The following is a 72089-nucleotide window of genomic DNA, read 5'->3' on the forward strand; positions in this document are numbered from 1 at the left end:
CGAATCAATTTTTTTTTTTCAAGAAAACAAATCAAAGTTGGGTTAATAGATTCCATTTAAGTTGTATTTATCGCATTTTCTCCCCACTTGAATTATATAATGGCCATACCCATACTCGTAGATACAGACAACTAAATTATTGCTGTCAATTTTGGGAGTTGAAGGGAATGTAACGGCTAATTAATCATATGAGCGCAGTAACGAATTATGTAGAATGAATAGAAGAAATGTAAATGAAAAAAAAAAAAAAAAAAAAAAAGGAGGAAAAGGAAATCAAAGGTGGGTAACGTGGGTTAATAGAATCCAATAAAGTTGTAGTTCATCAAAAAAAAGAATCTAATAAAGTTGTATTTATTGCATTTTTTCCCACTTCAATCGTTACTTTCAAAAACAGACAGTAAAGCCTCTCTCTCTCTCTCTCTCTTGATATTGCTCATGAAAGATTTGTAAGACAGATCTTGCTAATAAAAAAAACCCCAGTTCTTTTCCTTAACGATTGCATCTTTCTTCGCATGACAGTCTCTCATTCCCTCTAAGGTTGGAACATTTGCACGGCACTTGAAGTCTACTTCGGTTCACTCTCTCTAAAGGCAGCAATCTTTAAGGCCAAGGTATGCTACCATTGTCTCTCTTCTTTTAGCTTACAATATGTTGCACTGCTATATCTCTGAAGTTCAAGTGAACTTTTGAACTCACTGGACTGCTTTAAGTTGTAAGGATTCAATCAGAGCACAATACCTTGCTTAGTACTATTTGAAGATTATATAACAGTAGTATCTATATGGTAGCTAAACAATCAAGATTGATTATTGAAAAAACACTGCAGCTACCACATCAAGATTGATTTTAGAACAAGACCCCCTTTTTATTTTTATGAATTTTTATTTTTTTGATGAATCTTTTTATATTCCACATCTTAATCATACTATATTTATGTCATTTAAGTTGTTTAATTTAGTGAATATTGTTCCTTTGCCTATAGTCCATAAGGTAACATCTTTTCCAGTAGAAAAAGCTGTACTTACCTTATTAAGGTTCTAATAAAAAGATTATAAAAAATGAAGTTTATTAAGGTAGTTACACCTACACACAGTTTCCTCTTATTTTCTAAGCCGTAGAGTGGTTGATTTTTATGCTCTGGCTTCTGGCCGAGTACGTAGAAGGTATGCGTCAATGAATAAATTTTTTTTTCTCTATTCAATTTGTAACTACCAGTCATAGGGACCCAGGGCTGGTAGTTGAGAATTGATCAGACTTCTATTTCCTTTTCCTTTGGGTAATGATCCACATCCACGTCTCATTTTACTTTATTTATTTCATTTCATCTTTTTGGTTTGATATAACTTATTTTTTATATTTATATTTTGTTTAGAAAATAAATTGGAAAAAGTCAAAAAAGTACAACTGAACTTGAAAAAAATAATTGATTTTGAAACATGCATAAACAAATACCAAATTAAGCGCATAAATATATATATTTTTTTTGAAAGAAGCGCATAAATAATTTATATTCCCTTTTTGAATTCCAAAATTTTAAACTTATAATTTCAACCTAAAAATTTTGTAACACATAGATTTCATTGTACTTCCCATCAATTATTCAAAAAAGAAAAAAGAAAAATATACAAATATAATAAGATCTCATAACATTTTTACAATGTCCTTATTTTGAATTATATATGGTAAGTCCAAGTGTGTGTATACATATATATATATATATATATATATATATATATATATATATGTATGTATATATTAAGTTATGATGGGTCATCAATTTAACTTGTTATGAAGAAGTTTTGAATATATTATGCCCATTAAAGAATTCCTTAAAAAATTTACAAACATGACAAGTTAAATGAACAGTTTATAGGATAAAATTATAATAATTTAAATGATTTTAATACTTAATTAATAAGAAGAAATATCAAAAGTTCTATAATTCAATAGATAACTTGTTCTCATTTATTAAGAATTAGGGTTCAAATCTCCCTTCTAATCATTGTAACTATCAAATTATTTTATAAAATTATGAAATGAGGTTGTATATACAAATTTAATCAAATTAAACTATATAACAAAATGAATTTCTTTAGGGTTTTTGCCCCTTCAATTATGCAAAATTTTTGTAGGGTGGGCCTATGTTCAGAGTGTAATGGCCTTTCCGACTGTCATTAATTACTAAAAAAAAATGTGCGTGGAAAACTTTTCCTTTACTATTTTATTTAATTTCTTTTTTCATACAACCGAACCTTTATTGCTTAAATGTCCGAAATGTAAACAACTATATAACTGGTTTTTTATATTAAATCAACAAAATTTCTTAGCTAGACACGTATTTGCCTATCAGTCGTTTTTTTTTTTTTTTTTTTTTCTGCCACAGCTAGCCACTTCAAAGCAAAGGTGGGGCCTAATTAAAAACATACTCCACTTTTTGCTTGATGTTGTGAAAAAAAAAAAATATTTATGTCTAAACAAAGCACTTTACTTGACAAAAAGTCACAATAATTTTAAATTAGTTTATAATCTCACACATAAATCCACTATAAGTATGAAAATAGGCTAATTTAAAAGATTGTAAAATTATTATCAATTTTGGTTGTGTCCCACCTTTGCTGTATTCTCTCATTCACAACAACTTTTGCCTATCTTTTTTATTTTATTTTTTGCCTCATAACATTTTAATTAGCTGTCTCATATTTTACACAAAATAACTGTGAGGGCAGAAGGGTCAAAATATGTTTTTGAGCCTTGGGCTTGATCCGAGGGTATTAACTTGTCCGAGGAGGGTTTAGTGGTAATAACGATATTGAACTTAAAAGCCCGACAAGCAAACTATTGTGAAGGAGGTGGGTGGAAATAGTCCGAGGAGGGGCATCTCCTCGGCTATATGAAGTGAAGATTGTACTATACACTATGATGTTTATAAGGAAATACTAGGATGTTTAGTGGAGGAGGATGTGTTCCACAAGAACACAGAGAGAAGGAGTGAATAAGAAATATCTTAGAGAAAACTGTTACCACCGCATTAAAAACTTTGCACCTACCTCTCTAGCCGCATTAATGGAGAAATGACCTCTGAATAGTAGTGATTAGCCTTACAGCTATTATTTGAAGATTTCAAAAGGGTGGTAGATGGGACAAGTATATAAATTGGTGATCTGGGCCATACATGGATGATGGAGGATGATATAAAAGGAAGAGAAAGACATTCAAGCAAGGGGGTCGGAGAAGAAAGAGAAAAATACTGTATCCACCATGATCATTTGGAATCTATTTTTAGAACAAGGAAAAACAATACAAATCGTTCTCGACATACGTCCGAGGAGAATTTCTTTTACATAAACAGTTCGTTGCATGTGAATAGCGGATCTAGCTCACCATTTTTGTTATTAACTATTCATAGAACCTAGGTTTCAAGCCCACTCTCTATAAATTTCATTGTATTGAATTTTTTAGGCCCGATCCCTTCATATTATTGGGTTTGGGCATAAATTGTGACCTTACAATAACATTTTGAAAAACTACTTAATAACTTTGTAGGTTACTAGAACCTTAAAAATTGCCATTATCTCTTTTCTCTTCTATCTCTTAGCTTTTTCCAAAGTTTTTAATTCTGGATTTTTGCAATAATCCCAAATTGATGTATATTCTATTTTGTAGGTATATTGCTATATAGTATATACTATAAATAATTTTATTTATTTATTTTCTCAATTTATTTTAAGAAATCAAATTAGATGTTTAAATTAACTATTATGTAAAATAATTCATAGAAAAATAAATATAGATTATTATATGAAATTGGGAGGGAATAAGTACAACCTACATGATGAATGGGGTGGATTGTAATTCGCTCAATTGGTGAAAATTTTTTATTATCAAGTAAAGTTTTTGAACTCGAATATTAATACTAAAATTAATTAGTGTCCGGAACAAATAATAAAATATTTTATTTTATAAGAATAAAATAATAATATTATTATAAAACAGAAGCAAAAAAATTTAAAATTCTATCATAATTATCATATAATAATATAACATAAAAGAATCAAGATCACAAGACAGCGTAGTGATTGGAAGCCTAGAACTATGCTAAGTGTGGATATCACGAGATTCCCGACAGTGGATGCGTTTGGTTTGTGTAATGTTATGTTATAAAATAATAATGCAATTAGTTTTAGACTTATTAGGGCATGTTGAGTTGGTTAGTTTAAGTAATGTTGTTTGAGTGTCTTTTATATACGTGTGAGTGAAAAAATGTGTTAAAATATTTGTTAAGTTGTTTAAAATGTGTAAAAATATGTTAGAACTTACTTACCAAATACCCCATAGAACATCGAATTATATATATATTAGTATTATAGAACTAGTCGATGCTCATTCTCGCGTAATATTATATTATACTGGCAAATTTCATTATTTTGAATAAATATATATATCGAGCTGGTTGGTCATGGGATTTTCGATTTTGACCGTTTGTTTTGAAACTTTTAGAATGTAGAACCAACAATTTGTGGAAGGGACCACCTGCAGAAAACTTCTATAGTTCTGTGGTCTCTATATTCTACGTCGTGGCGCTTGCTTATTCACTAGTGCCAACTACCCCCGACAGTCTCCAGTCCACAGTGTTCGTACCAAAAATGGCAAAAAATTCAAAACTCTTTGTTTCGAAATTTTATTACAGCATTGATGAAACCGAATGCAGTCTCAGTTTGACTTCCCTCTTATTACCAAACCGCCTCTTATTATCCAAGTCCAACAACAGTGCTCTGCTTCTTTTTTTTCTTTTTCTTAAACGTGAAATAATATATATATATATATATATTGTTTTAGATGTTATATTTAAAAGACCCTTTGTAAAATATGTTTTAGATTCGTATGTGTTCTAAATACTCTAATACCAATTGAAAATTCTTATTCTGATCAGAAACAATTTATGCAGTAGAATAAATAAAATAATTCAACAAGTTTGTTATGAAATTCAGTATCACACAAACACATGTATTAGTTACGTACATACATAAATAAAATACCATATCTAAGACAAATAACAAAAATGAAAGCAGTAAAAGTACACACAAGTCTTTGCACTTTTCTTTTTTATTTTATGATTTATTGTAATCCACTGAGATTCTTTATAACCGGAGACAATTTTGGAAAACTCCTTTTGCTTAGGTTCCATTTTTAATTCTGTAATCCCTCGGGCTTGGAAAAAGGAAAAACGAAATATTAGCCCTTATAAGTTATAACTTAGCTAACTTTTTTGCTGAGAATAACTTAGCTAACTTTCTTAAAAAAATAAATAAATAAATAAAAACTTTATATTTTCAGAGGTAGAGAGGTCTAATATTTTTTCTTCATTGTCTATATATTATATTATTGGTATGATAGGACTAAATTTCAATATGGGATAGCCTCCTGTCTTTACATTTTTATATGAATCGTATGAGTAAAATAAACAAATTGTTTAAGAATGATGTTAGTGAGAGTACAAATATTACTATAAAAATATTAAAAACTTATTTGTCATTGATTACTAAAATGTATTTCAGGTATTCATTATGTTGATATAAAGACACCGTTTCGAATTCAGGATTATTTGCTTTAATTATGATAAATTATTGATTGTCTAAAAAGTTTAAATTGTTAAAAAAATAATAAATTTATTTATTTAACCATAATCCTAGCAACATACCCTGTAAGTCTTTTATAGTAAAATTAGTACTAATTGAGCATTTCTCATTTTTTCAATTGACAAGTTTCATTGTCCTGCACGAAATCAGACATGCTTTCATTTATTTATTTATTTTTAATGGGGTCAAATGTATAAGAAGTTGAAAACCCAAGTGCACTCAAACTGTTTTATTTTTATTTTATTATACAGAACAATGGATAATGCAGTGGAGGAAAGGCTTCTTGGATCAGAAGCAGAAGTGCCAACTGGTCTTAAAAGAAGGATTTGGGTTGAATCAAAGCTCATATGGAGAATAGCATTACCATCCATGTTGTCTAGAGTGACTGCATTTGGAATGATAGTGGTTACACAAGTGTTTATTGGACATGTTTCTGAACTGGACCTTGCTGCATATGCACTTGTGCAGAGTGTTCTTTTACGATTTGTAAATGGGATACTGGTAAGCTAGTTAGCTATTGATTTTGTTTTACCTTTACTTAAGAGCTACCATCGAGTGTAGATATAATCAATTTGTACAGTCATATACAACAAAAACAAAATTCTTTTTTTCTATTATTATAATTTTTTATTTTCTTTTTGAAGTTGGGCATGTCTAGTGCGACTGAGACTTTATGTGGGCAAGCATTTGGAGCAGGACAGTATCATATGATGGGTATTTACTTGCAACGTTCATGGATCGTTGATGCTGTTACAGCAACAATCATGGTACCGCTCTTCATCTTCACAACTCCCATATTTAGGCTACTAGGTGAGGATGAAGTAATAGCAGTAGCGTCCAAAGAAATCTCCTTATGGTTCATTCCTATATTCTATTCCTTTGTTTTTTCGTTTACCATCCAAATGTACCTGCAAGCGCAACTCAGAAACTCGATCATTGGATGGCTATCTGCTTTCTCGTTTATATTTCATATCCTTTTATCTTGGATATTCGTGAGCATACTTGACTTGGGGGTTGCTGGTGCCATGGGTGCGTTCAACATATCTAGTTGGTTACCAATCGCTGGAGAGTTTGTGTACATTTTCGGAGGTTGGTGTCCAAATACATGGAAAGGATTCTCTACTGCTGCCTTCATCGATCTATGGCCTGTAGTAAAGCTGTCAATTTCCTCTGGCGTGATGCTTTGGTAATTACAAGTTGTTTTTCACATTAGAGCATTAGCATTCATTGAGATATATTGCCATATTGCTATTTTTAGCACCACAAACAACAAAAACTAAGCAACATCAATGGTGCTATTGTTAATAAAATTCAACAAAGGTATAAAAATGAAAATTAAAACAAAAATATTCTTGTCTCTCTCTTCTCTCATGAAAAAAAAAAAAACTCTCTTTTTCCTCTTTCTCTTCTATTTTTTTCCTTCTCTCTCTCTCTCTCTGGTCTTCTTCTCTTTTTTTTCTCTCTCTCTCCGGTCTTCTCCTTTCTTTTGCCTCCCTCTTCATTTGGGTTCATGGTGGTGGTCGGTGGATCAATGTAGGGTGAATTGGTGTGAGCCAGTGTTGGGTGGATCAGTGTGGATCGTTATAGGTCGGTGTGGCTGTATTGGTGGTGGGTCGTTGTGACTTCGTGGGTCAGTGTGGCAGAGTTGGTGGTGGTGGTAGTGAATTTGGTTGTGGCAGTGGGATGTGGTTGAGAGTTGAGATGGTGGGTAGTGGCTAGTGGTAGCAGTGGTTGGAGGTGATGGTTTTTTTTTTTTTCGTAGGTTGTGTTTGCCACAGCAGTGGTTATGGATGTGGCTGGAGGAGTGGTGATGGAGGAAGTTGTTGCTAATTCCTAAAATTTTGTGGTAGAATTTTTTTATTATTATTTTAATGAGTTCTTTATATTATTTTAATCAAAATGGTAAAAAAAAAAAAAAATAGAATCATTGATGTTGAATGTATTATAAAGTGGTGTGTTAAAATAGATAAAATAAATTTTTGAGTAGCTAAAAGTTAAAAATTTTAGCTCCATCAATGTTAATGCCTTATAAAGTTAAATTTATTTCACTATTTGTCCTTTTTTATGATTCCCTTGCTAAGGTACATGACATTCTCTAGCCAAAAAGAAAAAGAAAAAATAGTTACTAAAGGAATACATTAATTTACAGTAACTTGTTAGGATACAAGTCCAACTGTCTTTAGGCCCACCATATTTTACATGTCTTGCACTCATTTTTTTTGTATTGAATATATACTAGATACTTGCACTTCACTCGTATGTCTACCTATATAAAGACAATCCTTTGCATACTTTTACACATTGAATACAATATATTTGATTTACAATTCTAATATGGTATCAAAGCAATCACTTTAACATTTTGGTTTTCAAGAATAGTCTTGTCTTCCTAGGCATTCCTCCAACACCCCTGCCTTCTCTGGTCAGCCATTGCCACCATCAAAGCTGTTCAATGTCACTTCATAGTTGTTAGACGTTTTTGGTGCTTTTGTTGCTATCAAAAGCTGCTCACTACTACCAAGATCATTGTCTATTCCAAAACCATCATCTTCCATCATCCAATCACATCTTCAATTGTATTGTTGGAACGATCTCAAGCCAATCAACTCAACTTTGCAAGAATGAAACCAATCAATCCAACATGAGCTGCCAAAAGCACTGGCTAAAGGCTTATAAGCATACCAAACTTGAGCCTCACTCTTGTCTTTCCTGTTTCCTTAGGAATGGCGAAACTTAGAAGGTCTATTGTTATTATGATCCAGTTATTCATTGTTGACATGTCTTCTAACAACATTGACTTTTTACTAAGGTATTTAAATTTTGTCCCTCCTTTTCACTTTCTTCTTTTTTATACTTGATCACTCTTTGAACATTTGAGCACTTTCCTAGACTACCCTTCGAGAGCTGCCTCACACTACTATTGGGTCCCCTCCTATGTCCTACACTTCAGTGCTCTTCTTGGCCATGATCCTTTCTTTCCCATTAGCATGACTTCCATTGCTAAACTACTCTTGCTACATTGCACAAGCTGCGGCGACCAACCTTCTATGATATACTACAATGAATGAAGACTTGATGCATTAGCTAAAGACCATGCTTAGGATCTTATTATCTACCTCTTAACAAGTCTATAGTTAGTTATAAGTTGGTTTTCAAGATCAATACTTGATCCAATGGGTCTATTGAGAGATACAATGCTTGTCTGGTTGCCAAAGGTTTCACACCAGAGTATGGCATTGACTATAATAAACCTTTGCTCTGGTTGCTTGTCCCTTATATTTTTGCACACTATTGGTTGTTGTAGCCTCTTGACAGTGGCTCCTCTTCAAGGACGATGTTAAAGATGTCTTTCTTGATGGGGGATTTTAGTGAAGAAATCTATATGCGACCTCCATTTAGTCTCTTTCATTCTCATACAATGACAGTAAACTCTTTTGTGCACTTTATAGTCTTAAGCAAGCTCTTCGTGCTTGGTTTGCTAAGTTCAGCACCATGGTTTCTCGTTTGATTTATTTTACTAGTTCTTATGACTTTGCTATACTCCTTCGTTGCACTGATAAAAGCACCATTTGTTTTCTTCATTATGTTGATGATATTATAATTATCAGTGATGACCTCAACAATAATGATCTTGAACTTAATGCGCAACTTTCCATTGGAGAACCATTGCCTAATTTCACCCTTTATTAGCAATTGGTTTGCAGTCTAGTATATCTCAATCTGTCCTCCAAGCATCTTTTGTGTTGTACACCAAGTGAGCTAGTTCTTGTCTACTCCACAATTGAATCACTATGTTGCAGTCTTGTGCATTCTTTGATATTTTGTAGGCACTCTTTTCCATGGTCCACACTTCTTTGTCCAATCTCCTTTCGCTCTATGAGTCAACTTTGATGTTGATTGGGCAGGGGACTCCACAAATTGACGGTCCGTCATTGGTTATTACTTTCTCCTTGGCTCCTCTCTGATCTCATTGGCAAATGAACATTATGTTGTGGCCCATTCCAGTTTCAAGGAAGAATACCATGCCTTAACTAATACCACATATGAACTCCTTTGGTTATGTTGCTTCCTCAAGGATTTAGGTGTTGCTACTTCTTTTACCACTTCTATCTATTGTGACAACTGAAATGCCATTTAGATTGCTCATAATAATGTCTTCCATGAACGTACTAAGCACATCGAAATTGATTGTCATTTTGGCTAGCATCACCCCTTCAAGGTTCTCTTTGAATGGTCTCTACTTCCTCTCAAGATCAATTTGTTGACATCTTTACTAAGTCACATCTTATAGAACATTTTGTAATCCATTGTTTCCTAACTTAAGCTATTCTCTCATCATCCTTGAGTTTGAGAGGGACTGTTGACGTATAAGCCTTAGTTTTAGGCCCACTTTAACAGACTTGTCTTTTACTCATATTATTTGTACTATACATATACTTATACAAAAGTATATTTTCTCCACTTCATTTGGGGGGTTTTCTAGATTTTACTTCACTTTTTCAACAATTATTAATGTTGTGACCAAGACCTAACCATATCTAGAACTGAAACTCTTATCCGCGATCAAATTGGCTTGTATTTCACTTAAGCGATATCCAATGTATCAATCATCTTTAAACAATAAAACAAGGCATAACAATCAGGAAACGCAATAACAATGGGATCATATACAATGTGGTCCCATACTCAAAAGTTAATCTAAAATTCTTGCCTTCCAAGTATATAAAATACTCAAATAATGGTTAATGATTAAATATTACATCTGTTTTAATAGTTTAAAATTTTAAAATAAATATAGTTTATCATATCATAGTAGGTGATTCTCAGTTCATGTATTGAAAATTTCATGTATTGGTCCTCAATCATTGAGGGCTTTTGGGACCCAACAGATTATGAGGTTGCTGTGCAAACAAACACACTGTTGTGTGGTTCAGGTAGCAATATCTAATGCTTTCAATGATTTTTATTTTATCTTCAACAGCTTAGAGCTTTGGTACAATGCTATCTTGGTTTTGTTGGCTGGATATATGACAAATGCAACTGTAAGCATATCAGCTTTCTCTATCTGGTAAGATCTATCTCATTTTCCATATTGATCTTCTTTTTCTATTCAATTTACTTGAAAGATAGAATTCAACTTTTAACTCCTTTTTGTAGCCTTAATATCGTTGCATGGGAATTTATGTTGTGCCTTGGATTCTTAGGTGCTGCTTGGTAAGGTTTTCATGATTTCATCTCTCTCTCTCTCAATTGTGAAGCTGCCACTTTTTGTCTCCAAACTCAATCCTCTTGTTATGTAACTGTACAGTGTGCGCGTATCGAATGAGATTGGCAAAGGAAATGCTAAAGCTGCAAAATTTTCCATTAAAGTTATTCTTTGTACTTCAATAACTATTGGAGTGATTTTTTGGGCCTTGTTTTTAGCTTTTGGGAATAAAATTTCATACTGGTTTACAAGTGATGAAGAGGTTGCCGAAGCTGTGTCAAGTCTTTCTACTCTACTTGCTTTCTCAGTCTTACTAAATAGTGTTCAACCAGTACTTACAGGTGAGTGTTTCATCTTCTGATTAGCTGAGAGCAGCCGTATTTTCTATTGTTTCATCATATTGAACTTTTAGCAAGCATATATACATATATACATTGATATATGTAAACATGTTTTCAACGTTTACTCACCTTTAGGTTCTTGTCATCAGGTGTGGCCATAGGTGCAGGTTTACAAGGTATTGTTGCAATTGTTAACATTTGCTGCTATTATGTGGTTGGCGTACCAATTGGAATTCTGCTTGCTTATGTGGCCGATCTTGAAGTGCAGGTAAGAAGTGATTAACAATATATTTTTACAAATATCAGTTAATTGTGTCAATGGTAGATATATTGTAAATTATAATTTTATATGCTTGATTAATGGAAAAAAGGAAATTGATCTTGGAGATAAAAACTTATTCTATCTGTTTTGTTCAACCATGAGAAAAGAACATAAAATGTATAGTAGCTGAATAGGTTCAAACACCATTAATTGTTGATCGATTGAAAAGAACAACGACAATGGTTTCTCATCATCTTTTAATTAATCTCTCTCCATTTATTTATTTTTATTTAACATGTTTAATGTTTCCCCCTTAATTTCTCTTTGGTTATATGCTAAAATATTTCAATATTTGATTTAAAGAAAATTACAATCTACCTTACTAGTGTTCCAGTCACTATTTCTGCATTTTTGCTATTATCATCTTGATTTCAGTCTTTCGAAAACATCATTATTCTTTATTTATTATATATTTGGAATTTTGGGCTTGACTCCTTAAAACAATCACATTTTTAAAGAACTTGAGAGTAGATATAGCCTCTTTTTGCATTTCAACCTTTGTCACAAAACCGTCATTGACACATCTAAGATTAGGGATGGTCATACCCATTAATTGGGTAATGGATATCCAACCCTACCGAACCAAATATTTTGGGTAATACCCAGTTCTTAATAGGTAGAAGATAATTGAGTAGGGTTTGGATATTACCTAAAATTTTTTAGTAGGGTTTAGATATTACCCATTATTTTCAATTTAACTAATTAAATCTAACCAAAACCTAACTCAACCAAATTAGTATGGTTAAACTCCCAACCAACCCATTATCCAATAATCAAAATGACTAAATTGCCCCTAAAACCTAAAATTACCAAAATACCCCATAAACCTAAAAAATGACCAAAAGACGCCCTGAAACTTAAACAATGACCAAAATACCCCCAAAACCTAAAAATTACCAAAATATCCCTAAAATCTTTAAATGAACAAAATACTTCCATAAACTAAAAATTACAAAAATATCCCCTAAACCTAAAAAATAGCCGAAATACTTCTGAAACCTAAAAAATGACCAAAATACCCCCCAAAACCTAAAAATTACCAAAATACCCTCTAAACTTAAAAAAATGACCAAATACCACCGAAACCTATAAAATAACCAAACTACTATTGAAACTAAAAAATGACTAAAATACCCCCCCTAAAACCTATAAGATGATTAAAATATCCCCTAAACCTAAAAAATGACTAAAAGAACCCAAAACCTAAAAAATGACCAAAAGACCCTCAAAGCTTCAAAAACAGCCAAAATACCCCCCAAACTTAAAAAAATTGACCAAAATATCCCGGAATCTAAAAATTACCAAAATCCCTACAAAAACTTAAAATTACCAAAATACCTCAAAAACCTAGAAAATTACTAAAATAGCCCCAAAATCAAAAGAAAATTACTGAAATATCCCTAAAACCTAAAAATGATAAAAATGCCCCCTAACCTTAAAAAATGATCAAAATACTCTTAAAATCTAAAAAATGACGAAAATAACCACGAAGCTAAAAAATTACCGAATTTTCATCAATATCTACAAAATGAATGAAATATTCTTAGAACCTTTCATTTGATGAAAATACCCTCGAAACATCCAAAATACCTCAAACCTCTATTTTGGTAATTTAAGAGGTTTCAAGTGTATTATGGTCATCTTACATGTTTAGGGGTATTTTGGTCACTTTAAAGGTTTCAAGGGTATTTTGTTCATTTTAGATATTTTGAGGGTGTATTTTGGTCGTTTTAGAGGTTTAGGACTATTTTGGTCGTTTTATAGGTTTCAAGGTATTTTGGTAATTTTAGAGGTTTGGGGGTTAGTTTTTATCATTTTAAAGGTTTTTGGTGTATTTTGGTCATTTTCAATGTTTAGGGGTATTTTGGTCATTTACAAGTTTGAGGGTATTTTGATTATTTTTTAGGTTTAGGGTATATTTTTATCATCATATAGGTTTCAGGGTTATTTTGGTCATTTTATAGGTTTCGGGGGGTATTTTGGTCTTTTTTAGGTTTAGGGGGTGTTTTGGTAATTTTTTAGTTTTAGGGGTATTTCGGTCAGTTTTTAGGTTTCGGAGGTATTTCGGTCATTTTTTAGGTTTAGGGGGTATTTTGGTAATTTTTATGTTTTGACAGTATTTTAGTCAAATTTTAGGTTTCGAAGGTATTCTAGTTATTTTTTAGGTTCACAGGGATTTTGGTAATCTTAAAGTTTCGGGGAAATTTTTGGAAATTTTTTAAGTTTTGTGGGTAGTTTGGTTATTTTTTAGGTTTCGGGGGTATTTCGGTAGTTTTTAGGTTTAGGGGATATTTTGATCATTTTTAATGGTTTTTAAGCATATTTGGTGATTTCGGGGGTATATTGGTCATTTTAGAGGTGTCATGGGCATTTTCCTCATTTTATAGATTTTGGGATATTTTGGTCATTTTAGTGTTTTTAGTATAATTGGTGATTTTAGAGATATCAAGGGTATTTTGGTCATTTTAGAGGTTTCATGGGTATTTTGCTTATTTCATTTTAGAGATTTTGAGGATATTTTGGTCATTTTAGTGGTTTTTGAGCATATTTGGTGATTTTATAGAAATCGGGTTTGGGTAGGGTATAAATATACATGGGTAAACAAATCGGGTATCAATTGGGTATGGGTACTAATTGGGTAAGGTAATCGGGTATCCATAAATAAATTAACTGGGTTGGGTATGGATAATTGGATATACCCTACCCATGGCCATCCTTACCTAAGATGACAAATTTTACATTTTGCTAACAAACTTTCAATTACAATTTACCCTTTTGTGAATTTACCCTATTATAATTTAGTTTAATTAACTTTTTCAATTATTAAATTTTTCCTCCTAACGTTTAGATTAAAATGAAGTGGTTAAGGGTTTTTGGACTAAATCCTAATGATGTCACATCGTTAACGGAATTTAATCAATACTATGATTTAAAACTGAGATAAAATTTTCTTTTTTTCGGAAATTAGAGAACAAAATAATACACTTTGTTTTTTCTACTTTCTGTTTTCCTATGCTTAAAGTTCACTTTTCTTTGTTTATTTACAGGGTCTATGGATTGGGTTGTTATGTGGAGTGCTGATGCAGACAATTGTTCTTTCCTTCATTATATGGAGAACAAATTGGGACGACCAGGTAAGTTAAACTGTGAAAGTAAATAAAGTTATACAAATGACTTGAAGTCAACAGTAGTTTCCAGTTATCATTGTTGTATGAATTCCCACAGTGACTGTTCAATCCATATCTGGTGTTAATTTACGGTCTATTATATACATGCTATAACATATGATCAACAATCATGCAAAATATATATATATATATATATATATATATATATATATATATATATATATATATATATATATATGATCAACAACTTATTTTTGCCTTCTTTTCTATAGGTTAAAAAGGCATCTGAACGTCTTAATCGGTGGTATTTGGATTCGCCAGAGGAAACTAATTAAAGCGTGGATGGTCTTTCTTTCGGCTTTTTAGAGCGTTCACAGCAGTCCCACTAATTTAATATTTTGGCAAAAATTTATCTAAACTCAATCGAAACAAGCATGCATTGGCCTCACTAAATTAGCTAAAGTTTTTAGAGAGGATAGTCTCATCTCTACATGTAGTGGGCCTCTATCCTCACTACATTAAATTTCAATGTTGATAAAGTATTGAGGCTAATGTATGCTAAACTAGCAAAAGTAGAGTTTTTTTGGATTAGTTTAGCTAAATATTTGAGGAGACTTCTATTAATGCTCTTATCTTGTAATTTGATTTGGTTTTGACAAGGATATCTATTTGTTTTGCCTTAATGAAAAGTACTATTTAATAACGGTAGTGAATTAATCAAGGAGTAACAACTAACATGAATTGAACTACTTAATTAATTGCATTAATGCCTTACACTCAGGAGAAAAAAAAAATTATTGAATAAAATTTGATTAAATATCATAAGCCAAATTAGGCATTATATAAGTGAACAAAAAAAAAAACTTCCTCTATCCTCACTGTTAGTTCATAAACATGTTGAGCATATTTGGCAGCGGCGAAAATGTGCCTTTGCCATTTTCACAAAAAAAAATCAGCATGTTACCCCATTTTTCAAATTAATTAGGGAAATGTCCCTCTTTTGAAACTTGATTTTCTCAAAATCAAATTAGGTCCTATAGCGGCGTTTTAAAGAGCCTATAGTGACGTTTTAAGAAGCTTATAGTGGCGTTTTGGAACTCGATCTCCATGAAATCGAGTTATAGGTAAAAAAAAGAGAAAAACTTGCATGGAACTCGAGTTCATAGAGCTCAAGTTCTAAAACACCACTAGAGGTTTGTAAAATGTCACTATATACTCCTTAAAACGCCGCTATAGGGCTTTAAAATTTTTTTTTTGAAACTCAATTTTGAGAAAATCAAGTTTCAAAAGAGGGAAATTTCTCTAATTAGTTTAAGAAAGGTGACAACATGTTGATTTTTTTTTTTGTGAAAAGGGCAAAAACCCATTTTCTTCCATATTTGGCTAGTGCTGGTTTTGGAATAGAAAGGAACAATGATTTTTTGTAAGTTTCTCTAAGATTTGATATCAAAGAGAATTTTTTTCTAAGAGGACAGCAAGAATTTTCTGAACAAGGGAAAGAGAATAGGGTTGTAATTTTCTTCTTCTTCTCGTTCATTTGATTCTCTACTGCACCAATTATATCGATTTTTTTTTTCAAACATAAATAACAGCTCTTATACTTGTCCATTATGCACATATCTAATTTTATGCAAGAAAATCACCATAAAGGACACGAAGTTTAAAATACATATATAGAAAAACTGCAAAGCATTAATATTTTAGAGAAATGATATGTCCACAACATTTTTACAACAAATCATAGGTGGTTAGTTGTTATTGGTTCAAATTTGAACCTAACACTAAGATTACTTTTTTGCCCCAACAATAATAACCAGTAACATCCTGCCACCTATGATTTGTTGTAAAAATGTTGTAAAAATGTTGTGGACGTAGTACCTCTCAATATTTTAAAAGCTAGCTGATGAGCTACTACATTAGCTTCTCTCCTTGTGCAAGAAATTTCCCCAATTTTAATAAAGCATTGTAACAGGGCTCTAGCATTCATAATTATTTTTCTAACTAGTGGTAAAGTCAGAAATTTATCGTTGGGGCCAAATAAAAAATATGTTGTCCACATCGTAATAACAATTAACACATTTGATTTGTATTCTATTAGTTTGGTTTGGTTGGAGATCTTTTCATCTGTTATCTCTTTATCATGTTGTAGTTCTACTTCTCTTAAAAGGGTTCATATGGAGTGGGAGGGGGATAGTGGTAACTCTAAGAATTTATTTTTAGAATGATCATTAAAAAACTTAAATTATACAAAATTTAATAAAGAGACAACTTGAATATATCAAAGTCACTAAAAAATAAAAAATAAAAAACACGCAAATACATAAAATATTATAATTTTTTGTACTAGCAAATAGACAAAAAGACTAATAAGAGATAAAGTGGAAGTTGAAAATGCTGATATGAGAATAATAAAGTGACCACAACAATTTCATAACAAATCTTATGCAATAAGCTATTATTGGTGGGTAAAACATGTCAATATTGAGCTCAAATTAGAATTAATAACAACTTACTACATAAGATTTACTGTGAAAATATTGTAGATGTAGCATTACTATTATTTTTGTTGAATTCAAAATCTAGAACATTTACAAAAATGTTGTGAAAAATGTTGTGGATGTAGTAGCATTTCTATCTCTTTTTTTTCTTGTCTTTCATTTGAAAATTTTTTTTTATTGTATTTGTTAGTTAATATTTGAGCTTAATTAATTAAAAAAAAAACCCTATTAGTTAAAATTTGGGGGCCTTTTTTATACCTTGGCCTTAGGCGACCATATCAACTGCATCTACTGTAGAGCCGACATTGAGCTTGAGATGAGCAAGCTTTGAAAAATATTTAGGGCTATTCAAGTCATGAACTACACTAACTAACAGCTACCTTGTTGAACCAAATCAACCAACAAATAATAGTTTCTGATGAGTGAATGACAATGATTTATAAGAAATTTGTCAAAATTGATTGACAATTTAAATAAAGTAATTAGTAAGAGATTACGAAAAATCCAACATTTTACTCCAAACCAATTTGAAGAAATCTCCTCCAAGCCATTACATGAAGAATTATAATTCACGTGTATTATTTAAACAAGTCATATGATTCATTAAAAAATTCATATGACTAAAAGTACATATCGATACCCGATAGTCCTTTCAACTATCATGTAGTGGGTTGTAGAAAAAAGTTTAAAAGTGTACAAACTTTAGACTACCTTAAATCCTCCTTTTTTCTTTTTTCAAATCTCACTCATTCTCAAGTCTCTCCAACAAAGGAGATAGGGTTTGTCGGTTATCTTGTGGTTATGAGAGTAAGAAAGGGTGGGTTTTACTAGACACCAACTTGCCACATACTATGCCATTGTCAATTTGTCATTGCCATCACCAACTCTATTTTTTTTAACATTGCCTAAAGTTTTAGAATTTGAATTTTACAATTGAACATTATATGCCGTTTTGATTAGCAACCCTTTAGTTAATTTTTTGATGATGTGTCCGTTAAGTGACATGTAAACTTATGGTGTGTATTGATTGATCAAATCATATCGCGGCACATGGTATTTACTATTCCACGTCATATAAATAGCAAAACAAAACTTTAATTAACAAAATAAAAAATATTTATTTTCATTAAATTAAAAAAAAATCAATATGTACACTGTGGTGAAGAGCGGTGACAAGCAGGGGTACCCAACACAACTCGAAATCTACAAACTCAAGAACACAGGTTGTGAAATCTGAGGTCCGGGTCCAACAAATATGTTTGATGTTAAGGGTTCTTTATTTTTAAGTTGGCTAAAGGTGACTCATAAATGAAGGATTGTATTTTTAAGGTCCAGATCAATCCTTGATCTGAGAAACAAGAATTGGTTTCTTTCCTTTGTTTTAGGTACAAATCTAAGAAAAAAAAATTGTATTATTTTAGTTTTTTATTTATTTTATTTAGTTTTTGCAATTTTGAATTTTAAAGAATTTATTTTAATAATTAAAGTTTAATTTTATTTTGGCTATTCATATGACATGGAATAGTGAAATCCATGTGTCATGATTTGATTGAGTCAATAGATACACATCATGACCTTACATGTCACTTAACGAACACATCGGTGTAAACCTAACAGATGGGTTGCTAATCAAAGCAGCATATAACGTTAGGGATAAAATCCAAATTCTTAAACTTTAAGGTATAAAATCTAAACATCCCTAAAGATATATTTTGCACTTTAAAATATAAAATCCAAACATCTAGTTGCATACTGTGAAATAGTGTTGTACATGATTCCGTATATGGTATGGTAGCAACTCTTAAAAGCCCGTTTTTGGTATCTAAGCCCATTCTCAGTGAAGGGCTTGGAAAGTAGGCTACATTTGTATTTGGGTTCTTCACCAAATATATATATATATATATATATATATATATATATATATATATATATATATATATATATATATATATATATATTGTATTTGGGTTACTTGCATTCTTTTTTATTATCCGACATAGTGTAATTCACATTGATAAATAAAAATAAATAAATTGGCAATCACTTCTTGTTTGTAGACAGTAAAATCATCATACCAAGGTCTTAAGAAAGGTGGTCAATACACCTGTATTTTCATCTAGATGTTAAAAATAATATCATTTAAAACAATGTCTTAAACAAAACACTATATAATATTTAGTTCTACCTTTTAACTAAATGAAGGTTTGAATAGAATGTTTAGCACATCTAGAACATCCATATTTTATGCATGTTGCAAAGAAATTATATATAGTTTTGTTAAACCATCCCAAAAAATATTAAAATTCTCTCAATGGATATCTTCTCTTTTTCTTAAAATTTTTACAAACCTATCCTCATTTCACCAAAAAAAAAAAAAAAAAAAAAATTGCAAAGCTATAAGCAGCAGGTTGACAAATTGAAATTGTTTAAAATTTGTAGATTTCTAACATAATAAGATTTTCTACAATTATATTCATCACTTGTGTCCTGCTATATAACATTAATTTGTTCCATATGATGTTGATGTTGTGAAAACTAGTTTGAGTTTTTTATTTTTATTTTTTATTTTTTTTCAAGTGAACTTCAAGGAGAGAATCACACACTCTCAATAAGGCACCTTCACAAATATAAGTGACCACAAAAGTAGAATTGATCCAAATTTAAGCAAAAATGAGGAAATGATTACAACTTTTTGTCACCCATTTTCTCACACTTCTCCTTGCTAGTTCTGAAAACCAATGAAGTTATCTCCATAGAACATATATATGCAGTTAACTTTTTGTATATTAATTTCAGAAACCACTTGAAAGAAAAAGCTAAAGGAGATGGTAGTGATCTCATCACAAGTTCTGGACAATAACAGTTTGTGTAATATTATATTTTATCTTCTATTTTGTAATAATTTTACGGTGCATACATTATGTTCAATTGTTCATACCAAAAAAAAAAGTAATGTGGAGTAGACTTAGAGTAACTCAATCCTATGTTGTAATGGAATATTTGTACACTTGCTACAAATAGTTTGGGGTTTCAATGACCATCAATTTTAGAAAGTGTTATTTCATTTATAGAATTAGATGCTGCACTAGTTGATCGGTTTGTACTATTGTAAGTACCCATCAAAATAAATGCAGGTCATTTTGGAGAAGGAAGATGAGTGTCATTACCCAACATTAAAACAATAGTTGACATGGTTGGCCGGTCTGTTGCATGTTCTTGCACACACGAAAGTCCAATTTGAATGCATCTCGAAACTTCATTAGCAGGGTATGTTTCATCTAGTAACGGGTCGACTATTTTCGTGGAATTGTCTTCTCTCCATAGGTCCCAAACCTGAGACAAGATATTAATCATATTAGGTTAAAAAATATAGGCTTAATTTTGTAGTCATTGTTTGCACATGTACTTATATGTCCAATCAAATTTGAGGAAGGGCCATCATGATGGTAAGTACTGTTCTTCTTACCAGTAACGATCTCTAATAGCAATACCCCAAAGCTATATATATATATATATATTTCAGACTTTATTGAAAATAGTCCTTGCATTGCATACTCAACTGACATATAACCATTGTCATAGCACAATGAAAATGAAGATATTGAACCCCAACATAAAATGATCAAAAATAGGCCTTTGGGCACTAACATACATGTAAAATTTGAAGCAACACAATATGAAAATGAATTGCAAAGATATCCTTAATATATTTTTTTTCTTACAAAGGCTTGTAGTTTGTACTCTCCTTAGATGTAAAAAAGGTAGTCAAGTAATCGGTTAAAAAATTATATCTTTATTTTCTACCATACTTACTATGTTCCAACAACGCAATTTGTATTAGCTTCAATTTGGTCCCCTCCAACAATTCTAGCCATACCTAAATCTAAAATTTTTGGATTCAATGCATTGTCAAGTAGAACATTGTTGGCCTTTAAATCTCTATGGATAATTCTTAATCTTGAATCTTGATGAAGATATAAGATCCCTCGAGCAATTCCGCAAATAATCACAAATCGCCTTCGCCAATCTAAACATGACCTTTTTGTTTCATCTAAATGATGAAATGAGAACTTGGATTGAATTGCATTACATATGTGCTTTTTTACATTCGTATAAAATCTTGCTACTTGGAACTAATATGTTTGTAATGGGAGGATCGTTTTCTAGTGAGGATGGGTGAGGTTCAGGTGAAAAAGAAGACATACCTAAAATGAAAGAGTCCAAGCTTTTATTTGGCAAGTACTCATAGATCAACATCTTCTCTTCTTTGTGAATGCAACAACCTAAAATTCACACAAGGTTTCTATGTTGGAGTTTAGCAATTAGTGCAACTTTTGTTTTGAATTGTTCTGTTCCTTGTCCAGAGCATTTTGATAGTCTTTTTACTGCTGTTTCCATTCCATTTTGTAGCAAACCCTGCAATTAAAGTCCAAATATCATTTTGTCATTTCGCAAAATTGTTGAAAGAAACTCAACTTGGTGAATTATTTAGGGAAGCCCAATTGCACACCACAAATTCTTACTCAATGAGTACCCGTAAACATTCATGATGGAATTTCTGATGCATAAACACACTTGAAATTAAATTATGCAAATTATGGGACTTTTTCAATGAGACTACCTTATAAACAGGGCCAAAACCACCTTGGTCAAGCTTGTTAGCATTAGAGAAGTTATCTGCAGCTGCAATAATGGTTCTTAGATCAAATAATGGCAAATTTGAATTTCTTCTAGTTCCATTGAGGTCCCTTCTACTTGGAAAGTCTTCAAAGTATGGTAAAGTGGAGTCAGCACTATATGAATATGTGCTATGCCTATTCTTTGTCATAAAACAAGTAATTAATAATGCTAGTAACCATATTTGTCCAATTAGGAATTCTCACACAAAAGCCTAATTTAATAAAACTAAGAAACACACTAAAATAAAAGAATGAAATAGAGGAAAATAAGAGGAAAAATTGAAGCTTACATTTTCTATTTATCATTGATAGGAAATCCCATTTGGTTAAAATGCACTTTTCTAAGAGATAAGTGCTTATGGGAGATGAAAGTTCCTCAGGCCCGTTGATGGTGTTGGAGAAAATCTTAAAATGTCAGGGAATTGGATGGGCTATTCCTCAAGCTTTTAGTTGAAAGGGTGAAAAAATTATCCATGTGGCATGATAATTGACACCCTGAAGGTGTTTAGATCCCCAACGTTGCCCAAATGGTGGTGTATGATACTACAATTTCTAAGTTTGCAAAAGTATCCAGTATTATGAAAGAAATGCAATAGCCTTGGAAACCTATTAGATCAAAAGACACTACCTACAAGCTTATTTTCATCAATTAAAATTAGCTAAGACAACTCAATGTACCGGATTTCATCTAAATATGGAAAAGTCACATGGATTTCAACCTGAAGTGAAATAAGAAACAAGAAGGATACAATTGAATGGTGGAAAGTGGCATGGTCCAAAGCAGCTGCTTCTAAGCGTTCCCTAATACTCTGTCTTTGGCTGGCAGTGAAGGACGGATTGCAATTTAGAATAGAATTAAATAAGAAACATGCATGTCTCAATGAATGGTAGAAACTGTTATGGTCTAAAGCAGCTTTTCCCAACAAGTCCTTCATATTTTGGCTAGCAATGAAGGACAGGTTGCCCTCCCAAGAAAGGCTTGTAAAATGGGGCACAGTGGTGCTCATGTATGTTTTCTGTAGAAGTCAAATGGAATTTGTGACCATGTTGTCTTCAAGTGTTCTTTCTTATGAATTTAACATTTGTGTAAGAAGCATTTGAAAATTTATACCATCTTTGGATCCAAAGAAATGATTATGAGTATAATAACAAAATATATCAAGTTCTTTTTCATTTTTCTTTCATCAACTTGTATGCTTGAAAAATAAATCAAGTTCCATCCCATTTTATTCAATTTTTCATGATCTATGAATTCTGCCTATTCTTTTATAAATCTTGAAACATAGTGTTGGGGTAATCTTAGGAGCATTTGTTCACTGGCCTTAGAAATATAGAAATAGGTTTTTTTTTTTAATTCTCTAAACTTCCTTGCCTTTCTTCTTCTTCATCACAAAACAATACACAACTGGGACTACAAGAAGAAAAATTACAGCAACAGATACTCCCAGAATTGCCAGCATCCTCTTTTTTTTGAGTAAGACCATTTTTCTAAGCATATTGAGCTGAGTAAAAAAAAATCAAATAACATCATAAATTTGAGAAGTTGATTGAACATAAATAGTTATTATTAATGCAATTTTACAGGAAAATGAGAGTAGGGATGAAACAATGGGTTTAAGGAGAACATATGATTTTATTTTATTTTTTTAAAGGAGAAAATGTGATTCTCTTTTTGAGGTCCATCATATCAAAAGAACAAAACAAAAAAAGCAAACATGTTCTCAAAACAATGTCAAGTGCCATATGTGATTCTTTTTTTTTTTTTTAGGCTGAAAATATGTTAGAAGAAGAAACAAAAAACAAAAATTGCAAACCTAGCAACAATGTCAAACAACAAGAGTGTTTCTTATTAATATATGTAGAATCATAATTCAAATCTTCCCTCCCCGTGATTGTAACAATAAAAAAAAGTCGAATAAAACAGTATTACATAGTGGGAGGACCAACTACTAGTGATGAATATAATTGTAGTAATCTTGTGTTATTAGGTGTATACAACTCTTAAATAATTTTTACTTCTTTACACATTGTTTGAGTTTTGAACTATTATGAAATAGATAAGGTAGACATTGTGAAAATTTTGATATTTTGAGATAATTTAACAAAACCATATATAAATTCTTTCCCATATGGAACATAATACTCATTTAGATTTGTACTATATAATTTGAAACGGATATGTTTTAAATGGAGAAAACCATTTTTCAATATTTTGACCTAAATAAAGTAAATACCATAGGGAAAATTATATGTTGGATTAGTATTCTGTATAAACTTCGGACTAAAATAATACAATAGACATGAATATTCACTAACAGTCTATTTGTTTTGAAATAAAACAAATATGATTTTTATGCATTTAGTATGGCAAATAATTTTTTTCAAGCAAACAACCAAGATTAGGCAACTACCACTTAAGCAGTGTCTTTGGTCACTAGAATGGTTGCTTTGGTTATTGAACCTCTGACACGCTGCTTCAGTGGCCAGACTACTAGCATTTGCTGCTAGAGTAATGGCTTTGGCCACCAGAATGTTGGCACCGGTTGCTGGAGCAATGGATCCAACCATTGAAGTACTGACATCGTTTGCCGAGCTCACCAGACTGTTGACCTAGCCACCAAATGGGATGTATTTTCTTAAAAAAAATTTCTAAAATTTTAAAGATAAAAGATGTAAGAGTACCTAATACAAAAGCATCCACACATGTAAAGTTGTGATTTACAACTATTTTGTGTTGGCTTTAATTATGTGCCAAATTTGATTGTAATTTTATTCAATCTTTTGTACCCTGTATTTTATGTGGGATTTATTTGTAAGGATTATGTGAGAGAGAGAGAGTGTGAAGACTCAAGGCATCTTTTGAAGACTAAAGGAGTTTTCGCGGGTAGCTCGGGCCTAGCCATCCCGCAAAGTAAGGCATGTGCCTTGCACATGACTAGAATGCGAAGAGTCATGACAGATGGTGATAGCTGGTTTTCGCAAGTGTCTCATGGATAAGGCCTTCCCGCGAGATACTCGCGAAACAATCTGTTTTGCTATTTTTTCCTATCTGCTCCACTACATCCTCATACATACTATATATACCATCATTACCCACATATTGAGTAGAGAGCTTTTCAGAAGAGAAAACCCTAGCCTCAAACCGTTGAGAGTGTGAGATTGTCATACCCACAATTCTCTACACCATCCATTATGGTTTTCCTCTACTCCTACCTCTCTATTTTCAAATCCTTGAGAGGTTAATAGCCCAAACACTTACCACACCCATACTGAGTGTCTAGTGAGGTTTTGGTGCTGCTGGGAAGCATTGGGAGAGGCTAAGCTTTGGCAGATGCAATTGGACGCATTGCGGGATCTGGAAAGCTAGACAAGACACGGTTCCGAGAAGCCTTGTTGGAGTAGGAGCTTGAAGGGCTTAGGTGCATTGGGTAGACTATGCTTGGAGGGTCTTTTGCTATTCGTGTATCCTAACTTATTGTCTAGTGGATCGATTTACCGCTTTAAGGGCGGCAGAGAGGTTTTTCGCCTAGTTTTTCGGTTTCTTCTTCGATAACATATCGGCATGTTAACTTGTGTTTGCATCTCTCTTCCCTACTCTTTTAGCTTTCATTTTACTGTTGTGATTTGTTGAATATGGCTTAAAGTAGTTGTATTGTTTGTTCGCTCGCATTTACTCTATTCCGCACTTAGTTTTAGTTAGAGTAAAATCAACTGAGCCTTAATTTTAATTTTGGAGTCTAAACAGCTCTTGTGTTTTTAACACAAATTCGAGCTTTCAATTGGTATCAGAGCAGGGGCACTTGTTTTGGTTTCATTACCTAAGTGCGGTCCAAGACCCTTTTTGTGATGGATCGGTCATAATCTCTCAATGCTCCACCATACTTTGATGGGAGCAACTACGCTTTTTGGAAAGTCCATATGAGGGCATTTCTTTATTCTATAGATGAGTCTGTATGGGATTCCGTTGAGAATGGGTATGTTAGACCCACAACAGCCAAGTCCAAATGGGACAAGGCAGAACTTACTTTGGCAAATGCAAATAGCAAAGCAATTAACGCTATCTTTTGTGGTGCGTCTACTGATGAATTTCGCTGGATATCGCATGTGAAGACTGTAGGATTAAACATGGTTTGTATCTCATACAAAACATACGCAGAGAAAATTTAACGGATCTACTTCATTCACAATCGATAACATACACTATGTAAGTTTCAGAATTCAAGAACAAGAAAGCGTAACTTGGTGTGGTGAATTTCAAAACAGAGATCGAAAGCACTTGGGAATATTTTTTATCTTCACTCCAATTCCACTTTACGCCCAAGATGTGTGGTCTCTTAATCAGTTTACAAAGGGGGAATGTCAAAGTGTCTAACACTCACATACACACCACTTCTTAATGATGTTCTTGTAATTCTCTACAGAAAATTCTGTATGTTTCTCCATTTATATCTAATTGATTTGATAGGCCAAAAACGTATTGACCCCTTATGATGAATTAAGTTGATTAATTGGCCAAGTTATTAATTAATCAAATTAACATGTAAAGCAAGTGGTAGCACAAACAAATCACCAATTAAACTAAAGTATGCAGCGGAAAATAAATGACACGGTGATTTGTTTACGAATATGGAAAACCTACACGGCAAAAACCCCATCGGGTGAATTTAAGGTAACCACTCCCGAAATTCCACTATTATCACAACAAGCTGTTACAAGTAAAGGAATCCCAAGCACCTTAACAACCTACAGTTGAACCCTTACCCTAATACCCAATTGGACTTGTTCTGTAGTGACAATTTCTCCTTTCACTGCACAGCTCCCAAGTACGTGACTAACCAATTGTCGGATCCCAGTACGTAACTTCAATCACCAACTAGAGAAGATTGTTGGCTACAAAATTCTTCAATTCATTCACACGATGAAAATCAAGAAGATGCTTGGTTACAAAATCCTACGGTGCAAAGACACAACAACTTCTTTACAAGAGAGATGAACTAGGGCAAGAACTTTGTCTCAAGTTACAATTTACATGAATAAGGATTTCTCAATGCTTGTGCAACTTGCCACACTTTGACGACCATTAAAATGATCCTTTTATATGTCTAGGGTTAGGAGAAAAGAAGGCCCAAAGGCACATACACGGATTGGAATCAAAACAGAAGTCAGAATCTGTTTTTCTTAAATCTTGACAGCTAAAGGTGTCGAGCAGCTGTCGAGCCTCGAGGCTAAAACAGCTTCTTAAAGCTCGATAGATGCACTTCTCGAGCTTTAATAAATAGCACTTCTAAGCTTGTTTCTTGGACAGACTTAATGACTTCAACACTTGATCTTGAAACACAGTTTCTTGAAGTATAAAACTCATCCTAATTCTATCCAATTACAAGTAAATTGCGTTTTGACAAAGGATTAGCCAATTACATAAATAATGAATGACATATGTTCTAAACAAGTGAAACACATATGTCCTAACAATCTCCCCCTTTGTCAATCCGTGACAAAACCATAAACAACAAATGAACATATGAGAGAAGTCATAAATCACTCAATTCATATACACTTGTTGAATACAATAAAATCTATCTTAACACAAACTCTTGAAAATTTTTGCAAGAAGAGAGCTTATGACAAGTAGACTTTGACAATCTGTATTTCTGAAACACTTTAAACAAAACTCATCAAGGCATCTTAATGTGAAACAGAGCTAATAGATTGCATACAAATAAAGAATCATATGTATAAAGAGAAAAAAGAAACAACACATGTAAAGATAGGTGAAAGAAACATACAGCATCACATATATAACAAAGATGAGCACAATGTATGTAATAATGGTCACAAGACCTAGGTACAGGAAGAAAACTGTATCTAAAATGGAGAAAAGAAAAAGATACAAGTAATCCTCACTACATCCCTCAACACTCAACACTCCCCATATAAAAAAAAAATCCTATACAAACTCTTCCCCTAAGTATGACTACTCTCATAACCCAAAACTATTCTCCCTTTTTGTCACGAGTGACAAATGGTAGAGTGTCAAGTAAATGTCTCATCGGTAGAGCTAGTATCTCCATCATTAGCATTCGAAGCATCATCGCCATCACCATCATCATCCCCAGACTCGGAAGCCACAGGAGGTGGTAGAGGAGAAACCTCGGGAGCAAAACCACCCATGGTCGCTTGTCGCCTAGCAATGTGACCAACACGAACATTCACCTGATACAACTCTGTAGAGAGCATATCCAGGTGAGCATCCATGCGCTGAAGCTGCGCCATGATGTCTTCTAGTGACACATCGCTCATAGAAGAAGAGGGAGCGGGTGAAGCACAAGCAGATCTGGATGGAGCGGAATAGGAGGAAGGAGCTGCTGAACTTGTCTGATGCGACCTAAGTTGTGCCTTACTATGTTTTACGGTAGCGGCGTCTATGGCAACCATGACAGAAAAAGGGTCGGAGATAGTAAAAGGGGTAGAAAGATGGCGTAAAATCCTCGTGATAGCGGAAGGAAAGATGAGCTTATTACGGGTAGCCGTATCCTTGTACACATCTATGATAGAAAAGATGAAATATGAAGGAAAGTCAATGGTAAGATCCTCAATAAGAGACAACAGAAATCGAGCACGAGGCTTTGTGATAGAGTTGTAATGAGAGAGAGGATATAAGACAAAAGTCATCACCATGTTTAAGAAACGAGGACCTTTAGCAAAAGGTCGACATGAAGTAAACTGGTGCTCACCCCAATCAGAAGGGCACTCACAGAAAGCGGTGATCATCTCATCTTTGGACACAGTCCGCAGACGCTCACAGCCAGGGTAGTCAGGATGCGCAACCCTCGGAACATGAAGCACATCAGATACCAACTTCGGTGTGATGACTATGCGCGTACCTCGAACGCGAGTGAGAAAGAGAGGTACAGAATAATCAAATTCATGCATGTTGGAGTAAAACTCTTGGATTAGTACGGAAGGACAAGTGACCGGGACGTCACACAGTGACTCCCATTCCCGTTTGTGAGAGACATCGGGAAGGTCAGTGTCGGTAAAGTTTGCTAGAACAACTTGGCATTCTGAATGAACACCTTATTTGGAAAAGTTCTTTGAGAAGTCCTGAAGGGCTTTCTCATCACGAAACAGAACAGAAAGAGGAGTGGAATCAGAAGATGAAGAGGCTCTAGAACGAAGAGGGTTTTGGGTCGGAATAGACTTACGTTTTGGTGCCATAGACACTACTAACGTAAACAAAAAAAGAGGGGGAAGAAAGAAACACTCAGAAAAGTTCCAACACAATTCAAATATAACAAGTATATTGAATAGATAGAACGTATGCATGGAGAATGCATGGACATGTGACATGCAATATGAAAAACATCATAGGCTCAGTCCAATCTAATCCTACCAGCATACAAGCATTTTGCACACATCTAAATGCATGAAAAGACAGTTAGAATGCTAATGTGATGCAATGCATGGAGTTTTTAAGATCAAATCATCAAAACCCGTCCCAAAAATTTTAACACAAACTCATCAATTTTGAAAAACCCCAAAATTTTTCAAAGACCCCAAAACCTAGGTTTTAAAAACATGAAATGTATGTAGAATGAGGGATAAGAAGCTTACCAAGTGAAGAAAAACTTGAAGAAGCTTGAAGAAACCTTAGGAAAAGGATTTGGAGTGTGAGAGAGATGTTTGGAAGATGAAAAGACAGTTCTATTGAGAGAGAGACCGAGAGAAATGAAGAACTGAATCGCACAAAACCTTTATATAGAACCTCAGTAAATCCTGACAGATACAGGTATCGAGAGGTGTCAAGGTAGGTGTCGAGAAATACAACGTCGATAGATCCAGCTATTGAGAAGGTGTTGAGGAACACGACAGGACACGAGAACAGATGCTCGATCGATCCACTAGGTGTTGAGAAGCTATCGAGAGGACAGAAGGTTGCTCGATCGATCCAGAAGGTGTCGAGAAGCTATCGAGATTGCGATAAGAAAAAGCTGAGAAGCTCGACAGACAGACAGGTGTTAAGGAGGTGTCGAGAAGGCGTCGAGCTAACTTTTCAAAACAGTTTTTCAAGAAGGGAAAAACACAAACATGAATGCAATCACGCATGCAACTCAACCAATGAACCAATCAACATATTAGACTCTCAAAATCATCTCTCAACAACAATCTTAAGTCCATGGAACAAAAACAAACACACTCACACACTAAACAAGTCTAACCGATTTTATATTTAAAAAATAAGTCAAGACAGTTTAGTGAGTATACGTCAACACATGTAAACCTTGTGATGGCCAAATCACATTGTACCTGCACATGTATCAAAAATAGCAAACAATATTGCATGTTGTAAGTGAAAACATCGTAAGATTGCATAAATGTCTCTATGTTATGATGATTTGAGATATGAGAAAATCACTTAAATTCACACACAATCATAACTGTTTGATGGGGACTATCACCTTCAAGGTACATCCTATAACTCTCACATCTCCTAGAAAACACGCTTGCAATCATATTTAAGGCATTTTTGATCTTTTTGCTTTTATTTTCTTTGCATATTTTCTTTTTATTAAGCAAATCATGCATGGGTATACGAAGGAGAGAAAAGAAATACCCAATTATGTTAAACTTTTGACATTGCACTTTTGCTATGCCGAAGCATATAGATGTTATTTACATTGCACTTTTGCTATGCCGAAGTATACAGATGTCATATCATGATTGGCGGGTAACAGTGGTGAGATGATTATTTATGCTTTTCTCTTAGGATTTTCTAGTCCTACCTGTCAAAAAGAGTGATATGAGTATTAAGTACAAGAGATCACTTAACCTTATTCATCACAAACAAAGAGCCACAAAGCTCACTTGCTTAGTTGTGTATAGAGATGCTCATCTAAGCTACAAGAGATACAAAGTTTAGAAAACTTTGTTTCAATGGCCATTTTAAAGTTCACAAGAACCGATGTACATAAACACACACTGTTTTTGTATTTTTCAATTTTTTTTATTTTTTTTTGTTTATTTGAAAAATAAAACAAAACAAAAATTGAAAACACACAAACAAAAACATGTTTAACAAAGCAAATAATGCATGAAACTAGACTGACTCAAAACATTTAAGCAAAACACACAAGTAATGCAAAAACAAAAACAAGAAGGGGAGAGAGAGAAGAAGTGACTAAATCACTTGGAACCCTTTTCCTTCCACACCTTGGAAGAACCTTTCCTTTTAGCAAACCCTTGAATTGGTGATGAGGGGGAAGAGTTGAAACTGTTCAAGTTCGAAAAAAACATGAGGGCTTTAAGAAGATCTCCAAGAGGAGCAAAAGAGGTTTGAAGTTGATTTTGGTTCCTAGATGCTATCATGCCATTGCTCTGTTGAGTGGCTAACCACTTATAGCAATTTGTTTGAGTATGACCAGCAATACCACAATGATGATAGAGATGCAGCTTCTTCTGTTTAGGCTTTTGAGAGTTACCCTTCTTAATCCTAGGGGTTTTGGTTTTCTTCTTCTCAAACTTAGGGGGTGCACCTAAAATGGACTTACCCTTGTCTAGGTTCTCACTTGCTAATTCAGTTTTATCATCATTGTTCTCAATTTTAATATTATTAGCAGGAGGAACAAAAATAGTAGTACTAGCAGAAGCAATGTTAGAGGAAGAGAATTCATACCCCAATCCTGTTCGATTAGAAGCAGATTTCTGAATGCTGAGCATCTCATCCAGCTTCGCACTTGATGCCCCTCCAATTGAGCTCTAACTTGAAATAGCTCCACTTCAAGCTTCTTGATTTTCTCAGCCAAGAAATTGTTCTCAAATCTCAGTGCTCCAATAGTTTGATTTGTTTCATCAAACTTTGTGGAAAGTTCCTCAAGGTTAAGTTCCACATCACTGAGCTTCTTAGTGGCTAGCCTATAGAGTTTCTCATGTTTCTCAGAGAGCTTGTATAGTTTCTCATAGTATGTATAGATATCATCTTGATCATCCATCTTTTCAAACTTGGATTCCACCAATTCCTCTTCTTCATCCATATCTTCAACAATCCCTTCAGTAGGATTGACAATGGCAGTGAAGGCATTCAAAATTCTGTCATCCTCATTGTCGAAATCATCATCAAGCTCAGTGTCGCTCAAAGTAGCAGCTAGTGTCTTGCTCTTCCCAATGCTCTTGAGATATGTGGGACATTCCTGTTTCATATGACCAAAGCCTTGACATCTGAAGCACTTGGGTCCTGTAGGAACAGTATACTGACTGCCATCTCTAGCATCCTTCTTCCTTTTATCTTGACTCTTGAATTAAGAGGAGCTAGATTGCCTACGGTCCTTGTCGAAGCCCTTTCCATTGGCATTTTTCATGAATTTTTTGAATTGCCTGGTGATGTAGGACTTCATCTTAGAGTCTTCATCGTCTGATGACTCATCTGCCTCATTGCTCTTGGCCTTTAGTACCATGCTTTTACCTTCACCCGACTTGCCAATTCTTGTTAACCCTAACTAGTAGGTTTGCAGATTACCAACCAGCTCAGTCAAAGGAATCTTGTCAATATCCTTTGATTCCTCTATTGACGTGATCTAGGCATGGGATCTCTCGGGTAGAGATCTGAGCACCTTCCTCACAATCTTGGGTTTAGGAATGGTTTTCCCAAGATTGAAGGCTGAGTTTACTATGTCCTTGAGCTTGGCATAGAACCCATCGAACGACTCATCCTCCTCCATCTTAATTTCTTCGAAGCTAGTAGTGAGCCTCTATAGCTTCGAGTCTTTGACAACCTTTGTTCCCTCATAGGTTGTCTAAAGGATAGTCCATGCTTCTTTTACAGTTTCCGGGGGAGGATATCTTCTTGAATTCCTCATTAGTGACTGCACTGAATAAGGCATTCAATGCTCTGCTGTTGAAGTTTGCCACCTTGACCTTAGCTTCATCCCAATCGGCCGGCGCTTCTTTAGGCTTGGTCTAGCCTATCTCCACAGTTTGCCACACCTTCTCATCTAGAAACTGCAAGAAGGCTCTCATGCGTACTTTCTAGTATGCATAGTTAGTACCATCAAACAATGGAAGTATAATAAGAGACAGACCTCTATCCATGACAAACAAGGGTCAATGGATCACACACAAAGATTAAACCCTAATCAGAATGTGCCTGCTCTGATACCACTTGATAGGCCAAAAACGTATTGACCCTTTATGATAAATTAAGTTGATTAATTGGCTAAGTTATTAATTAATCAAATTAACATGCAAAGCACGTGGTAGCATAAACAAATCACCAATTAAACTAAAGTATGCAGCAGAAAATAAATGACACGGTGATTTGTTTATGAATGGGAAAAACCTACAAGGCAAAAAACCCCATCGAGTGAATTTAAGGTCACCACTCCCGAATTCCACTATTATCACAACAAGCAGTTACAAGTAAAGGAATCCCAAGTACCTTACCAACCTATAGTTGAACCCTTACCCAATACCCAATGGGACTTGTTTTATAGTGACAAATTCTCTTTTCGATGCACGGCTCCCAAGTACGTGATTAACCAATTGCTCGGATCCCAGTACGTGACTTCAATCACCAACTAGAGAAGATTGTTGGCTGTAAAGTTCTTCAATTCATCCACATGATGAAGATCAAGAAGATGCTTGGTTACAAAACCCTACGGTGCAAAGACACAACAACTTCTTCACAAGAGAGATGAACTAGGGCAAGAACTTTGTGCAACTTGCCACACTTTGACGGCCCTTAAAATGATCCTTTTATATGTCTAGGGTTAGGAGAAAAGAAGGCCCAAAGACACATCCATGGATTGGAATCAAAACAGAACTCAGAATCTGTTTTTCTTAAATCTCAACAGCTAAAGGTGTCGAGGTGCTGTCGAGCAGTTGTCGAGCCTCGGGGCCAAAACAGCTTCGTAAAGCTCGATAGATGCAGTTGTCGAGCCAGCTGTCAAGCTTTAATAAAGAGCACTTCTAAGCTTGTTTCTTGGACAAACTTGATGACTTCAACACTTGATCTTGAAACACAGTTTCTTGAAGTATAAAACTCATCCTAATTCTACCCAATTACAAGTAAAGTGCATTTTGACAAAGGATTAGCCAATTACATACATAATGAATGACATGTGTTCCAAGCAAGTGAAACACATATGTCCTAATATGATTATCTAATTGGCCTGGCCTTTTGGGCCTTTCCAATTGGGTTTAAGTGTGTGGCTTGGAGTGGGACCAAAAGGGACCAACAAGACACTAGCTCCAATGGGTCTTGGCCTTTTTTGTCAAATCTTGACAAGTTCAAAATTAGCATTAATTATATTTAATACCACTATATAAATATAATTGCATTCTAGGCCTTATTTATAAATTATATCCCAAGACTTTATTGTACATGCAACCCCTTCATAAAATATTCGTAGTAATACAAAGTCATGAATATAGATTACCACTTTGTAAATTACTACATCTTATCCTTGAGTACCCGATTTAATCCTTTAAAGTTATTCAACATATATATTTATAAAATCCAATCTCATAAATATAAACTTTAGTAACTTCTTACCAAAGTGGTTAGGCCTAACTCTCTGAATAACTGAACCTATTAAACTTATCTCAAGTGAATTTTTTATATCTCTGTTAAGAGACTATGAATTCCATCTTGAGAATACATGTTCCATCAACACTAAATGTGGCTGCCCAACATATTGAGGTTTTGACCGTTACCTTAGATCTCACTCCTGATATATCAAAGTAACCTACATTTCATGATTAGGTCCATTATCCTCTTAGAATTAAGAGTTCATGCAAATAGAAGTCGTGAGATTTATTATTCGATCGATAGTCATTAGGAGAATAATAAATCTCACAGTGGTCCAGTTTAATATGTCTTAACTCTTAAAACGAATTAACAAATTAACACATAAACTAGAAGTCTCCACTTCCATGATCAAGACAAATTATCTTAGTTGATATGTTATATTCTTCGCAGATGAAACACCCAATTTCATCACCGACTACGAACTAAAATTCTAAATTTACAAAGAACTTGTGACTTATATCTTCTGTGACTAAATCACATAAATCACATACTATGCATCTCATGGACTGTATAATAATATCCGAATATTCATGTTACCATTATTTTAGATTATAATAAAATAATTTTATTAATCATAACATTAAGTCATACAAAATGTCATACATAATAACATACATAACATCATACAATAGGATTTAAGGGTACTAATCCTAACAATCTCCCACTTGCCCTAAAGACTATTGTGCACTAATCTAACTCCTATCTCCTCCAAAGAAAGTACCACATCTCCTCGAGCAACAATGTCTCGAATGATGTGGTACTTTCTTTCTATGTGCTTTACTTTCTTGTGATTCCTTGGATTCTTGGATTGTGCAACCGCTCCACTATTGTCACAAAATAATGTAATAGGAACTTACTCAATTCTCACAACACCAAGATCAGAAAGGAATTTCTTGAGCCAAACAGCCTCTTTTGCCACCTCACAAGCAGCAACATATTCGACTTCTATAGTAAAGTCAGCAATACAAGATTGCTTAACACTCCTCTAACTTATGGCTTCACCTCCCAAGGTGAAAACACTACCCGACATCGATTTTTTTGAAATCTAGATTCGACTGAAAATCTAAATCTGTATAGCCAATGAGAATTAAATCCTCACAACGGTAAACAAGCATATAATCTCTCGTTCTCCTAAGATACTTGAGAATATGCTTTACAGCTTGCCAATGTTTTGGTCCTGGATTTGATTGATATTGGTTGACCATGCCAATTGAATAACAAATTTCTGATCTTGTACAAAGCATGACATACATGAGACTTCCTACTGCAGAAGTATAAGAAACTTGTCTCATCATGTTTTCTTTCTCTTGAGTCTTAAGCCTTTGGTCAGTAGACAGAGGAACTCCATGTCTAAAAGGAAGTAATTATTTGTTGGAGTTTTGCATGCTAAACCGTTCTAGAACCTTATCTATATATCCAACTTGTGACAAACCTAACATCCTATTCTTTCGATCTCGCCAAAGCTTGAACCCTATAATATAGTTAGCTTCACCCAAGTCCTTCATATCAAATTGGCTAGACAACCAAACCTTTACTGATGACATGACCCCTACATCATTCCCAATGAGTAGAATATCATCAACATAAAGTACTAGGAACATTACTACTTTATCTTGATGTCTTTTGTACACACATGATTCATCAAGATTTTGTTCAAAATCAAATGACTTGATTATTTGATCAAATCTGATGTTTCATGACCTAGATGCTTGCTTAAGTCCATAAATGGACCTTTTCAACTTGCATACCATATGCTCTTGAGTCTTTGCTATGAAACCTTCCGGTTGCAACATGTAAATTTCTTCTTCAAGATTGTCATTAAGAAATGCAATCTTGACATCCATTTTTCAAATCTCATAATTGTAATGAGCAGCAATGGATAAGAAAATTTTGATAGATTTAAGCATTGTTACTAGTGAAAAGGTTTCTTCATAATCAATACCTTCTTTTTGTGTATACCCTTTCGCCACTAGCCTTTCTTTAAAGGTTTCAACCTTTCCATATATCCCTCTCTTTCTCTTGTAAACTCATTTGCAACCAATAAGTTTAATGCTGTTAGGCGCTTCTACAAGATCCCAAGCTTGATTGGAATACATAGAATCTAGTTTTGATTTCATAGCTTGAACCCAATGATGTGCATCTATATCATCCATTGCTTCATCATAAGTGTAAGGATCAAATTCAGCCTCTTCTGAGATAGCTTCATAAGTTTCTCCCAAACCTCTTGTGGTGTATCTAATACAGTCACATCATCCCTAGTTTTATCCAATGATTGTTGATTTACAGATTCATTCATTTTAGCCAATACAACTCTACTTCTAGGAGTAAAATTATTCATGTAGTCATTTTCCAAAAATTTAGCATTTGTACTAACAAAAAATTTGTTATCATTTCGACTATAGAATAAATAACCCCTTGTTTCTTTGGGATAACCCAGAAGCAAACACACTTCTAATTTTGGTTTCAATTTATCAGGCTTCCCTTTTAACACATGTGTTGGACAACCCCAAATGTGGAGATATTTCATGCTAGGCTTACGCCCACTCCATAATTCCATGGGTGTTTTGGGAACAGATTTTGATGGAACTAAATTCAATAGATGCATTGTTGTATCTACGGCATACCCCCAAAAAGAAATTGGTAAAGTTGAGTAACTCATCATAGACCTAACCATTTCCAAAAGAGTCATATTCCTTTTCTCCGCTACACCATTTTGTTGAGGAGTTTTAGGTGCTGTTAATTAGGATACAATCTCATTTTAAATAAGATAATCCTTGAAATCACCAAGAAGGTATTTTCCACCTCGATCAGATCGAATGACCTTTATGCGTTTACCTAATTGATTCTCAACTTCAGCCCTAAACTCTTTGAACTTTTCAAAGGCTTCAAACTTCTGTCTCATTAGGTATACATAACCATATCTTGAGTAATCATCCGTAAAAGTGATGAAGTACTCATAACCTCCTTTTGCTTAGGTTGACATAGGACCATATACATCTGTATGAACTAATTCAAGCAACTCTTGGGCTCTTCTACCTTTTGCATTAAAAGGTCGTTTGGTCATCTTACCTTTCAAACAAGATCTGCAAACTGGAAATCTATCAAAGTTCATAGGCTGTAAAAGTCCATCTTTGATTAGTCTTTGAATCCTATTTGAATTAATATGACCCAAACGTAAGTGCCACAGATATGCATCACTAGTAGAAAGAAATTTTCTCTTTAATGATTTTACATGAAAGCTACTATCTAATTCAGAATTATGTAATTCATGCTTATCAAAAATTAAAATATAATGACCATCCACAATATTGCCAGAACAAATAAACATTTTATCCTTCCTTGGAAGCAAGTAAATTATAAACACTATGATTGATTGAGAACTATTCTCATTATTAGTGTTATCATGATAACTCTTATCAAACACTAATAATATACCATTTTTTCCTTTAGCCTCTAAGTAATAATAACATAGCTCCAAAGGGAGGTTAACATTAAACTTAGTCTAGTGTACACCATTGACTGAATTTTTATGTGAGTCATTGAGTAACTCCATGGTAGCGTGGTCGTTCTTAATGTAAAAACATATATTATCCATCATTAAGAAGTTTAACATGTAGTACCATGAATCAAACACCCTCCAAAGGGAGCAAGACATACACACCAAGGCAAGGTGCTTAATCATACTACTATAAACCGTCAATGGAGGCCGTGAGATGCAACCCTTGTATTTCTCTCCCATTAGATGTTTTAAAATAAAGGTTTTTATTTGGAAATCATGTGTAATCTAATCACACATAGCCTTGCAATTTTAAAACTTGGAAACACTTAGAAAATTTCAAAATTTCCTTCTTTCGATCGATCGAATTTGTCACTCGATCGGTCGAAAAAATTAAAGAATTCGAACCTGATTGTCTGCCTTGCTCGATTGGTCGAAAAAATTAAATTCAATCGATCAACTAGCAATCAGGTATCAATCGAATCAAGCAGAATGGCCACCAATTCACTTGATTGGTCCAAAGCAATTTTCGATTTATCAAAACTTGTGAACTTCAAATTTCCAAAATTTTTCCTGAAGCGTTGTCAATGGTTTTTCATAAACAAACAACCATCATATGAATATAAGAGACAGAGATTGATATCTAAACTGATTTCCATTGATATTAAAGCCTTAAAGTTCAATTTAACTTACTTAAATTCAAATTTAAACAACATCATAACATCAATATAAGTTTTTATCAAACCATAGTTCCAATCACCATGCAGAAAATCAATCAAATAACTTTCTAACATCATGAAACTATCATTCTTGATTCTAAAACTCACAAAACATGTTATACAAAATGGAAATTGAAGACCACTCTAATACCAATTGTAGGATTAAACATGATTTATATCTCATACAAAATATACGCAGTGGAAATTTAACGGATCTACTTCATTCACAATCGATAACATGCACTATGTAAGTTTCAGAATTCAAGAACAAGAGAGCGTACCTTGGTGTGGTGAATTTCAAAACAAAGATCGGAAGCACTTGGGAATACTTTTGATCTTCACTCCAATTCCACTTTACACCCAAGATGTGTGGTCTCTCAATCAGTTTACAAAGGGAGAATGTCAAAGTGTCTAACACTTACATACACACCACTTCTCAATGATGTTCTTGTAATTCTCTACAGAAAATTATGTATGTTTCTCCCTTTGTATCTAACGGATTATCTAATTGGACTAGCCTTTTGGGCCTTTCCAATTGGGCTTAAGTGTGTGGCTTGAAATGAGACCAAAAGGGACCAACGAGACACTAGCTCCAATGGGTCTTGGGCTTTTCTATCAACTCTTGACAAGTCCAAAGTTAGCATTAATTATATTTAATACCACTATATAAATATAATTGCATTCTAGGCCTTATTTATAAATTATATCCCAAGACTTTATTGTACATGCAGCTCATTCATAAAATATTCATAGTAATACAAAGTCATGAATATAGACTGCCACTTTGTAAATTACTACATCTTATCCTTGAGTACCCAGTTTAATCCTTTAAAGTTATTCAACATATATATTTATGAAATCTAATCTCATAAATATATACTTTAGTAACTTCTTACCAAAGTAGTTAGGCCTAACTCTCTGAATAACTGAACCCATTAAATTATCTCAAGGGAATATTTTATATCTCCATTAAAAGATTATGAATTCCATCTTGAGAATGCATGTTCCATCAACACTAAATGCGGCTACCTAACATACTGAGGTTTTGACCATTACTTTAGATCTCACTCCTGCTATATCAAAGTAACCTACATTTCATGATCAGGTCCATTATCCTCTCAAGATTAAGAGTTCCTGCAAATAGAAGTCGTGAGATTTATTATTCAATTGACAGTCATTAAGAGAATAATAAATCTCACAGTGGTCCACTTTAATATGTCTTAACTCTTAAAACAAATCAACACATCAACTAGAAGTCTCCACTTCTATGATTAAGACAAATCATCTTAGTTGATATGTTATAGTCTTCACAGATGAAACGCCCAATTTCATCATCGACTACGAACTAAAATTCTAAGTTTACAAAGAACTTGTGACTTATATCTTCTGTGACTAAATTACATAAATCACATATTATGCATCTCATGGACTATATAATAATGTCTGGGTATTCATGTTACCATTATTTTAGATTATAATAAAACAACTTTATTAATCACAACATTAAGTCATATATAATGTCATACATAATAACATACATAACATCATACAATAGGATTTAAGAGCACTAATCCTAACACAGACTGCCAAGGAAGCTTGGACGATTCTTGAGACTACCTACAAAGGTACTAAGAAAGTTAAGGACACAAAACTCCAAATGTTTACCACTCGATTTGAAGAGCTTAAGATAAGTGACGTCGAGTCATTTGATTTATTCTATAGGAAGCTCAATGAAATCGTGATTGCCAAGCTCAATCTCGGTGAAAAGATTCAAGATACTAAGGTGGTGAGAAAGATCTTGAGGTCCTTACCGGAGAGCTACCATGCGAAGGTTACTGCTATAAAAGAAAGTAAAGATTTGGATGAGATCACGATTTAAGAGCTAATTGGATCTCTCCAAACATATGAGCTTGGACTGCCTTCTCACAAGTCAAGCAAATCACTTGCACTAAAAACCATCAATGAGAGAATGGACGACTCTTCCGAAGAAGATGATGTGTAGAAAGAAGTAGCATTTCTTGCAAAGAACTTCCGAAAATTTCTAAAGATGAAAAACAGTGGGAAGTCTTTAAGCAAAGGAAAATTCTCATCATCCAAAGGTGGTAGAAAGGAGTTTAAGAAGAAAGATGGGAAGGACTCTAAATCCCCCCGAGGAGTTGTGCGCTTTGAATGCAACAGCTATGGACACATCAAGAAAGAATGTCCCAACTACTTGAGAGGGAAGGGTAAGGTGTTTGCCACTACTCTTAGCGACTCCAAAAGCTTAAATTCAAACACGGAAGAAGAGTGTGATAGTGACAGGAACTATAGGGCTTTTATGACAATTACTTCCTTTGAATCTAAGGATGATTTGAGCAATTTGGTAAATGAACTTGGTGAGCATTTCGAGGGTGAGGAAGTTGAAGAACAGGAAGATGAAGATGTATGCCAAAATGAAGGAGAGAGTAACCTTCAAGAAGCATATGCTTCTTTGCTAGAAGATTGAAGAAGAGCATAAATGTACTCTTATGCAGTTTAAAGAGGCAAAATGTGAAGTAGAAGGCCTCAAGGGAGAGCTAGTTGAAGCTTACTCTAAGATCAAGTTTCCTGAGCTTGAAATAATCCAAGCTAATGTCAAGGGTTAGCAAATCTCCACCAAGAAACTTAACAGTGTGTTGTCCTCACAAAAATCTTCACATGACAAGACCGGTTTGGGTTATACCGGAGAAGGAAGCTCCAGCAGCGAACCGAAGAAGGAAGTGAGGTTCGCATCAGCCAAGAGTGTTAAGAAACTCAAAGAAGTGACGCCTGAGACTGAGACCCTGGCTGCTAAGAAAAGAACCATTGGAATAAGACCAAAAAATAAAGGAAAGTCACTACCCAAAAATCAAAGGGGGCTTTAAGTGAAGTATGTGTGTCATCATTGTGGTGTTCAAGGGCACACAAAACCTAACTATTTCAAGCTTCTGTTAGGATTAGTGCCTTTAAATCCTATTATATGATGTTATGTATGTTATTATTTATGACATTATGTATGACTTAATGTTGTGTTTAATAAAGTTGTTTTATTATTATCTAAAATAATGGTAACATGAATATGAGACACTATCATATAGTCCATGAGATGCATTGTATGTGATTTAGTCACAAAAGATGTAAATCACAAGTTCCTTGTAAACTCAAAATGTAGTTCGTAGTCGGTGATGAAATTGGGTATTTCATTTGTGAAGACTATAACTTATCAACTAAGATGATTTGTCTTGATCATGGAAATATAAATTTCTAGTTGGTATGTTGATATGTTTTAAGAGTTTAGACATATTAAACTGGACCGTTGTGAGTTTTATTATTCTCCTAACAACTATTAATTGGATAATAAACTCACGACTTATATTTGCATGAACTCTTAATCCTGAGAGAATAATGGACTTGATCATGAGGTGTAGGTTGCTTTGATATATCAGGAGTGAGATCTTGAGTAATGGTCAAAACCTCCGTATGTTGGGCAGCCACATTTAATGTTGATGAAACATATATTCTCAAGATAGAATTCATAGTCTCTTAACGGAGATATAAAATATTACCTTGAGATAAGTTTAATGGATCACTTGTTCAGAGAGTTAGGCCTAACCACTCTAGTAAAAAGTTACTAAAGTATATATTTATGAAATTGGATTTCATAATTATATGTTGAATAACTCTAAAGAATTAAACCAGGTATTCAAGGATAAGATATAGTAATTTACAAAGTGGCAGTCTACATTCATGACTTTGTATTACTACGAATATTTTATGAAGGGATTGCATGTATAATAAAGTCTTGGGATATAATTTATAAATAAGACATAGAGTGCAACTATATTTATATAGTGGTATTAAATATAGTTAATGATAACTTTGGACTTGTCAAGAGTTGACAGAAAAGCCCAAGACCCATTGGAGCTAGTGTCTTATTGGTCCCTTTTGGTATCAATCCAAGCCACACACTAAAGCCCAATTGGAAAGGCCCAAAAGGCTAGTTCAATTAGATAATCAGTTATAAGGAGAGAAACATATAGAATTTTAATGTATGAAAAAAAGAATTTTGTAAGAACACATTTATGAAATGGTGTGTATGTGAGAGTAAGACACTCTATCATTCTCTCTTTGAAACTGATTGAGAGACCACACATCTTGGGCGTAAAGTGGAATTGGAGTGAAGATTAAAAATGTTCCCGAGTACTCCAATCTTTGGTTTTGAATTTCATCGCACCAAGGTACACTCTCTTGTTATATATTCTAAAACTTACATATTACATGTTAAAAATTTTAAATGAAGTAGATCCTTTTATTTTCCGTTGTGTACATGCATATTTCCATCAGCTTCATGCACTCAAGAAGGCTGACTCCATGCGTGGTCAAGAAAGTTCAAAGAAGAGATCAAAGGGAACACAATCTAAGGGAGAAAATGAAGGACATCTCATTGGAGACGTCGTGGAAATGTTGAAGAACATCTCTCTATGCCTTGCTAACTTCACCCCGAGATTGGAAAGCTATGTTGGTCGTGCACCTCCATCCAAGACTCTCACCCAAAACACTCGAAAAGTGTGGGTGAAGAAGAGTACCCATGCATGATTTTTCTTCTATGCCCATGATTTAATTCTTTCAATGTTTAGGGTCATAGGTTCATGCATCATGTCATGCAAAATCTTCTTGTGTTATTACTTCCGATTTATAGCATGTTTCTTTTGCTAGCTGTTTTTTGTTTTTGTTTTTTGTTGATCTTATTTTTCTTGTTATTTTTTTGAGTGTGCTGAAAAATTCAAAAACTCATAAAAAATTGAAAAATCTCCAAAAATTTTGATCGCATGTGTTGTGTATATCACATGTGAGTTTGGCCTAGTACCTTCGTATTAATGGCGTGATGCATTTACGAGCTTAGCTTGTTTTGTATACACATCTATCTTTATGGAAAAATCTTGAAATCTATGCGTGATTGTTGTAAATCGATCTTCAAGCTTGTCATGAATGATTAGTCAATAGTCTTGTTGGTCTCGATACATGCATAGACTTGTACCTATATCTTTTCCCATGTTTTTATATTTTTGCTTAAAGAGCTCATAAAATGTCAAATCTTGAAAGAGATATTGAGCTACAAAAGCCGTCACACATACTAGTATTTGACTAGAAAAAAGGGAAAACGACTTGTATTGAAATGTATGGTGCCTCAAAAAGCCAAAAGCTTATTCACAAAGTTGAAATATCAAAAATTTTAGCCATCGACACGTGTAAAGTTGTGATTTACAACTATTTTGTGTTGACTTTAATTCCGTACTAAATTTAATTGTAATTTTATTCAATCTTTTATACCCTGTATTTTATGTGGGATTTATTTGTAAGGGTTGTGTGTGAGAGAGAGACTGTGAAGACTCAAGACATCTTTTGAAGACTAAAGGAGTTTTCGCGGGTAGCTCGCGACTAGCCATCCAGTGAAGTGAGGCATGTGCCCTGCACATGACTGGAATGCGAAAAGTCATGAGAGATGGTGACAGTTGGTTTTCGCAAGTGTCTCGCTGGTAAGGCCTTCCCGCGAGATACCCACAAAATAGTCTGTTTTGCTATTTTGTCCTATCTGCTCCACTACATTCTCATATACACTATATATACCATCATTACCCACATATTGAGTAGAGATATTTTTGAAGAGAAAACCCTAGCCTCAAACCCTTGAGAGTGTGAGATTGTCATACCCACAATTCTCTACACCATTCATTGTGGTTTTCCTCTACTCCTACCTCTCAATTTCCAAATCCTTGAGAGGTTGATAGCCCAAACACTTACCACACCCATACTGAGTGTCCATTAAGGTTTTGGTGCTGCTGGGAAGCATTAGGAGAAGCCAAGCTTTGGCAGATGCAATCGGGCGCATTGAGGGATTCGGAAAGCTAGATAAGACATGGTTCCGAGAAGCCTTATTAGAGTAAGAGCTTGGAGTGTCTTTTGCTATTCGTGTATCCCAACTTATTGTCTAGTGGATCAATTTACCACTTGGAGTGCAGCAGAGAGGTTTTTCGCCTAGCTCTTCGGTTTCCTCTTCGATAACACATCGGCGTGTTATCTTGTGTTTGCATTTCTCTTCCCTACTCTTTCAACTTTCATTTTACTGCTGTGATTTGTTGAATATGGCTTAAAGTAGTTGTATTGTTTGTTCGCTCGCATTTACTCTATTCCACACTTAGTTTAAGTTAAAGTAAAATCAATCGAGATGTAATTTTAATTTTGGGGTCTAAACAGCTTTTGTGTTTTTAACACAAATCTAAGCTTTCAACGTATGTATAAATCTTGTCCTAGATCAGGATATGTTCTTGCATCCACCAAGTCCCCTTGCCATGTCAAGCAACCAATCCCTCCCTCACTCTCATTTGCACTTGCGTAAGCCATACAAGAACAATTCCTCAAACACTTTTGCTCACACTCTTTGATACTCAAACTCATGTCCGTATGTGCTATTGAAGTATCTGACACCTTGATATGTGCCAACTTCACGAACCCTTCTCTCTTGTAGCACATGGACACTCCTTGCTTTTTCCTCACGCAATCACGAGATGACTTGAGTCACAATAACTATTTGGACTGCAATTCAAATACTTATCGCATAATGCTTGTGGGGCGGACCAATATTCAACCCATCTAGTCTCCTGCCATAAGGACCGTTGCACAATTCCTGATTCATCGACCATCGTTTTAGGAAAAACTTTGGGGTCAGCCAAATTTGAAAATATACTGTACATAATGGTGGTTTCATCTTGATTATTCACAAAGCTAACATTGAATAATTTTGATGTCACTTCGAATACACCGCTCCATCTTGGGCTAGTCCAAGATCCAGCACAATATAATAGAGTCTGACCCATGTATACGCATGCCTGAGGATACCTAGTTGGAACCATTTGATATGAGTAGTTGCCAATTCCTGGGTCACCTTTGGACTTCCAAGATGTAAGGAATCAGTTTAACCTGGTCCACTGGTCTAGCCCAAGTTTCATAAACAGAAGCAGAGTATTGGTGGGATAATCAAAACTTTGCCATGTAACATGTTGGCTGTCTTGTTGAACCAAAACAAGATTTCCTATATCTAAGAGCTTAGCCATAGAATTATTTGTGCATGAGACTGAAAAAGAAACATTGGTGGACCAAATAGGAGTGGTTTGGTTTTGGGTGTGGAGTACAAGGTTTCCCTTACCGTTGATGGAGAGGACTCCGGAGGTATTATTGAGAGGAGTGTCTCTGTTTGCAACCCGCACAATGGTTTTTTTTTTTTTGTGATTTGATTATACCAAATTCCAATGTAGCAGTGACTGGAATTGCTAGGCTAAAAAACCTAGTAGCGGTGACTGGAACTGCCAAGGCTGAAAAACCAAAGTGCAAAGGTTTTCTGGTATGAGAGTAGAAGTTAACCATCACCATCCTTGAGGGGTTGGTTTGGTGTTATGGTGTCAAGGGAAGTGCAAATTGGGCAAACAAGAAGAAGGGAGAGAAGAAGCAATGATGTATTCCCTTTAGCAGGATTCATCATTTTTTCTAATGAAGAGTACAGTAATAAGACTTGTGGCTGACTGGCTAGTATAGACAATAGAGAGCTTGATAGCAGTATATAAAAAAAAAAAAACAGTTGTTCTTCTTTTAAAAATAAAGTTAAATGAGTTAGTCGATGTATGCAAGCTGTTGTCCACTTGTCAACACACTCAATCACGTCTACCTTTTTTTTTTTTTTTTTTTTCACTAAAGTGATAGAAATCATGTTTCCTTTGAAAACCCGTTCACATTAGTGAAAGATAAGTTATGTTAGGGACCAGATAAAAATACGCAATTTTGTTTCACAATTCACCACATGGTGAGTTATGAGCGGTGAAAGTGTGTTTCCACATGACCCATAATCACACATTTACTAATCACAACTCACTATATGGCGAGTTGTGGCACAAAATTGTGTATTTTTATGTGTCCATAGTGTTACTAAGCGAATGATGTCGAAAACTCTAGTCTTCTTTGGCAACTTTAATTTAAGTCTATGTAAACAATTTTTGACCTTAGAACTCGTGATGAGTGGTGGAAGTGTGTCCCCACATGGCCCATAATCACACATACACCAATCACAACTTGCTACACGGTGAGTTGTGGCACAAAGTTGTGCATTTTTATGTGTCCATAGTGTTACTAAGTGAAAGATGACGAAAACTCTAGTCTTCTTTGGCAACTTTAATTTAATTCTACGCAAACAATTTTTGACCCTAGAACTCGGATGTACATTGACTAATGAAGAAAAATTACTGGATTTATTTATTTATTTTTATACAAGATAGAGTAGAGGTCTAATCTAAGTATATATGTGTGAAGTTTCCTCCTCAAAATTTGAACTCTGACTTTTGCCCCCTACACTTCACAAACATTTATAATTGTGAAGTGGTCATTTACCCTACAAACATTTATAATTGTTGAGTGGCCATTGTACCAAGCAGGTGCAATGGTAATTATGGGGTTCTTTAAATAGTGGTTGTTTATTGCTAACAGTCAGGGGAGGTGCGCCCACCCAGACTTGAATTTTTTTTTATATAAAAATTAATACCTTAAAAAAATTAAATTTTAAATTAATATGGGTTGTTGACCTCTCTAGAAAAAAAAAAAAAAAAAAAAAAAAAAAAAAATAAAAAAAAAAACTTGACCACCCTAAAAACACTTGAACACCTTGAATAACAATTTGAGCCCATTAAAAATTAAATTCAACTTCTCCAAAATTTTGGTTCATTGAATGTTGAACCCAAAAATTGAGAGAAATGCTATGTTCACAACATTTTTGCAATAAATCCTTATTAGCAGGTTGTTACTTGTAGACAAAAAAATAATTTCAGTGATATGTTCAAATTAGAACTAGCTAGTAAAAACCTACCACCTAGGCTTTGTTGTGTAAGTGTTGTAAAAATGTCTTGAACATAGCACTTTCAAAAATTTCCCAAACAAACAAATTAGCCTAAAATTTCCCAAATCAAACGCTTAATTATGATTTTTTAAATTGTGTTTTCAAATGGGATATTTTAAAATTGCTATTTTTTAATTAAAAAAATGCACACTTTTCAAATAGCTAGACTGTTAGTGCTTGCTTTAGTCTTTAGTCGAATTTGTTGAATTTATGTGATACATTTTTTCAAAAAGGTAATGAATTTTGTTTATATTATTACTTATTTAGGCAATATGTTGATAATTGAAAAGAAGATCAGTAGTTTAATGATTGCTTAATTGTGTATATTGAAAAAGATGTAGTTGATAACACTGATAGTGAAGCTATTATATCATACAACGATTTTAAAATATGAAAACTTGTGAAAGAAATTTTTTAAAACTTTATGTAATTACGTTTTTTTTTTTTTGGATGATGTTAATATATTCAAGTTTTATTTTTATTAAATTTTTTTTAATTTAAGTTTTCTAATGACCACCTTGAAAAAATTCTTGAAGCTGCCAATAATGGACCAAGTTTAAGAGATAACTCAATTATAATAAATAAATAATTAAATATCATTTGTTGTGTTTTATATCACCTCCACCATTATCTATCTATTTCAATAACAAAATAAAAAAATTTGTAGTCTACTTCATCAGTTATTGCAAAATTTGTCGTCCTTCCCCCTTTATGGTATTAGAGCCATTTTTTCCTTAGCCGATAGTGTTGTTGTGTTTTCATATTCTATCTGTGTCTACCTGACCTTGTGATACTTCATTTTTGTGTTCCTTCTTACCGTCGTTGGCGCCACCGTAGTCGTAAAGTGAATTCTGAGAACTAAACAGTAAGGCCCGTGAAGCCAGGAGAGCGTGAAGGCATGAGAGGTATACGGTTGATTATGGTATGTGTTATGAAATGCAATGGTTGTGAGAAAAACATGATAATTGAGTGTTATAACTAAGATACCTATAGATAGGATGTGGAGATCCAACTCCTCTATTAGTTCTAGGACTGGTTGTCCTCCTGATATTGTGAATGAAGAAGAGCTTACTGTAGGAGAAAGTGAGTACCATGAATTCTAGAAATGGACTATGCCTAAAGTCACTTCTAAGTCTGTTTACTAGCTTAGTTGGGCTGAAAGTCATTCTTTCTCTGAATATAGAGTTAGAACTGTTGAACAAACTTTTTCTATTTCTAAAACTCATGAAAAATGTTGTTTATTTTCTAGAAAAAATATTAATGATTTTATGACTAAGAAACTCAAATATTTACATATTGGACTTGTTCAAGTTGCTGTTAAACCATTGACAAGAAAAGGTATTAATGCTTCTATTCTCATGTGCTTAAGAGATGCTAGATTTAAAAGATTCAATGATAGCATTCTTGGTATGATTACTGCTTCTTTGTATGATGGTCCTGTTTACTTTGATTGTTATCCTGATCTTGCTCTTGCTTTAGATGATCCTAATATTGTTAAAGCTTTGACTTTGAATATATTGACATCTGGTTATGATATGGATGATGGTAGTAAACCTTTTGCTATTATTTACCGCATTTATTACCAATTGCTTGGTTCTCAGTTGGATCCTTGTTCTAAAGATAGAGATCCTACTGGAAAAACTATGTTAATTCAATGTTCAACTCTTGATGCAAAGATCCAAGTCCCTAAAATGATTCAATGGCAAGATATTATTCTTCCCAAAGAATGGACTTTGGAACATGAAACTCCCCTTGTTAAACCTGTTTTTGATAAACTTGATCTTACTAATATTCAACAATATGCTGATGGCACTGTTAATATTTGTTTTGGTGATAAAAAAATGTTTTAAACCCTTGCAGATCAACGAAGGAAGACATTCCTTTGCTGGATCTGAAAGTTTTGTTAAACGAGATCATGAAATTGATGAGTTTTTGAAAAAGAACTTTGAAAACCGTGATTTAAAGCTAAAAGGAGTTGCAAGCAACAACTCTCAAGTTAGCACTGTTTTTTATTCAACTAAAGTTGAATCTCCCTCTATTAGAAGAAATACTAATGAAGAAGAAAATGATGCAAAATTTGATGCTCCTTCTGGATCTAATTTTCCACCTATTGAAACCTCTATTCACCAAAATCAATTAAGAGTCATCAATCTTATGGATCAAGATTTTAAAATTAAAGATTTTGAAATTGATATGGTTGCTTTGTATAATGAGTTTATTTCTGCCACAAACAGAAGTAAAAGAAAATACTACCAAAGTACTTTTGCTCAGTCCGAGAAAGACAGAGTTAAAAGGAAATGGAAAGAAAAAATGAATCAATTAAAAAAACATATTTTATTTTTTGATTATCTTGAAAATTATTATGTTTCAAAAAATGATGTTCATACTAATCATTTGAACGTAATAAGAAAATCTCCTTTTAAAAAGGAAGACAAAACCGTTGTTCGGTCTAGTCATCCACCTCTTGAAACTGTTTTGATCACTTACCAAAATAATAAGGAAAATACTAAGGTCAAGGCCTCCCCTTTCAAAATTGCTGATGATAAAACCCCTATTTCTGCCATTGTTGAAAAAAACAATTTTGCTAATGAATCATTGCATATTATTGGTCAACAGCTTCACCGTATTGAAGAAAAAATTGTTGAAAAAACTGCTGTTCCAAAACTTGAAAAACCTTTGATTGATTTTCCTTGTCAAAAAGAAAAAATGAATTTCAAAACTTCTCAGACTAAGACTCTGGAAAAGGTTGAGAAAATGATTGCTGATTTAAAAATTAAAACTGAAAATGTTTCTACTTCGAAAAATGCTGCTTGTGCTATTTCAAGAAATGAGAAAGAAATTGTTTCTGAAGAAAACACAGACTCTGACTCATTATCTTCTATTTCTTACAAAAATGTTTTTGATGATGGTTTAAGTTTACCTGAAATTAAAAGATTTGTTGGGAAACCCCATCCCATGTCTTTTACAAAAAACTGATATTCAAAACCTACTCCTCCTGATATGCAATTTGAAGAAAGATCTTTTCAAACTCAATTTTTTGTTTCTGCTGAAAAGCTTTATAAATGGAATATTGATGGTTTGTCTGAACAATAAATTATTAACAAAATGGCTCACATGACTATGGCTGGTATTGCATACATGAACAATCATGATAATCTTGATCACCCTGATATTGTTGATTTACTTGCTACTGGTTTTACTGGTTCTCTTCGAGGATGGTGGGATTCACATCTCACAGAAGAATCCAGAGAGTCTATTAAACATGTTGTTAAGAGAGATAATGATGGTATGCCCATTTTTGATGAAAATATTAATCGAGTTATTCTTGATGGTGTTAATACTTTGGTTTATACTATTCTTAAAAATTTTGTTGGTACTCCATCTAATATTTCATCTTGAATTTCTGATTATCTGAATAATTTGAGATGTCCTACTATGTCTGATTACAGATGGTACCAAGATGTGTTTATTTCTAGAGTGATGCTTCGGAAAGATTCCACGAAGCCTTATTGGAAAGAGAGGTTTATTGATGGTCTGCCTCCTATCTTTACTCATAAGGTAAAAAATGAATTAATTGGTAAAAATGATTCTATTGACTATGATAATTTAACATATGGTGATATTTTCAGTACTATTAAAAAACTTGGAATCAACATGTGTAATGATGAAAAATTGTTAAAACAACAATTAAAAAATAAAAAGAAAGCTAAATATGAAATGGGTAATTTTTGTGAACAATATGGTTTACCTCCTATTGCCTCTTCCAGGCAAAAAGGGAAAAGTAAACATGATAACGTTTACAAAAGTTATTCCCATAAAAAGCATAAAAGATACAGGACCAACTTTGTTAAACCCAATGATTTTTATGCTAAAAGGAAACCTGCTTTTAGAAAACATGATAAACAAAGATCAGGTAAAGATAAATGCTTTAACTGTGGCAAATATGGCCATTTCAGTAAAGACTGTAACCAAAAGTCTGGTAAATTGAAGAACAAATTGAACATGTTATACATTAATGATAATGATCAAAATAAACTGTTTCAGATTCTTGAATCTGCTACTTCAACTGATTCCTTTGAAGAGGATTTCTCCTCCTCATCTGATTCTGCTTACCACTGTTGCAGTGATACCTCTAATTCTCCTAATATTAAACTCGATTGTGGAGATTCAAGTCGTAATCTGATAAAATCTGTTAAAGTGTTAACTAAGAGTGAAGAAAGTGACAACTTGCTGTTGACATTAATAAGTAAAGTTAAAGACCCTAATTTACAGCAAGAATATTTTGACAAGTTTATGAAAAACTTAACAAAAGAAGATAAGGTTACAAAACCTAAATCTACGATAAGTTTTGAAGAAACTATAGAAAGATTTTATAAAAAGAAAACAAAAGAATTAACTGTTTATGATCTCCAACATGAAATAAAAACTGTTAAACAAGAAATAATTCAGTTCAAAAAGGATGTTAAAACTGTTGAACATGATAATGATAATCTTAAACAAGAATTGTTAATTCTCGAGATTGATAAAAATATGGATAAGCATCAATCTGATAATGATGAGCAAGAAGATGGAGATGAATCCATTCAACAGACTCCTCCTTCTGGTAATGCTTTGATTAAATTAATTGATAATCAACTTGCTCTTGTTAAACATATGATGCTCCCAAAAATTGTTTACTAAAGTCAAAATTGTTTTTTCTCATGATTATGCTTTCAAAACTGTTGCTATGATTTATTCTGGCGTTGATGTTAACTGTATTCAAGAAGGGTTGATTCCCTCCAAATACTTTGAAAAATCTACTGAAAAACTGGTCTCTGCTAATGGTACCCAAATGAAAATTAAATATGAATTGAGCAATGGTCATGTTTGCCATGATAATGTTTGCTTTAAAATACCTTATGTGCTTGTTAAAAATATGACTAATAAAGTGATTCTTGGACTACCTTTCATTAATTCTTTGTACCCTTTCCTTGCTGAAGATGATGGAATTACTACTGATCCTTTTGGACAGAAAGTAAAATTCAAATTCTGTTCAAAGTTTGAAACTCATAATGATGATGCTTTTAATCTTATTCATGCTAAAGCTAAACATCTCAACTTCCTTCAACAAGAAGTTAGATACAAGAAAATTGTTGCACAACTTTCTAATAAATTATTGCAATCCAAAATTGATAATTTTCAAAAAACATTGATGAATGATGTTTGGTTTGAAATTGCTAATGCTTTCTGGCATAGGAAGAAACATATTGTTGACTTGCCTTATATTAAAGATTTCAATGAAAAGAATATTCCTACTAAAGCTTGTCCTATTCAAATGAATGTTGAAACTGTTGAATTTTGCAAAATTGAAATTAATGATTTACTCAAGAAAAGACTGATTAGGAATAGTAAATCCCTTTGGTCTTGTGCTGCTTTTTATGTCCAGAAAAATGCTGAGCTTGAGAGAGGAACCCCTCGCCTGGTGATTAACTGCAAGCCTTTGAACAAAGTCTTAGAGTGGATTAGGTACCCTATCCCCAATAAGAATGATTTAGTTCATAGGCTGAGAGATGTTGTAGTATTCTCCAAGTTTGATATGAAATCTGGATTTTGGCAAGTCCAGGTTAGTGAGAAGGATAGGTATAAAACTGCTTCCACCACACCTTTTGGCCACTATGAGTGGAATGTCATGCCTTTTGGTCTCAAAAATGCCCCAAGTGATTCCAAAATATTATGAACGATATCTTCAATTCTTTCAGTCATTTTACTATTGTTTACATTGATGATGTTTTGATCTTCTCCAATTCTATTGATGAACACTAGAAATATTTGTACTCATTTCTAGTTACCATTAAAAGAAATGGTCTTGTTGTCTCTGCTAAGAAAATCAAACTATTTCAAACCAAAGTGAGATTTCTTGGTTATGATATTTCTGAGGGACAAATTCGCCCTATTGATAGAGCTATTCAATTTGCTGACAAATTTCCTGATGAAATTATTAACAAAACTCAACTTCAAAGATTTCTTGGTTCCTTAAACTATGTTGTTGATTTCTACAAAGATCTGAGGAAACAATGCAAACCACTCTTTGATCAGTTGCAAAGTAATCCTCCTCCTTGGACTGACATTCAAACTTCCCTTGTTAAACAAATTAAATCTCATGTCAAAACTTTACCTTGTCTTGGTATGCCTACTGTTAATGAAATTGTTGAAACTGATGCCTCTGACATTGGTTATAGAGGTATTCTGAAACAAAAAGTTTCACCGGACTCATCCGAACAAATTGTTCGCTTCTACTCTAGGGTCTGGAATACTGCACAATTAAATTATAGTACTATAAAGAAATAAATTTTAGCCATAGTACTATGTATTTCAAAGTTTCAAAGTGATCTATTAAACCAACAGTTTTTATTAAGAATTGATTGCAAGAGCGCCAAATATGTTATTGAAAAAGATGTTGAAAATATTGCTTCAAAACATATTTTTCCCAGATGGCAAGATATTTTGAGTGTTTTTTATTTTAATATTGAATACATTAAAGGTTCCCAAAACTTTATCCCTGATTTTCTTACCCGTGAATTTCTGCAGTACCACAATGGCAAATAGAAGATCCAAGGACAAAAATCCTGCTGAAACACCCAACCAAATTGTAAAAAGAGCGCTTGTTTCCCCTGGTGAAATTATTAACTGTTTTACCCCCTTAGGAACAATTCTTAAACCTAATTACTCCTCTGTTTTGGCCTCTGCCTATGACCCCTATGCTTTGACCCCTGTTAACCAACCTGTTCAAACTATTTACCCAAGAAGACCCAATGCTTCTCAATATATGAAAAAACAATATTTCCAAAACCTCTTTTTATTGAACCAAACCGATCTGCAATCAAGAATCCACTTCAGATTGCAAAAAGCTACTTCCCTTTGTTGTTTCACTGGATTCCAAAACATGGTGATAAAAAGTTAGAATATTATTCTGACATTTTGCGCTAGGAAGGATCCATTGTTATTAGAACTATTTTTGATCTAAATGATAAGTCCAAAATTATTTAACATAGTGTTTATTTGAAAAATGTTGCTTCTGAAGTCAGTTGGGGACACTCCCCTGCCTCAACAAGAAGACTCCCAAAGCACCCTGTTCCATACTCATATCATGATTATATTACTGCCTGGTTCAAATTCAAGCTTCATCAGAATGACACAATGACTCATTCATGGTTTATTAACTTTGAAAAAGAATTTGATGAAACTACTGATTTGCCTCTTTGGTTCAATCGCTGGTGGAATTAGTTTGGTACTGATATTTTTGATACTGATATTTTCCCCAAGCCACTTTTAGACTGCTTTAAGTCTTTTGACAAAAATCTTTAGACAAATGCTCATAATGCCAAATTTCCTGCTCTTCTCCATTTTGTTAAACATTTCAGAATCCTTTGGATTTTAAAATGGCAATATGAGAAAGAATGTGATATTCTTACTAGACATTGGTATGTTAAATGGTGGGATAACTTTGGTTATGTTCCACAAATCATGGATAATGTTTACAAAAGATTGTCTCCTAACCATCTACTTCATCTTCCAAGATCCATAAGGAAAATTCTTCCTATGATGATCTGAGCAAGGAAGCTTTGTATGCTCTTCTTGAAAAAAAGATCAAAGAAGAAAAAGACGCTGCTAATAGAAGCTCTAATGAAGAAGGTTCTGTCTTAGAAAGTCCTTATTACCCTTATCCCCAACCTTGCCCAAAAGATTGGTTTGGACATAATGAAGAATATGATGAAGAAAATGCTCCTGATCTAGGAGCATAATGAGAACTGATCCAGTGCTTTTTTGGCCTGCATAACGGCTAAATCTGCTACAATGTTCACTTAAGGTTAAAATTTTTACCTGATACTTTTACTAATACTACCAATGATTCTGCTGTTGACTTCACTAACTCCTCTGACACTCCAGGATGTTTTATCTTGTTGGACTAAACACAAGAGCCAATATGTGATGATATTTTCCAAAGCCTCTTTTGTTGACTATTCTTTCACCAAAAGTTAAAGTATTTACTTGGTTGTCTTTATTGGGGTTATTTACACTGATGCTACTGATTGCTTTTGGGCACAACATGCCAAACTACTTTCAGCTCCAAAGCCAAAATGATTCCTTCCGGGTTTGACACTCCTGTTGCTCCTGATACCCATCACGAGTCCTGATATGAATAGTGAAAAATGTCACTATTCACTTTTGTCAACTGATTTATTTACTTATATAAGGGGGGTTGTCCCTTATTGTTAAACTCAGAATTCTCTCTTAGGATCTCCTTTAGAACTCTCTCTAGGACCTCTCTTAGATCAGAATATCTCACTATTTCCACAAAGCTTGTAACTAGAACTAGGACTATTGTGTATGTATGATAAAGTCCTATCACAAAGTTTTTTGAGACTCATGTCGATTAGTGATTAGGAGTTATAAAGGAAAAATCATCAATATATATATATATATATATTTATATATATATATAAGAAGAGTTCTTATGCAGGAGTGCATGAGGTCTTGCTAAGTGATGCTCTAATTTTGCAGTTAGTATTCTTTTACCTCTTTCATTAAGATTTTTTTACTATTACTCAAAAGTTTACATTAACTTATTTTACTATTATCTCATTAGTCTCTCATTAATTGCCTATGCTTACATCACACATTTCTCTCTTTTTCATGTCTTTTAGCATACCCACCATTTTAATATTTTTTAAAAAAACAAAAATATAATAATTAAGGACTAATAGTAATAACTGACCAAATATGGCCTTGGAGAGAGATAGAGAGACACAAAAATGTTGTGGATTGTTAAATAAAACACATTATTTCACTACAAAATCAAAACACATTGTTTCACTATAAAAGATTTGAGGCTGACAAAATATTTGAAAGAGAGAGAAAGAGAAAGCTAAGGGGCCGCTGCCTTCATCATATTGGCCTCCCACCACCATTAAGACACCGAAATCCCTACGGTTTTTTTTTTCTTTTTAAATTAGGGGATTAAATATGATTTAGGTTTGGGTAATTTGGTTGGATAATTTTTGTTTTGGGTATATAAGTAGAGAAAATATTTGGTACACAATGTAAAGCCATATTCTACAATGGTTTTAAATCATCTATAAGACACGTGCATACACACTTGCCCACACCATGTTTTAATGTTGCACTATCAATGGGTGGATGACAGTGAGAGAGTTGGACACACTTTTATTTCATAGTATTTAATATGTGAACACAACACAAATTATTTACTTTTCTGAAGGAAAAATTCTGGTTTTGTATCTCATACAAAACACACAGCGGAAGCAACAAACAAGGATCTATTCAATTCATGATTGATAACGTGCACAAAGTAAATTTCAGAATTTAAGAACAAGATAGCGTACCTTGGTGTGGAGAAATTTAAAATAAAGATTAGAAGCACTTGGGAACACTTTTAATCTTCACTCCAGTTCCACTTTACGCCCAAGACGTGTGGTCTCTCAATCAGTTTTTCAAAGGGAGAATGAAAGTGTGTCTCACACTCTCTCACACACCGTTTCTTTTTCTTTTCTAATCTCTTAAAAAAAAAATTTGTACGTTTCTCCCTTTATAACTAACTGATTATCTAATTGGGCTGGCCTATTGGGCCTTTCCAATTGGGCTTTAGTGTGTGGCTTGGAGTGGGACCAAAAGGGACCAATAAGACACTAGCTCCAATGGGCCTTGGGCTTTTCCGTCAACTCTTGACAAGTCCAAAGTTACCATTAATTATATTTAATACCACTATATAAATATAATTGCACTCTAGGCCTTATTAATAAATTATATCCCAAGACTTTATTATACACGTAACCCCTTCATAAAATATTCGTAGTAACACAAAGTCATAAATGTAGACTACCACTTTGTAAATTACTACATCTTATCCTTGAGTACCCGGTTTAATTCTTTAAAGTTATTCATTATATATTTATGAAATCAAATTTCATAAATATATACTTTAGCAATTTCTGACTAAAGTGGTTAGGCCTAACTCTCTGAATAACTGAACCCATTAAACTTATCTCAAGAGAATATTTTATATCTCCATCAAGAGACTATGAATTCCATCTTGAGAATATATGTTCCATCAACACTAAATGTGGCTGCCCAACATACTGAGGTTTTGACCGTCACTTTAGATCTCACTCCTAATATATCAAAGCAACCCACACCTCATGATCAGGTCCATTATTCTCTCAGGATTAAGAGTTCATGCAAATAGAAGTCGTGAGATTTATTATTCATTTGACAGTCATTATGAGAATAATAAATCTCACAGCGGTCCTGTTCAATATGTCTTAACTCTTAAAACATATCAACATATCAACTAGAAGTCACCACTTCCATGATCAAGACAAATCATCTTAGTTGACACGTTATAGTTTTCGCAGATGAAATGCCCAATTTCATCACCAACTACGAACTATAAATTCTGAGTTTACAAAGAACTTGTGACTTACATCTTCTGTGACTTTTCACATAAATCACATATAATGCATCTCATGGACTATATGATAATGTCCCATATTCATGTTACCATTATTTTAGATAGTAATGAAATAACTTTATCAATCACAATATTAAGTCATACATCATGTCATACATAATGTCATACATAATATCATACATAGCATCATACAATAGGATTTAAGGGCACTAATCCTAACATTTTCATGGTCCCGTTACTCTTGCACTTATTTTTGGTTTCATGATTTGAAAAAAAAAAAAAAAGTCTTACCTTCAGAAGGCCTTAAATATGCAATGAAACAAAAATTATAAATTGTATACACATAGCCATTATAATTATTCAATTCAAGTAATGAGTAAAAAAAAAATTTTGGAGGAATATTGTAGAATAAAAGTTGTTACAAAATGTCTCTCTCTTAGAGCCTCATGCAAGTGTGCATGAGGTCTTGCCAAGTGGCACTCTAATTTTGCATTTAGCCTTTTTTTACCTCTTTCATTAAGCTTTTTTTTTTTTTTTTTTTTTTTAATTGTAACTCAAAATTTCACATTATCTTATTTTACTGCTATCTCATTTATTGGCTAAGCTTACACCACACTTTCACTATGCTTCTTGTCTTTTAGCATACCCACTGTTTTAGTATTTAAAAAAAGAAGAAGTTAGGACTTATAGTAATAACCATGGTTTTAAAAACCGATACGATGAAAGAACTAGAAAAGGTACTAATTGCCTGTTTTCTGGTCGGACTGGGGTTCGATTAATAGTCGAACTAGTGACGTCATAAATAATTTAATTATTTTTTATTTAAATTATATAAATAATTAATATTTTTTTAATATAGTAAAACTAACAAGCCAATAATAATAAATATGTTTCCTTAAATAACATACAAGTATATAACATCTTTTTGTAGAATTTAACATAATAACATTACAAAACAATCATCCTTAACATAATAAACTTTCAACAAAACCAAATAAATAAGTTCATTAGTCATTACATTTAAATCCAAATGACAAATAGCAAATAAGCTCATTACATCCAAAGAGCAAATAAGTTTTAAATGAAGAACTAAATTAATAAGTGAAGTCACTTAACGGAGAACTTGAGATGAAGTCGAGAACATGAATTGAGAATCTGAGATGAAGCTGAGTGAAAAAAAAGAACCAAGAAAATGATCAAAATAAAAATAAAGTAATCAAAAGAAAAAGAAAAGAATATTACCTAGAACTTCAAACACCGAGAAGCAAAGAGCAAACCTTAGAGACTGAGAAGCAGAGGGCGAGACCGAGAAGGGAAAAAAAAAAAAAACCCAGAACTTCAAACGCCCTGAGGATTGATAGGCTAAAAATGTATTGATCTCTTATGATAAATTAACCAATTAATTAGCCAAGTGAATTAATTAAGTTTAATTACATACAACAAGCGTGGTAGCACAAAAAAATCACCAATTAACTAAATATGTAGCTGAAATTAAATGACACAATGATTTGTTTATAAATGGGGAAAACCTACACGGCAAAAACTCCATCGGGTGATTTTAAGGTCACCACTTCCAAGAATCCACTATTATCAAAACAAGTGGTTACAATTAAAATGAACTATTTCACTATATATTACCAAAATGAAAGACCTGAGACTAACAAAACATTTGAAAGAGAGAGAAGGAGGAACCTAAGGGGTCACCACCTCCATTATACAGGCCTCCCACCACCATCAAGACACCAAAACCCCTACGAGTAATCTTTTTTTCTTTTTAAATTAAGGGCATAAATATGATTTAGGTTTAGGCAATTTGGTTAGTTAGTTTTTGTTATGGGTATATAAGTAGAGAGAATATTTGGTGCACAATGTAAAGTCATATTCTACTATAGTTTAATTTTAAATCATCTATAAGACACGTGCATATACACTTGCCCACACCATGTCTTAATGTCGCACTATCGATGAGTGGAAGACAGTCAGAGAGTTGAGTATACTTTTATTTCATAGTATGAAATATGTGAACACAATACAAATTAGTTGATTTTCATGGTCTTGTTACTCTTTTGCATGTAATGATTTAAAAATAATAATAATCTTACCTTAAGAAGGCTACAAATATGTAGTAAAGCTACTAAACCAATTTTTAATATCTCAAAATATATATGTTTCTTTACTCTAATTTAGTTTACTTTTTTTTTTTAATAATTTATGCACAACATTATTCAAAATTGTTTTACATAAAATATCACAAAATTATCTATACATCGCACAGGAAACTTATTAGTTATATATAATTTCGTTAAACCATCCCAAAAAATATTAAAATTCTCTCAATGGATCTTCTCTTTTTCTTAAAAGTTTTACAAACCTATCCCCATTTCACCAATAAAATAAAATTGCAAACCTATAAGCAGCAGGTTGACAAATTGAAATTGTTTAAGATTTGTAGATGTCTAACATAATAAGATTTTCTACAATTATATTCATCATTTGTGTCCTGCTATATAACATTAATTTGGCCCATATGATGCTGATGTCTTGAAAACTAGTTTGAGATTTTTTCATTTTTCCAGTTGAACTTCAAGGAGAGAATCACACACTGTCAATAAGGCACCTTCACAAATATAAGTGACCAAAAGGTAGAATTGGGCCAAATTTAAGCAAAAATGAGGAAATGATTACAACTTTTTGTCACTCATTTTTTCCCACTTCTCCTTACTGTACATGAGGATTTGCCATCAAAGTTATAAACTGTTGTTATAACTTATTTTGTAATATTGTCTTGGTTGAAGTGTTCTTTAAGTTAAAAATATTAGCCATACACAAGCATATCAATAGGCTTGGCACAATTCATAAATACAATGGTTCCATTTTGAGTAAAACACCCTGAAATCCAAATTAAATTTTAGTATTATGCATTTAGCGTTCCTCTTTTAAATATTTAATGGTTAAACTTAGTAAATTTCACACCAAAAGAAAAGATCCTTGTAACTTTGGACATCTTGTTTTGAAAACCAATGAAGTTATCTCCACAAAACATATATACACACTTAACTTTTTGTATATTAATTTCAAAAACCACTTGAAAGAAAAAGCTAAAGGAGATGGTAGTAATTTCATCACAAGTTTTGGACAATAACAGTTTTTGTAATATTATATATTTTCTTCTTTTTTGTAAGAATTTTATAGTGCATACATTATGTTCAATTGTTCATACCAAAAATAAATAAATAAATAATGTAGAGTAGACTTTAGAGTAACTCGATCCTATGTTGTAATGGAATATTTGTACACTTGCTTCAAATAGTTTGGGGTTTTAACGACCGTCAATTTCAAAAAGTGTTATTTCATTTATAGAATTAGGTGCTGCACTAGTTGATTTGTCTGTACTATTGTAAGTACCCTTCAAAATAAATGCCGGTCGTTTTGGAGAAGGAAGAGGAGTGTCATTACCCAACATGAAAACAACAGTTGACATGGTTGGCCGGTCTGTTGCATGTTCTTGCACGTACAAAAGTCCAATTTGAATGCATCTTGAAACTTCATTAGCAGGGTATGTCTCATCTAGTAACGGGTCGACTATTTTCAAGGAATTGTCTTCTCTCCATCGGTCCCAAACCTAAGACAAGATATTAATCATATTAGGCTCAACAATATAGGCTTAATTTGCAATCATTGTTTGCACATGTACTTACATGTCCAATCAAATTTGAGGAAGGGCCATCATGATGGTAAGTACTATTCCTTTTCCTAATAATGATCTCCAGTAGCAATACCCCAAAGCTATATACATCAGACTTTATTGAAAAAAGTCCTTGCATTGCATGCTCAGGTGACATATAACCACTGTCATAGCACAATGAAAAGATATTGAACCTCAACATAAAATGATCAGATAGCCTTTTGGGCACTAACATACATGTAAAATTTGAAGTATCACAATATGAAAGCAAATTACAAAGATATCCTTAGTATTTTTTTATTACATAGTCTTGTAGTTTGTACTCTCCTTAGATGTAGAAATGGAAGTCAAGTAATTGGTTAAAAAAGTATATCTTTGTTTTCTAGCATACTTACTATGTTCCAATGATGCAATTTGTATTAGCTTCAATTTGGTCCTCTCCAACAATTCTAGCCATACCAAAATCTGAAATTTTTGGATTCAATGCATTGTCAAGTAGAACATTGCTAGCCTTTAAATCTCTATGGAAAATTCTTAATCTTGAGTCTTGATGAAGATATAAGATCCTTCGACCAATTCCACAAATAATCTCAAATCGCTTTTCCCAATCTAAATATGACCTTTTTGTTTCATCTAATTAAGAAATGAGAACTTGGATTAGATTATATTGCATTCGTGCTTTCTTACTTACGTATAAATCCTGCTATTTGGAACTGATATGTTTGTAATGGGAGGATCGTTGTCTAGTGATGATGGGTGAGGTTGATGTGAAAAAGAAGACATACCAAAAATGAAAAAGTCCAAACTTTTATTTGGCAAGTACTCATAGATCAACATCTTCTCCTCTTGTGAATGCAACAACCTAAAATTCTCCCAAGGTTCCTATGTTGGAGTTTAGCAATTAGTGTAGATTCCATTTTGAATTGTTTTATTCCTTGTCCAGAGCATTTTGATAGTCTTTTACTGCTATTTTCCATTCCATTTTGTAGTAAACCCGGCAATTAAAGCCCAAATATCATTTTGTCATTGTGCACAATTGTTGAAAGAAACTCAACTTGGTGAATTATTTGGGGAAGCCCAATTGTACACAACAAATTCATACTCAATGAGTACCTGTAAACATTCATGATGGAATTTATGATGCATAAACACACTTGAAATGAGATTATGCAAATTCTGGGACTCGTTCAATAAGACTACCTTATAAACTAGGCCAAAACCACCTTGGCCAAGCTTGTTAGCAATAGAGAAGTTATCTGTAGCTGCAATAATGGTTCTTAGATCAAATAATGGAAAATTTGAATTTCTTCTAGTTCCATCAAGGTCCCTTCTACTTGGAGAGTCTTCGAAGTATTGTAAAGTGGAGTCAGCACTATATGAATATGTGCTATGCCTCTTCTTTGTAATAAAACAAGTAATTAATAATGCTAGTAACCATATTTTTCCAATTAGGAATTCTCACACAAAAGCCTAATTTAATAAAACTGAGAAACACACTAAAATAAAAGAATGAAACAGAGGAAGAAAAGAGGAAAAATTGAAGTTTACAATTTTCTATTTATCAATGACAGGAAATCCCATTTGGTTAAAATGCACTTTTTTAAGAGGTAAGTGATTATGGGTGATGAAAGTTCTTCAGGCCTACAGATGGGGATGGAGAAAATCTTAAAATGTCAGGGAATTGGTTGGGCCATTCATCAAGCTTTAGTTGAAAGGGTGAAAAAATTATCCTTGTGGCATGATAATTGACACCCAGAAGGTGTTTTGATCCCCAACTTTGTCCAATAGGGGGTGTATGATACTACAATTTCTGAGTTTGCAAAAGTATCTAGTATTCTTAAAGAAATGCAGTAGCCCTGAAAACCTATCAGATCAATAGATACTACCCTACAAGCTTATTTTCATCAATTAAAATTAGCTATGACAAATTAATGTACTGGATTTCATCTGAATATGGAAATGTCACTTGAATTTCAACCTGGAGTGAAATAAGAAACAAGGTGGATACAAGTGAATGGTGGAAAGTAGTATGGTCTAAAGCAGCAGCTTCAAAGCATTCCTTAATGCTTTGTATTTGTCTAGCAGTGAAGGATGAATTGCAATTCAGAGTAGAGTTCAGCGTCCGTAGTGCATATTCAGTAGCAACAAGACTCTCTTTAAATCCTAACAGTGGCGCTAGTTCGGATGTGGGCCTATGCAGACAATTCTGGAAAAGGTTGTGGGCCCTCCCCTTCCCACATAAGATAAGACACTTTGCATGGCGAGCTTGCCGTGACATACTGCCTACCAAGTTAAACCACCTGAAGCGCAAAGTAGTGCAAGACAACTTATGTGATGGATGTAGGTTGGAGGTGGAAACAACATGTGATATTTTCATCACTTGTCCAAGGGCACGTGAGGTGTGGGCATATTCCAAAGTAGTGTTGCTAGGTGAAGTTTTTTCTATGACTTCCTTTTATGATTTAATGTGGAGGATGTTTATGATAGACCAAACAGATGTGGACATGGTGGCTCGGGTGGTCACTTTGGCATGGGTAATGTGGCATGATAGGAATGAAGTATGACTAGGAGCCTAGAGAAAGCCAGGAGACGTTTTGGCGAGTTGGCAGCAACCTACATGGAGGAATATAGTGATGCTACTACAACACCAACAAACGTGGAGCCTATTACATAGAGAGCCAGGACATGGTCCCCACCACCACGGTCTTTGTTTAAAATAAACGTGGATGGTGTAGTAGCAAAAGCAACAAGATATGAGTGGGGTAGGGTGGAGGCTACGATGTGCAAAAGCCTGAATGCCCTTCTAGGTGTCATTGAGACCGAATCCAAGGCTATTGAGGTAGGGTTACTATTTGCACAAGATATCGGCATCAAGGACATTGTGGTGGAAAGCAACTCTTTAGTCATGGTTCAAGCTTTGAATGGAACTTCAGCCCCACCGTTTGCGGTCTCGGCAGTTGTATAGGGTATTATGGACCTCAACAAGGGCTTTAGTAGGGTGGAATTCTCTCACGTTAAAAGACAAGGGAATAGGTCAGCTCACGCACTAGCAAAACATGCTCTTGGCATTATTGATTTTATTGCATGGATTGAAGAGACGCATTGCTTCCTAGAGCAAGCTCTTATCCACAATGTAATATTTTAAATGATCTAATAATATCATTCTCAGTATTCCTAACAAAAAGTAAAAAATAAGAAACATGTATGTCTCAATGAATGGTAGAAACTGGTATGGTCTAAAGCAGCTTTTCCCAACAAGTCCTTTATATCTTGGCTAGTAGTGAAGGATAGGTTTCCCTCCCAAGAAAGGCTTGTAAAATGGGGAACAATGGTGCTCACGTATGTTTTCTATAGAAGTCAAAAGGGATTTTTGATCATGTCATCTTCGAGATCGAGTGTTTTTTCTTTTGAATTTGACATTTGGGTATAGTAGACATAAGAATGTGCAAATGGAATGAGCTAATGGATTTATTTGTAGGCTGAAAGGCAAGAAGTTTAAGAATAGCACTTGAAAATTTTCTTTGGCTACTTCAGTATACCATCTTTGGATCCAAAGAAATGATTATGAGTATAATAACAAAATATATCCAGTTCTTTTTTATTTCTTCTTTTATCAACTTCTACGCTTGAAAAATATATCAAGTTCCATTCCATTTTATTTAATTTTATTTCATGATTTACGTATTCTGCCTATTCTTTTATAAACTCTGAAACATAGTGTTGGAGTAATATTAGGAGCATTTTTTCACTAGCCTTAGAAGTATAAAAATAAGTTTTAAAAAATTGCTCTAAACTTCCTTACCTTTCTTCTTCTTCATTACAAAACAATACACAACTGAGACTATAAGAAGAAACATTACAGCAACAGAAACTCCCAGAATTGTCATCTTCTTCTTTTTTTGAGTAAGATAATTCTTCTTAGCATATTGAGCTGAGTAAAAAAAAAAAAAAATTTATTCAAATGACATCATAAATTTCAGAAGTTGATTGAACATAAATATTTATTGATGCAGTTTTACAAGAAAATGAGAGTAGGGATGTGAAACAATGGGCTTAAGGAAATATGTGATTCTATTATTGTTTTAAAAAGGAGAAAATGCGTTTCTCATTTTGAGGTTCAACGTATCAAAAGAACAAAACAAAAAGACAAACATGTTCTCACAACAATGTCATGTTCATATGTGATTCTCTTTTTTGAGGCCAAAAACGTGTTAAAAGAAGAAATGAAAACAAAAACTGCAAACCTATTTTTGTAACAACAATGTCAAATGCCAAGAGAGTATTTCTTATTAATATAAGTAGAATCACAGTTCAAATTCTCTCTCTCCTATTATTGTAACTATATAAAAATAAAATAAAACAAGTATTACATAGTAGGACCTACTACGAGTGATGAATATAATTGTAGAAATCTTGTGTTGTTAGGGGTATACAACTCTTAAATAATTTTGACTTCTCCACACATCATTTGAGTTTTGAATTATATGAAATAGATAAGGCAGCATTGTGAAAATTTTGATATTTTTAGATAATTTAACAAAACCATATTTAATTTCTTTCCCATATGGAGTGTAATACTCATTTAGATTTTTAATATGAAATAGATCTATTTTAAATAGAGAAAATCATTTTTCAATAGTATGATCTAAATTTCAGACTAATATAATACAATAGACATGAGCTTTGACTAACACTCTATTTGTTTTGAAGTAAAATATATAAATTTTTAGGTATTTAGTATGAAAAATAAATATTTTCAAGCAAACAAACAAAATCAATAGCTAAGTCACCAGAATTGCTGGTGTAGGAGGTCTAGTGACCAAACTGTCATAATTGTAGCTTGAACGATGTCTTCTACAACTGGACAGGGGGCAACTGCTGCCAGAGCGATGTCTCTGGCCACCAGAATGGTGGCTTCGGTTATCAAACCTCAAGCAAATAGCTTTAGTGACCAGATTGCTAGCATTGGTTGCCAGAGTGATGGCTCTAGCTACCAAAATGTTGGCGTTGATCATCGGAGTGGTGGCTCAAACCACCGGACTACTGACGTCATCTACCTAGCTCATCGAACCGGTGACTTAGCCACCAAATGTATTGAGAAAAGTCACTGTGTATTTTCATAAAATATTTTACCATATTTTTAAAGAAAAAATATTTAAGAGTACCTAATACAATTGCATCCACATGTATGTATAAATCTTGTCCTCCATCAGGAAATTTTCTTGTGTCCACCAAGTCCCCTTGCCATGTCAAGCAACCAATTCCTCCCTCACTCTCATTTGCACTTGTGTAAGCCATACAAGAACAATTCCTTAAACATTTTTGCTCACACTCTTTCATACTCAAACTCATGTCCACATGTGCTATTGAAGTATCTGACACCTTCATATGTGCCAACTTCACGAACCCTTCTTCGTTGTTGCACATGGACACTCCTTGATTTTCCCTCATGCAATCATGAGATGACTTGGGTTCAAATCTAGGAAAGCACTTGCACTCAAAAATGAAAAACTTGTGTGGTTCACAGTAACTATTTGGACCGCAATTCAAATACTTATCGTATAACTCTTATGGGGAGGACCAATATTCGACCATTGTAGTGTCCTGCCATAAGGATTGTTGCACAATTCCAAATTCATCCACCACTATTTTAAAAATAACTTTGTCTAAATATGAAAATATATTGTACATAACGGTGGTTTCATCATGATTATTGACAAAGCTAACTTTGAAGTAATTTGATGCTATTTTGGGTTCAACGCTCCATGTTAGGCCAGTCCAAGATCCCATACACCATAGTAGAGTCTGACCCATGTATATGCTCACCTGAGGGTACCCAGTTGGAACCATTCGATATGAATAGTTGCCAATTCCCAGGTCATCTTTGGACTTCCAAGATGTTAGGAACCGGTTCAACCTAGTCTGCTGGTCCAGCCCAAGTTTCATAAACGGAAGTAGAGTATTGGTGGGATAATCAAAACTTTTCCATGTAAAACGTTGGCTGTCTTGTTGAACCAAAACAAGATTTCCTATATCTAAGAGCTTAGCCATAGAATTATTTGTGGATGAGACAGAAAAAGAAACATTGGTGGACCAAATAGGAGTGGTTTGGTTTTGGGTGTGGAGTACAAGGTTTCCCTTACCGTTGATGGAGAGGACTCCGGAGGTATCATTGAGAGGAGCGTCTCTATTTGCAACCCACACAATGGTTTGTTCAGTGATTTGGTTATACCAAATTCCAACGTAGCGGTGACTGGAACTGTTGGGTCTGAAAAACCCAAGTGCAAAGGTTTTCTGGTTTGAGAGTAGAAGTTATCCATCCTTGAGGGGTTGGTTTGGTGTTATGGTGTCAAGGGAAGTGCAGATTGAGCAAACAAGAAAAAGAGAGAGAAGAAGCAATGATGTATTCCCTTTAGCGGGATTCATCATTTTTTCTAATGAAGAGTACAGTAACGGGACTTGTGGTGGACTGGCTAGTATAGACTATAGAGAGCTTGATAGCCATATAAAAAAAAAATAGTTCTTCTTTTATAAATAAAGTTAAATGAGTTATTTGATGTATGCAAGTTGTCGTCCACTTTTCAAGGACCCACACACTCAAATCATGTTTACCTTGAAAACTCGTTCATATTAGTGAAAGATGAGTCATGCTATGTGACATAAAAATATGCACAATTTTGTACTACAACTCGCCACGTGGTGAGTTGTGAGTGGTGGAAGTGTGTCCCCACATGGCCTACAATCATACATCCACCAATTACAACTCGCTATGTGGCAAGTTATGGCACAAAATTGTAAATTTTTATGTGTCAATAGTATTAATTAGTGAAAGATACTTGACAAAAACTTTGGTCTTCTTTGGCAACTTTAATTTAAGTCTAGGTAAACAACTTTTGACCATAGAACTCGGATGTACATTGACTAATGAAGAAAAATTATTGGGTTTATTTATTTATTTATTTTTAAATAAGATAGAAATTCTATTCTAGCCTAATCTAAGTGTATATGTGTGAAACTCTCTCCTAAAAACTTGTACTCTGTCTTTTGCCCCACTACACCTTATAAACATTTATAATAGTGAAGTGACCATTGTGCTAAGGGTGCGTAGTGGTAATTATTTGGGTTCTTTAAATAGTGATTGTTTATTGCTAATAGTCGGGGGAGGTGCCAAATGTGACCACCATGACTTGAATTTTTTTTTTTAAAAAAAATACCTTAAAAAATTGAATTTTAAATTAATACAGGTTTTTGACCGCTTAAGAAAACAAAAAACTTGACCACTATAAAAAAAACTTGAACACCTTAAATAACAATTTGAGACCATTAAAAATTAAATTCAACTTCTCCAAAATTTTGGTTCGTTGAATGTTGAACAAAAAAATTGTGAGAAATACTATGTTCACAACATTTTCGCAACATTTTCGCAATAAATCCTAAGTAGCCCATTGTTACTTGTGGAAAAAAAAATTTTAGTGATATGTTCAAATTAGAACTAGCTACTAAAAACTTACCACTTAGGCTTTGTTGTGTAAGTGTTGTAAAAATGTTTTGGACATAGAACTTTCAAAAATTGCCCAAACAAACAAATTAGCCTAAAAGCCCAAGTTAAACATTTAATTGTGATTTTTTATATTGTGTTTTCAAATGGCATATTTTAAAATTTCTATTTTTTTTTTCAAAAAAATGTACACTTTTCAAATAGCTAGTCTATTAGTGCTTGCTTCAGTCTTTAGTCAAATTTCTTGGATTTATGTGATACAATTTTTCAAAAAGGTAATGCATTTTGTTTATATTGTTACTTATTTAGGCAATATGTTGGTAATTGAAAAGGAGACTTAATAGTTTAATGATTGCTTAATTGTGTATATTGAAAAAGATATAGTTGATAACATTGATAGTGAAGCTATTATATCATACAACGATTTCAAAATATGAAAACTTGTGAAGAAAATTTTAAACTTTATGTAATTGCGAGTGTTTTTTTTTGTGGTGATGTTAATATATTCAAGTTTTATTAAGTTTTTTAACAACCACCCTGAAAAAAATTCTTTGAGCCACCAACAATCAACTATGTTCAAGAGATAACTCAATGATAATATATAAATAATTATATATCATTTGTTGTGTTTTATATCACCTTCTCCATTATTTATCTATTTCAATAATAAAAAAAATAAAAAAAATTGGTAGTCTACTTCATCGTTTATTGCAAAAGTTGTGGTGGTAGAATAATTGTTCTTAGATTCATCTAAAAAAAAGATTGTTTAACTGAACAGTCAACCACTAAGGTTTAAGTGATAAACCAATGATGATAAATAAATAATAATATATCCTTTGTTGTGTCTTATTAAAGTACCTTTAATATATATATATACACACACCCAATATATCATGTCAAACAAAAATACATTGAAAAATACATGTTTTCTACAATTAAACGTATATAACGTATATCAAAAAAATTTCATATTATACTTGCACACAAATATTTCAAACTTCATTACTTTTATTGATAGTATTTGTTAAGGTATGTCGTTACATGTGTAATTCTATTTACCAACTAATAAGGAAAAGATATCAATTACTTTACTTCTCTAATTTAAGTAAAAATTTATAAAATTTCTTCAATTCTATAATTTTTTGGGCGGTTTAAATCCATACATGATATGATTTTTATACATAAAAAAAATGAAGTGACCCTATCAAGGAGTTTTTTTTTTTTTTTCCCCTCCTTGTGTGTATGCTAGAGAGAGATAGCATGCTGAGAGTTGGACATGCCTACAATAGAGTTTAATGGTTTAAGAACTTGTAGCAATTGAAATAACATAAGATGAAAAAGATCAATAAAAAATATCCTTTAGGTTTATCACTTGAACCTTAGTGGTTTTCCAATAGGATGATTTTCCAGTTAGGTTTTTGAAGTCTTCTTAATAATTTCTTATTATAACGTGATATAATAGCTATCTGTCCCACATTTTCTAAAACTTTTCAAATATTTTGCACATCTAGAACGTCTAGATTCTATGCATGATGCAAAGTAATTATATATAGTTTCATTATACCATCCAAAAAAAAAAAAAATCGCAATGGCTATCTTCTCTTTTTCTTAATTTTTTCGAAATCTATCCCCATTTCACCAAAAAAAAAATTGCAAACCTATAAGCAGCAGGTTGACAAGTTGAAATTTGTTTAAAATTTGTAGATGTCCAACATAATAAGATTTTTCTACAATTATATTCATCACTTTTGTCCTACTATATAACATCAACTAGCAAGTTGCCCTTGCAATGCACAGATAATTTTGTGATATTTTATGTACAACATTAACAGTTTTGAATAATGTTGTACATAAATTATAAAGAAAAAGTAAACTAAATTAGGGTAAAGAAACATATATATTTTGAGATATTAAAAATTGGTTTAGTAGCTTCACTACATATTTGTAGCCTTTTAAGGTAAGATTATTATTATTTTAAATCATGAAACCAAAAATAAATGCAAAAGAGTAACGGGACCATCAAAATCAACTAATTTGTGTTGTGTTCACATATTCATACTATGAAATAAAAGTATACTCAACTCTTTGACTGTCTTCCACTCATCGATAGTGCAACATTAAGACATGGTGTGGGCAAGTGTATATGCATGTGTCTTATAGATAATTTAAAATTAAACCATGGTAGAATATGACTTTACATTGCGCACCAAATGTTCTCTCTACTTATATACCCAAAACAAAAACTAACTAACCAAATTACCTAAACCTAAATTATATTTAAGCCCTTAATTTAAAAAGAAAAAAAGATTACCCATAGGGGTTTTGGTGTCTTGATGATGGTGGGAGGCCAGTATAACAGAGGTGGTGACCCCTCAGATTCCTCCTTCTCTCTCTTTCAAATGTTTTGTTAGTCTCAGGTATTTTAGTTTGGTAATATATAGTGAAATAGTTCATTTTATTTAACAATCCACAACATTTTTGTGTCTCTCTATCTCTCTAGAGTCTTATCTTAATAGTTATTACTATTAGTCCTTACTTATTTTTTTGTTTTTTTAAAAAATACTAAAATAGTGGATATGCTAAAAGACATGAAGAATAGTGAAAGATGTCGTGTAAGCTTAGGCAATTAATGAGATATTAATGATAACAGTAAAATAAGATAATGTGAAATTTTGGGTAACAATAAAAAAAAGCTTAATGAAAGAGGTAAAAAAAGGCTATATGAAAAATTAGAGTGCCACTTAGTAGGACCTCATGCACTCTCGCATGAGGTCTTTGAGAGAGAGACATTTTGTAACAACTTTTATTCTACAATATTCCTCCAAAAATTTTTCACTCATTCCTTGAACTGAATAATTATAATGGTTATGTAAATGCAAAATTCGAGTACCACTT

The 72089-nt window shown here is 33.4% G+C and overlaps 1 protein-coding gene and 2 pseudogenes across 2 annotated transcripts; 1 reads left to right on the forward strand and 2 right to left on the reverse strand.

Annotated features, from left to right (window-relative positions):
- Positions 1-375: 375 nt before the first annotated feature.
- LOC142609829 (protein DETOXIFICATION 24-like) lies at positions 376-15336 on the forward strand. 2 transcript variants are annotated; one of them, XM_075781550.1, is made up of 10 exons: positions 376-397; positions 520-611; positions 5888-6137; positions 6281-6822; positions 10618-10704; positions 10794-10850; positions 10945-11183; positions 11333-11451; positions 14553-14639; positions 14906-15336. In XM_075781550.1, exons 3-10 carry the CDS (start codon positions 5892-5894, stop codon positions 14966-14968), a joined length of 1440 nt encoding a protein of 479 aa, XP_075637665.1. In that variant the 5' UTR covers positions 376-397; positions 520-611; positions 5888-5891; the 3' UTR covers positions 14969-15336. The 2 variants fall into 2 exon arrangements, with proteins under 2 accessions (XP_075637665.1, XP_075637664.1); XM_075781549.1 differs by lacking the exon at positions 376-397 and having other exon boundaries at positions 408-611.
- Positions 15337-20161: 4825 nt separating this feature from the next.
- Positions 20162-46142, reverse strand: LOC142609059 (G-type lectin S-receptor-like serine/threonine-protein kinase RKS1; annotated as a pseudogene).
- Positions 46143-61330: 15188 nt separating this feature from the next.
- Positions 61331-68125, reverse strand: LOC142611042 (G-type lectin S-receptor-like serine/threonine-protein kinase At1g11410; annotated as a pseudogene).
- Between the last annotated feature and the right edge of the window lie 3964 nt (positions 68126-72089).

This window comes from Castanea sativa, chromosome 9 (genome assembly GCF_040712315.1).
Source record: "Castanea sativa cultivar Marrone di Chiusa Pesio chromosome 9, ASM4071231v1".
NCBI lineage: Eukaryota > Viridiplantae > Streptophyta > Magnoliopsida > Fagales > Fagaceae > Castanea > Castanea sativa.

Excerpts from the sequence above, each read along its gene's own strand:
- LOC142609829 (XM_075781550.1), top strand. The coding sequence starts at position 5,892 with ATGGATAATGCAGTGGAGGAAAGGCTTCTTGGATCAGAAGCAGAAGTG. Across the intron at positions 10,851-10,944 it reads GGATTCTTAGGTGCTGCTTG|TGTGCGCGTATCGAATGAGA; the intron begins GTAAGGTTTTCA and ends GTAACTGTACAG. Across the intron at positions 11,184-11,332 it reads TGTTCAACCAGTACTTACAG|GTGTGGCCATAGGTGCAGGT; the intron begins GTGAGTGTTTCA and ends TCTTGTCATCAG.